We start from the raw sequence: 71,687 nt of genomic DNA, 5'->3' as shown, positions 1-71,687 counted from the left end.
CAATGATTATATATACAAGGACCAAACAATGTGCAGTATACTAGTGAGCAATGAGGATGTCTTACCCACATCTCGTTGAGGACCCTAACCGCCTTGTTGTTGAAGACCCTGCCAAGCACGTCTGGTTGATCCGGCGCAACTGCGTAGTGCCCCCACGTCCATGCCGGCTCCGGCAAGGACTCCGGCGTCACTATGCCAGGATGGGTAACATGAATATCATTTTTCCCATAGTTTTTTCAAACCATTTCACTAACTCATAGTTCATATTTGACCGAATTCAAAAAAATGAAAATCAATGCTGGTAATTACAAAAATATAGCAAACATTTTCAAAAATTTATGAAATTTCAACATGGGGTTACAAATGTTGAGTGTGTGTAGTGCAAAAATTATGGACAGCAGAAAATGAAAAAAAAATTTGCCGTGTGCCAAAACCAAAGCACACGGCAAAAAAAGGTTTGCCGTAGGCTGGCCACCTAGGCCTACGGCAAACTCAGTTTTATGCCGTAGGCCGGCAGACAGCCTACGGCAAAGTGTGCAGGAGCGAACGGCGTGAGGGGGGGAGACTGACGACGTTGCCATTGCCGTGCGTGGGTCTTTTGCCATAGGCCGCCTACGGCAAACAAAGGGCTTTGCCGTAGGCCTGTTTTTTAGCCTACGGCAAAGCAACGATTGCCGTAGGTTTTTTTTTTCGCCGTGTGCTTTCTGCGGACACACGGCATATTTGAGTTTGCCGTAGGTTGCACACGGCAAAGATTGCGGCCTACGGCAAACTCAGGAAATCCGGTAGTGAAATCAGCTGGTCCAGTGTTGAAGATGGACTTGTCAGCAGTTAAGTATGATCTTCATGATGGATGCTTTGCGTTTGCCTCAGTTGAAGTTCTTCGGTTTACAAAAGAAACTGTGGAGATGGATCCAGGCAACAATACAACTATGCCCAAGGCTGATGGCAAGACTAAGGAATGAAACTGTAGAATGTCATCCAACCAATTCTACTAGCTAATTAATTCATTACTATATGTAGTAGCTCTATCTTATTGCCGCGGCCGCTAGGAGTAATCATCCTTGGACTTGGTGCTCTATGGCCAAGCCACCAGGTCCAGGTCTTCTCATCTCCCTCTGGTCTTCAGTGCTAGATGTTGATAGATCCAAACACAGCGGTAGAACAACTCATGCATGATTTCCTTGTTCACGAATAATCACTACAGGCTAAGCATGAAAGATACAGTGCAATACATTGCAATCGTATAACTCCCAAGGCCTCCCAAGCTTACTACCGTAGCAAGCAACACAGGAATTATTCAAGCTCCTCTTGTTCCATCAAATCAAACTTGTGATCCATTACTATCTCTCGCTATCTGAACAAGCTGCTCTATTTGAGTGCTGTGTTCCTAGCGCCTTCATCTCTATGCTGTTTTATATATGGACCGAAGATGGTACGATCACACACTTTCATTCCATCAAATTATTTTTGGTTCGACTTAACTCTGCTTAGGTCAGTGTCAATGGAGAGTTTCGTGTCCCAGTTTCCAACACATCTGATTTTAGAAACAGTGCAGAAGAGTTTTATGGGGATGAAACTCTCTCTGCTCCCATGAAACTCTTATCATCTCTCACTTTATTAATACGATGTTACATCAGCATATTTAATGCCCATAAAACTCTGATGAAATCACATTGAGACTGACCTTAGTGTCTTCAAACAAAGATGTAGAAGCCAAGCATTTATTTACTGCCTCTAGCGCTGCCTGGTGGAGCTGAGCAGCTGACACCCATGATAAGTCATTGATTGCTCATAATGTCTCTTCTCAAAACTGATTTTCATATAATTAGCTGCAGCCCTGTTTCATTTCAGCATCTTGTCATCCAAACAGTAAATGTAATGGGCCGGGGCATCACACGCTGCTATGCAAACAATTTTTATATCTGAGTTTAATTTGAACTCATTTCCACCTGTGTTTAGCCACTGGCATGTAAACGTAACTAAGGCATACAGAAGCTTCAGTCTTTGACATCGAAAAATTAGACAAAATTTCGACCGCACCTAGTCTGGCCAAAGTCGCCCAGAATCCACCTTTTTCCTCCGTAAAGTTCATGAACAACTTGCCAGGGCATCAGGCCATCCAGCAAATGGAACTCCCACAGCTGCAGTCACCCACATGACACTTGTTGCGGTGTGTGGTATCAGGTGACTCCAATAAGCCACGGTCCTGTCAACTTCACAACCGACAAGCCCAAGCCGCATGTCAACACAACCTCCGAGAAGGTTCTCTCTGAAACAGTCACTCCTGATGCCTCTCAAACATAATTCTATATAGGTCAAGGCAGTAGTTATAGTTGTCATAGCATGGATCTGTGAGCTTTGTCGCTCCCAAGAACACTACTACGCATCGTCACTCTTAGTTATAGGCAACGCATTCTGATTTTCCTTGCCCCTACAACTTGACTGCTGTGCAAATTTGTTTGCACCAGTAAAATAATGTGAGCCACCTGCTTCTGAACTGACAAATTTAGTAGAAATATTTTTCATTCAAAATAAAATCTCAGCAGAGTCGTGTAAACACCTGAACGTACTGCTCTCTCAGCTGAGGACGGGCTAGTTAGACCGGACTTTAACATGAGCATTGTCGCTCCCAAGAGCTCATATTACGTATCGTCACTCTTATTTATAGGCAACGAATTTTGCTGTTCCTTGCACCTATAATTTGACTGATGTGCAAGTTTGTTAATTAGGACCAGTAAATTAATGTGTGAGCCACCTGCTTCTGAACTGACAAATTTAGCACCTTTATTTTCCGTTCAAAATGAACACCTAGGTGTACTAGTACAAATGGCTGAACTTGGTTATGAAACGAAAAACAGAAGGTGTACTAGTGCAAATGGCCGATCAAACACAAGGAGACAAGCACTTTCTGTTGGAGCTTGTAGTATTCTATAGAGTCTAGGTCTTCGTTAAAAGTTTCAAAATTTAAAGCACATATGACACCACTACACAAATGATTGTGCAGTTAAAATCTAGTTTTAAAAATAAGGCAGGCCCCCCTGAGAATCAAATTTCAATCTACATATATAAATAATAGGAAAAATATCAGGCCAGACAGGTTGTAAGGCAAGTTCGCATGCATGTGTCAAGCCTCAAGTGTCATATTCTTTTTCATGGAATATTTTTTGACAGTACAATTCCCAACAGAAAAATCTTTAACTAATTTGATGGTATCACTGTAAAGATAATACATTTCCTTGCGATGAAGAGCTTTTTTGTGTCGGTTTGGTAAGATCTCTAGATCCATCGTTATTTTATTTTTCCTGTCAGCGTTCACGGTGGTTGGCCATCGGGCAATTTATAATTTCCCTATTCTATATATGTATATGTATTGCCCATTTTGAATCAGTCTAACTGTCAGAGAAATTATTTTTGATTTGCCTATCGGTGGTTTGTCTTTTGTAACTACGCCGTCTGGGATATTCTGTTCGCAGAAGTGGTAATTCAATGTTTAGGCTTTGAGAGGTACTAACTGAGACATAAATTAAAGAGAAAATTCTTTATTTCACACTAAAAATCTTGATGTTCCAAATTTAGCAGCCAAAGTTGAAATCTTTCCTATCTGAACTCACTTGAAATTTCTGTTCCTAAAAATGACACTACCATCAGAATGGGCATGTAACGGTGTTAATTGAGACATAAAAAGACGATTTTGCCTCTCCTTCAGTTTTTAGTCTGGGGCACCTTCTCTTTGTTACACAGCTGTTGTTGGCACAGTATAGAGGTGTTTTGCCGCCAATTTTTTTTCTGTTTAATATGGCTGTTGTTCCCTGGAGTACAAAATTGTTTTCGTGTTTTTCTTTAAGGTCATTTTTTGGGCCATTTTTACACCATTTATGTTCCAATTATTTGCACAAATTGCACAGATTTATTTTTGCACCAATTATTTGCACCATGATAATAAGGCAAACAAACTTGAAGGAACATCCACAATTACATGAGATCAAGAACATCCAGTTTAGCATATACACTAACATCCAGGTTCACAAACACACATACAGGTTCACATCCACACATAAATATGAGGTTCACATGCACACATAGACACCAACATCCAGGTTCTCTTCACATAAACAGTGAAGCCAATTGAGACATACAGGTTCACATCCAATAAACCAAAAGACATAACAATTCAGCTTCTCAGATTCACAAACTCAGTCTTCTTTTACTCTTTGTGCTCATTGCAGGACTTGTAGGTTGAACCATTTTGCTCCTTGTGCCCATGGCAGGGTTATCAAGTTGTGGCTTCTGAATTTTTTGAGTCCTTTTAGAAATTACCTTCTTCATTTTGCCCTTCCCCTTCCTAAAAACTTCAGCGCTACCCTCCAATGCGCCGCTGCCTTCGCCGTCTGTGGTCACACAGGAAGTTTTTGATATCCCCTTTCTCGCCTTGCGTGTACTGACCAAGGGGCACATTAGTCCTTTACCTGGTGGCGACCCACATGTCAGTTAACCATACAGTATGTCCAAAGTGACGGTAGTGTCATTTTGGGAACAAAAAATTCAAGTATGGCCAAATAAGGAAGAATTACACTTTGGGTGCTAAATTGGAGAGCATGTTTCTTTAATATAAAATAAGGAATTTTCTCAAAATTAAATACTATGATTTCTTACTAGAATTATTGTCATATGCATTTGTAATGTATTAATTATTACATCTGTATTTAATATCGCATTATTATAGAACATTGATAATGGTATTGTTGACTAGTATAGTATAGCAATTGGTGTCTGTAACCTTTTCCCAACCCTACTGTACGCCCTCATTGTCTCTTAGCAATATGATATTAGTTTTCCATGGGATTTGACTAAAATTTTCTGTTTGTTCCATCCATATGAACACATTCCATTTTGAAAAGTAACTAGCCGAACAAATTAGATTCATGAAGCATATATGCTCGAGAAGCATATATGATGAACACATTCCATTTTGAAAAGTAATGAAGTGAACAGTTCGTTCTTGCAAAAAAGGTAAAATTCGTTCTTGATCCACATGTTTGGTACTCTTGGAGTGCTTACTAACATTTCAAGAAGTATTGGTTATAACAAATATTTGATAGGTAGTGTATATTTGATAGGTTGACATTGCCTGTGTCAGTAAAATGTCAACAACGTAATAGGAATTGGCTGGAAGCAAAGGCATGCCCAGATAATTTTCAGTTTGCAGGTCTGGCAGAAACAGAGTCTCCTATGTCACTACAGGAATTCGCGGGTTTGCCGACAGCTGAAAGCTGTCGGCGAAGCTCCTTTTACAGTCGGCAAAGAGTTTGCCGACAGGATTTCCCTATTCCTGTCGGCAAACCCCTGTCGGAAAAAATCCTGTCGGCAAACAGGACTTTGCCGACAGCAATTAGGGCGCTGTCGGCGTCCTTTCGCCGACAGCCACGTGGTCTGTCGGCGAAGTGAACGGCATCGCCGACAGCCAAGGCTGTTGGCAAAGCCAGGTTTGCCGACAGCCAGGGCTGTTGGCAAAGTCATGGTTTGCCGACAGCCAGGCCAAGATAGCTGTCGGCAAAGTCCAATTTTTTGCCGACAGCCAGGTAAACAGGGCTGTCGGCAAAGTCCCTACCAAGGCTGTCGGCAAACATCTGCTGTCGGCAAAAAATACACAGCTTTGCCGACAGCTATGGTCAAAGCTGTCGGCAAAGCTGGGATTTTTTTTTTACTATTTCATTGCATTCGAATCACATTTATAGCATATATATACCACAGATCACGTTTATAATAACAATATAGCATATAAACCGCATTTCATCATCGGATTCGATCTCAACATGAATCCACACATGATCATCAAATCCATCGATACATGTCCGAAATACACATAACGTCGCGTAACAAGTGCATACATGTCCAACATACATGTCCAACAAGTCCTACAAGTCCAACATGAGGGCAAAAGGGTCTAACATGCGTCCTAGTCGAGAAGATGGAGGCAAAGGTACTTTGCTCGTCACCGAGTACCCCCCACAGGTCCTCCTACAAAAGGAGAGAAAAAGATTAGTATCCACTCAAAAATTCGGCAGCACCTCCCCTGCACGGGGAGGTTCCAAGACCTGCAAAAAACATGGCACGAAGGCCAACAACGACCACGGCACGAAGGCCGATAACCACAGCGGCACGAAGGCCGACAACCATCGCGGCACGAAGGCCAACAAGTAGTTAAGGGAGGCAAACGTACCTAGCTCGTGGCGCCGTCCCCAGGGGTCCCATCGCCCCACGAACCCCACCCTGCCTGTGGTGGTGCCTGAGTCCACCCTGACGGCGCGGCGTCGTAGCGCCATAGTCCTGCGCTAGGCCCCTGCTGCGTCTGCGCCCCCGGCCACGAGGAGTAGCCCTGCGACTGTGGAGGAGGAGGCCCCCACGTGAACGGCTGCGTGGGGTAGGTCGGGTAGGTCGGGTACCCTGGCCAGCCTTGCTGTGTAGGGCTGGCACCCAGTGGAGGGCTGGGAGTCGGGTTCGAACCCGCCGACGGAGCCTGCACAAAGGACAAGTGAGGTAATTAGTAATGTACCTGCAGGATGGCCGCACAAGCTAAAGCAAGTGAGGCAATTAGTATTATACTCACCGGACGCTGAACAGGAGCAGGCACTGGGACTGGTGGTGGAGCAAAGAGCGAGGGAGGAAGATCCTGCTGGTGCTGGGTCCGGAGGAAGCTCGCCAGGTCCGCCATCTGACGCTGGTGGTGCTCCGTCAGTGCCGCCAGGTGCGCCTGGTGGGCCGCCTCCACCGCCGCCAGCTGCGCCTTGTGGGCCAAGTCCTGGGCCGCCTGGTTGGCCTCCAGCTCCTCCATCCTAGCCTGCAATATTACACCCGCACATGGTTGATGGTATGTGAAGCGAAGGTGGATCGTGTGTGAACGACGAATGGAACCACACTTACCTCCATCTGCGTGTACATCTGGGTGGTGCTCGGCTGTCGTGGCGCTATGGGGATGCCGGAGGAGCTGCTGGAGTTGGATTTTCGAATCTCTCTCAGCGTGGGAGTAGTGGTCGGGTCGATGGCGCTGTTGGCCATCCAGTAGTAGTATAATCTGACCTGCTCAAATGTAACATGGATAGATAAACTTTTTTCAGAGAGCTTGTCATACTTTATTATTATTATTACAGTATAAACAGCTGCTAATTCAAACTTTATTAATAAGTATATTCTGCTACTAACAAGTTCATCAAATAAAAATCTGCCCTACAGAGCATGGATTCATTTTAACTCGATTTTCAAGCTCCTCTGAACCTGAGTTCACATACTAGTTGTGTACTAACTGTAACTAGTGCAAAGATTGCAAGTCAGATTATACTACTAACATATCCTCAGTGAATAAAAACCAGAGAAAAGGAAACTCTCAACCAGTGCAATCATGCAAGCACAGAACTAGTCTAGATGTTGTAGAGGAGCTTACACTCTATTCCTTTAAAATTACTAGAACTACACATTCTGAGTGACTACCTGTACAAAACATGAAATCCTCAATTTTTTACAGAATTCCATAAAGGATTGTTTGGTAATAAGTTCAGAGTGATATCTGAAACTTCACTAGAACTACACATTCTGAGTAACTACCTGTACAAAACATGAAATCCTCAAATTTTTTCAGAATTCCATAAAGGATTGTTTGGTAATAAGTTCAGAGTGATATCTGAAACTTCAGTTCTCAAAAGTCAATAACTCCAGCGTAAGTAACAGAGCACTGATTGCTAGGAGAATGTTTTCTTTGGCACGGAGTGAACAAAGCAAGAACTTTTTGGATCACCATTTACCCCAAGTCACTGAAATCACTCCAGTCCTACCACTCGGGTGGCGACTAACTACGACTGAAATTCCAGTGGCAAGGCCCCTTGAATGAATAGTCTAAACGCAACTACAGGTTTCCAGATGCAGAGAACTGCGCAGCAACACTGTCGCACTTGCACCCCAGAGCAGAGAGATCGCACCTGGGCGGCGCGGCACACAAGTACGACGACAACCCCGAGCTATGGATCCCAAGCTCAGTCGAAATGGAAACGAACAGAGCAAGAGCGCGCACATACCTGCTGCGGGCGTTAAATGCAGGGTGGCAGACTGGGGATGCTTCTCGGCCGATGTCGTGGGGCTGGGGATGCTTCTTCTTGGCCGATGTCACCGGCCTCAAGGCAAGGAGCGGCGGAGCTCGATGTCGGGTTCCAGGCTTCCAGCGGCGCGGCTCAAGGCAAGGAGAGGTGGAGTTCCGACGGCGCGGCTCAAGGCAAGGAGCGGCGGAGCTCGACGTCGGGTTCCAGGCTTCCAGCGGCGCGACTCAAGGCAAGGAGAGGTGGAGTTCCGACGGCGCGGCTCAAGGCAAGGAGCGGCGAAGCTAGGGCGCCGCCGCCACACGGACGGGAGGCAGGAGTGGGTCGAACCCCAATAGAATCTTCTTTTTGGGCCGGTTTGCTGAACCGGTGGGCCGAACCACACCACCCCCATCTTGACAGGGGAGGAGGCGCGGGTGCTGGCAGCGCTAGCTCCTTCGTTTTAGGCGCGGGTGCGGACAAGTCTCCTTTGCCGACTGCCACTTGGCAAGGCAGTCGGCAAAGGTTCGGAATATTTTAATAACGAATATCCTTTGCCGACTGCCTGGATCTAGGGCAGTCGGCAAAGAACTTTTTTTCTCTAATTTATTTGCATGCGATTATATTGTAAATGTCTGGTTTTTGTCCATCTGATACTGTAACTGCTCCAAACTTTCTCAAATTTTTTCTATAGGGTCCACATGTGACAACATGACACCTCAAAAAGTTTAGTGATTTTTTGACTTTTTTTGCTATATTTCATTAATTAATTTCTTTAAATTGATTTTTCCACTCAATAATCTATTTTTTTTCTGGGCCCTAGGTAACACAATTAAATCTCAAATTCAAAATTTGGGGCTGTTTTGAGTTATTTAGCTATGTTTTCTTAATTCTTTTCGCTCACTACAATTTTCCCGCATTTTTTAAGTTTGAACTGCAGGTGCATGAAATAGTGAAACTTTGGCCTTGAAAAAATGATATTCATGATGGGGAGTGTGTTTTAAGGTCGTGTCCCAGAGCTCACCCAAAAGTTTCAAGTCCTTGTCCACCTAACACGACCATCCAAGATTGGTAAAAGTGTTTTTTAATTATATAAAATCCAATCGAAGTTGAAAAATCACGAAAATTAATGGGGTGTCGTGTTATAGCATGTGGAGGCTATGGAAAAAATTTAAAAAAAATTGGAGCAAGTTGCGACGTTAAATGCTCAAAAGACACACAACTCCACATGTGATCACAAGTGAGATGTGTGGAGATGTCTAGGTTTTAAGCATGTTACGCCGCAACTTGCTCCAAACTTTTTCAATTTTTTTTCATAGCCTTCACATGCGTTAACACGACACCCCGTCAAGTTTCGTGATTTTTCAACTTCATTTGGATTTTATATAATTAAAAAACACATTTGCCACTCCTGGATGGTCGTGTTACGTGTACAAGGACTTGAAACTTTTGGTGAGCTTTGGTACACGGCCTTAAAACACATTCCCCACCATGAATATCATATTTCGAAGGCCAAAGTTTCATTATTTCATGTACCTGCAATTCAAATTTGAAAAATGCGGGAAAATTCAAGTAAAGGAAAAAAATTAGCAAAATATAGGTAAATATTTCTAAAAAGGCCCAAATTCAAACTTGTGATTGTAAACAATGTGTCTAGGCAACAAAAAAATTTTGAAGTCACAATTCAAAAAAAAAAAAAAGGTTTGCCGACAGCATCGAGTGGCTGTCGGCAAAGAGCGTAGTTTGCCGACAGCCAACAGTGGCTGTCGGCAAACCGTGGACTTTGCCGACAGTGGTCTTCGGCTGTCGGCAAACAGTTGGTTCGCCGACAGCCCAGATCCTGGCTGTCGGCAAACGCCTGGGCTGTCGGCGAACATCCAGATTCCTGTAGTGTGTGTCCTATACTTGTAATTCTTGAATCGAGGACTAGATATATATATATACACATCACTCCGACCACCCAAGCATGCATTCCACTGACCTGAGTCATCACGTGATAACCATATATATAACCCAAGCCTGAGCATAAGACGCAGTGACCTCTCCCTCATCTGCCTCTCCTAGTTTTTGCTCTAGCTAGGCATTTCGAACTACTGACCAGCCATAGCTCTCTCTCTCTCTCTCTCTCTCTCTCTCTCTCTCTCTCTCTCATAGCTGCTACTGATATCTTCACCACATGCCATGGCCTTGTAATCTCGTCTCATGTGTGAATGGGTGGTACCGAGGAAATAGACTTCCTGGGATATTCTAGTGGATTGACATGCCGGCAAACGAGTCGCGCAGCTTGTTCTAGACAGTTACTTGATTGGTTTAGTTGCCAGATCAATTTTGGCAGCCTGGTCTAGACAGTTTGCGGAATAACAAAAGGCAGCTAGCTTGGATAATAAGCTAACAGTTACCAATCCAAACTAGGAGGATTCTGTTGTACCAGCCATCTCTTATATTGCTTTGTGTACCGTTACTTGCTTGGTTTAGTTGGCCAGATCCATTTTGACAATGCTTATTTCGTTAGACCAACACTTCTAAAGTAAACTAGTTCCTTTAATTGATTCATGTAATTCAATATTTTGGCTTTAAGTATTTCTTACCAAATTCAGCTTACAATAAAATATTAAATTTCTTACTAAAACCAAAACCTACAGATACAAGCCAGTCCATTTTTGAGTATTTCGGCTTTGAGTATTTCTAATCAAGGTCTACAGTGTAATACCCAACGCATTAGGAGTTACTTTATACAGACCACCCCAGACATACTTTTTTAAAATAAAATAAATAATAAAAATAAATTGTATATATATATATATATATATATATATATATGCGTGGTGACGAGATTTCAGATACAAGAAATACAGTTGGTGTAAGTTACAAGTCATACGTGCATGCACTCTTGAGAATTCAAACCTATGGCCTAAGCTTCAGGTGGCCCATCATTACCATCCTACTATGGCACTACATACATTTTGGTGATGGTTACAGCAAAAGCTTACCTTAAATATTTTTGTTGGAAGATTTCTGTGGACGTGCAACCTTACAATCTGTTCCTAAAAAAATACAATTTAGGGGCTTTCCATCGACCACCCTTGAAAAATGCCACCAATTCTAGGGGCAGACCACATTATGCCCCGCTCCTCAAATTGTATAATTCTAGAGGCTGTTGGTAATGCAGAATCGGTCAATTAGTGACGCCCATCTAAATGCACAATTCAAGGGTCCTTTTACATGTATATATGTTCCAGTGCCCTCTATTGGATTATCAGGGATGGCTGAAAATGTTCTGAATGATAGTTACAGTGAACTAAGTAAGCAAGGTATTTTTTTTACCAACTATATGTACATTTTCTTTTCTACCAAGTGAGTCACATGTTCTTGGTGTATATCACACCAAAGTTACATCATATCTAAACTTGAGGATCACCTCTTTCTTTTTAGATGAAGCAAACGACTCGGGCTTCATCTCCTATGACCAAGGGTATCAGGCTAAATATTATAGTTAAAAATTAAATGCCATAAGTCTCCAACTCAAAACTCAATTCCAATATTACTCAATGAAGGCATCAATGCAATGTGGATGCCTGGATCGTCCTGCACAGGCCCATGGGTAGGGGGTCAAAGCCGGTGGACACGTCTTCAATCTGGACGTCTGGGACATCAGGCGGCATGGCGGGTGAAATGGATGTGGGATTTTTTTTTTCAGTAATAGAATTTCAACCAGTACTTTCAGAGCTGGGGTGTAACCGTCATTTGCTTGAATCTGCTTCAACAATTTCAGCAGATAAAAGCAGTAGCTGTATTGGCATGCGGGCCTTTGGTGGGTTTGTGCTATATATATGGCTGACCCAGCACAACCAACATATATATAGGTGATTTAATTGTTCCAAACAGATTCCTCTGGGAACAGTAGTTCATCATATGAATAGGAATGGGTGGCCCTGAGAAAAGAATGCTAGTATCATAGTACATTTGATGGTGAGAATGGATGGAAATCAGAATATGCAGGCTAAAGCTGCCATGCACATTCTGATGTGACTAGAAGTACCCGCGCCACCACCTAAATGGTCTAGCTAGCTGCCTGACTCATTTGAAGATAGAAGTTCTCTGTGTATAGTGTACAATTGTGTTTGATCTTAGCTCACGTAGGCATTCGATGTAATGGGGCCCAAAGCATAACATTGGCTTAGGATTGGACTATCTGGAGTCCATTGTTGTTCACTCCAGTCATATGCCCAGGTCAGGGTTGAGTAATCGTGGAGTGTAAATTGTGCTTCAGTTGGCCTCTTGGTCTTTTTTCTTCAGATTATGGACTGCACTTGACTTACTCTTACTTATGTATATTTATAAATCATCAGGTTGCATTGGTGAACATTGTGAAACTTTGATCATGATATTTAGAGGTCGAAATTTAACCAAGAATCAAGGCGGTTGTTTATCTCTACTAATAGATATATATTAGTTTGGTACCACTATCTTGGCTATGAATCTACATATTGAGTAGAAAATCTTGACCTATCTTGTGTTCAGTCCTGCGTGTAGTAGGGTGCAGTACACACACACACACACACACACACACCCCAAACGTACCATGTTGTTAGTATTTCCTTCTTGAAGAGATAACACAGCCATCAAGCTTCAGCACTTATGAATATGTACCATTGGTAAAAGATAAGTAAATTCCTTTCAGTTAATGTACATACAAAGGTACCACACACACCTCTAATAGATCACACATGCATCAATCATATTAGAAAAATAAACAAGATCGCTAATGGACGACATGTTGATTTGGGCGAATCCAGCAACCGTTTTTCTGGCCATTGATTTCACAAGTGTCGTGTGCTGGACAGTGGATTTTGCTCTATGTCACTCATGCTCCCTCCGTCCCTGCCGCTCGCTAAAACAAAAGGTAGTGGAGACAGAGGATCCGCTTGCCCTACTTACACCTCTCTTGCAGTGAAAGTTTTGCCTGGGACTCCATTTAATAATACAACAGATGTACCAAAGTTGAGAATGGATTCAATCCATGACCTCCATTTTGTACCAAAACCCTTATGAGCCATTACTTCCAAGATCACCTTATGTTCTATTTTATCAAGAGCTTTTTCAAAATCTAGCTTTAGAACCACAATTTTCTTTTTTGAATGGTGACACAGATTGAAGGTTTCCAAAGGACCATGCTATGTAGTCTTGGATGGTCCTTGCCCTGATGAAGACATATTGATTTTGGTGTACTAGTTTAAGGATCACACCATGCAACTTATTAGCTACAAGCTTTGTGATGAGCTTAATAGAGCAGTTAAGAAATGAAATTGGTCTAGAATCTCCCAATGGCTGTGCACCATCAATTTTAGGGACTAAAGTTATGAAAGAATTACTTATGCTCTGGAGACAGACTGAGTTGTTTTGAAAGGCAAAACACAGTTCATAGAATTCTTGTTCGCTGAAATGCCAACATTTCTTGATCAATTTATTGTTGAATCCATCCGGGCCAGGAGCTTTATCAATTCCTGTGTTTGATGGTTGAAGTTACATGAAAAAGCTTGGTTCCAGCATCCCCTTCCTTAACCCATCTGATTTTACACCTTTGCCTCTCGCCTCACATCACCGAGTAGGCATTGGGGTTCTCGTCACTAAACATGTAATGTTGTCATGCGGGTGCTGCTACGGCACTGAGTAGTAGTATGCCTGCAGGTACTGTGGCATTGCCGGGCAGCTATACCTGTACCCATAGCTGTTCGCCAGTGGAAGTTGATGAGTTCTGGATAGGATTCTTGGGCCGTGCCAGCCTTCACAGGTGTCTCCTGATGCTTCCCAAGTCTATGATCTTCTGACTCGACTACTATAACATCCAACTTGAAGAAATAGCTATTGAGCCAGTATTCAGCTTCACACATTCACTTTTATCTACATACAGATACACTAGCAGGTGGATAGGCATGGTATTAATTATTGCCTTTAATTTGGATGTAGCAATTACTATTAGTCACGTGGGCTTCTATTATATAATAACATAATAACCATGAGGATGTGGTTGCGCAAACTCCACCGGTGTTCCAAATATAGGCACGCGGGAGCTAATTAGACTGGGGAAAAAGGATTCGACTTCAATATAGTAAATATCGCGTAGTATTTATGGCCATTAGTTAATGAGAACACCGAATATGTGTCCATCATCGGGGACACCTAGTCTATAACATGTCCTCGATCATCATTGTCGGCAAAATGAGCTCTCGCTCATATCTACGCTCGGTCTAACACTTCAAGCCACCGAAGACATCGCTCATATCGATCATCATCGTCGTCAGGACCTACTTTGTAGAGCATGAGCTGATATATATAGGAAGACAAAGAAAGGTACAATGGAAATATACATATAGGTGTTGTACGTATATTGGATTGCATTATGTCCTTCAGTGAAATGACATGTATGAATGTGCCATATGTTCACTGACAACCAACGGAGCCACACCTAGCAAGCAATGCACAAACTCCACGTCGGCATTGAGAGTAGGTTTTGACCCTGCGTTATCTCTTCACAAAAGCTAAAATAGACATCAATCTCAATTAAAAACCTCTGGAAGTCCTTGACCCCCATGAGGCTTGGGTAAAAATGTGAGTCTCCTGCATTTTTACGTACTTGGCTGAAGGTATTGTTTCAGAAATATTTGTCTTCAAGCAACTAAATCTTGCCAAACACCCTCTTCATAACAATTATTGAAAAGTTATAGACTCAAAAGCCACATGTTTCGATATCAAGATTTTGTATCCCGGCCTTTCTTGCACTCGTGGCTGGCCAATGAAAACTGAGGAGCATCTAGACAGTGAAGAGGCAACATAATGTGATTGAATTTTGTATCAAGTTTCATTCCAATTAATTGCCATCAGCAGATACCTACACCAAACAAACGCAATCCATTGCCTCTCTTTAACAATAAGAGCAGCTTCCTAACCATCGCGACCATGTAGTAACAAGGGCCCCTGTTCATCCATTTAGGGTGGTAGTACTTGTGACAGAAGTGTTCCTGACGCCTCCCAAGTCTGTTTGTACTAAGTGTAGATCTCCCTTGGACCCAAAGGAACAAAAGAGAGTTTCATAGTCTAAGCTTGCATCAGTGTGGTGCTATGGGTGCTATCCCACATCGCCCTTTTATATGATGTGATTGAACATTATTTATAGATATCCACAACAAATCACGAGTCCATACATCTTTACAGTTGGTCACAGAAAACTTAAGGTCATAATACTTTGCATAACGCAGAGGCCTGGAGCTACTACAAAGGCAAATTCACTTGGACACTAGTGTCCCAAAGGGAGCCATTATTTATTGATTAATGCACATATACTCGAGATAGGAATCTTCCTGACGATTCCAAGTCTGTCTGCTGTAGCAAAAAGCGTTATGCATGCTGCCCTGTTGCTAATGGACCCAAAATATAGAGCATGAGGATTTATGATCTAAATTCAATCCCGCTGCTCCTCTAGACACTTACCATATAGAGACACATCCAGTACTGGACAGCTGGAGCTGGTGACGACGTGCCATGGCCACCATGATGGGCATGCGGGAGCCAGCACAAGCAGATGCTATGGCATAGAGCAGAACTCAACATAGATGTTCCTTGACTAAATACAGGTAACTGGAGAGCTGCAGCCAGACCAGAGATTTTTTAAGCTCAAGCACAACACATGCTCTTGTCAGATAAGAGCTGCAAAAAGTAATGCAAGTGTTCCTGATGCTTCCTACTCCTATACACAATTACCATAGGAACATCACTAGAGAAACAAGAGCTAGAAATGAAATGCAACTCGCTTGTGATACCTTGTCTAGTGCTTTATACACATATACACAGGCTAGAGAGACCTCTACAAGTCACATTGAGGTACAATCTTTATTTAATGATGATCTCATTACCACCGCGTGTGAGTAATCAACCATGACTTGAAATTTAGTCAAGCAGTAATTGTACAGTCAATTCTAATATCGAACTTCTGTGGAGATCATGCAACCAGAACATTTTCCTTTACTTTTGCGTCAGTACTGTGATTTATGAAAAGGAAAAAAGTAGCACCTGACCTGGTCAAGTGGGTCTAAATTTTCTCACAAATATCAAAACAAACATGCTTGCTAATCAGCAAGTCTCATGGCTTCTTTATTTTTAAATCTTTCCATTTAGAAAAAGAGAATTTGGGTGGATGGATTCGGAGATGTTGCTGATCTACCTATCACGACGTGACTTTGCAAAAGGTAGGTTGCCAAAGAATTCGGTGTGAGCCAGGGCAACCTTCACCAAGAATTTGGTTGGATGGACTCGCAGATGTCAGCGAAGTGTATCCAGCCACTACGGGAGGCACTGGCTTCCCCTAGTGTCAAATGCACTCGGGGAAGGCTTAGTTGCACTCGGGGAAGCCTTTCCCGAGTGCAACACTCGGGGAAGACTGCCCGGTGTATCTCTTCACGGGAAAGGCGTCTTCCTCGAGAGCCAAAAATCATACGCTCGGAGAAGGCTTTCCCGAGAGCCGTCCTAACACTAGGGGAAGAGTTGACGCCGTTGGTGGTAGCCGGCGCCGTTTACTTGTTTAAAAAAAACATCTTCCCCGAGTGCAACACTCGGGGAAGACACCCTCTTCCCCGAGAGCCGCGGTCCAGGCACTCGGGGAAGAGACCCTCTTCCCCGAGAGCTACAGCCCAAACACTAGGGGAAGACAGCCTCTTTCCCGAGAGCCACTTTCCAGGCACTCGGGGAAGGTACCTTCTTCCCCGAGAGCCAAGGCTTGTGCACTCGAAGAAGCCACTTTGATTTTTTTTTTTTTTGCTTTTTCATTTAATCAATAAAGCATATATATATATATATATATATATATATATATATATATATATATATAACAATCCAAAAATCAACAGCAATATATCACAAACCACATTTATATATATCACAAATGACCAAATTTATACGAAATTTAAAATATATTACAAACCACACGTTCAAGAGTACATATTATTCCAAGTTCACAAATTTAATACATAAAAACAACTCCCAAGACAGCTCACGGCGACGTCCAGTGTGCGATGCCAGCGAGGGTTGGGACGCCCCAGCTTGCGATCCCGGCGACGGTCTAGGTGTGCATAGCACGCCGTGCGATCCTGGCGACAGGGTCGGGTCGTGCCACCCAAACGAATGCAAGAAGACCAAACTCCTTCCAATAAATGTTCTTCAGAACTGATGTCTGAAATGTAAGGCCGTCTCTTTCTTACGATCCTTATATGTAGCTTGAAAAATTGATGTCTATGTAGGTGATCTTTAGTGCTTACCGCTTCATCTGTCGGGGATTTCGCCTTATCAGCTGGGGCATCTGATTCTATAGGGATTGCATGCTCTGGTTCCTGACCTGACATTTTCGGAAATAAATTATTGTTAGGAACGAAAAGCATTTCATTTTGTGAGAGATTGACTTGTTGTGTTTAGGTGCTCTCTTACATATCTGCTCCTGTCTTCTTGCGTCCTCCTGGAAGAGGCGAATAGATAATAAAGTAGTCCCATTAGCGATATAAAGGAAGAAGGAAATATAAAGCACTGTCAAGTGCTCTTAAAGCTGGCACTGAAAATTACTGGTAAATAAACATTACCCTTTTCTTTATGGTCTCTTCTTCCAAGTTTCGAAGCCCTTGAGATACGCCTTAGTTGATGTGACTGTTATTCAAATTTCATTCGAGATGAGACAAAATCAAGTGAAATATTTGCGAATAATTAGAAAATCAATTCTGACGGTAGTACAAGGGAGGGATATATATAGAAAACAAGCAGCGGGCATGCACCTAGGAAAATGGTTATGAGGAGAGCCGTGATGAGCCAGTTGGGGAAAATAACATTGAAAATGACGCCAATGCTGACCCCAAGCATGAGCATAGGTTGCATGAGCAGGGCGAGGTCGTACTCGATCAGCGGCATGTCCAGACTCGGGTGCTTCAGCTTCAGGTTGTAGTAGACTGTTGAAACAGACCCTCCCATGATCATGCCTGACCACCCAAAACCGATCCATCAAATTCTCAATTTAATAAGGACGATATAGAGTATTATTATATACAAAAGACAATCACTATTCACTAGATGTTTTTTCATCCAACACGCACGTAGCTTACTGCAGAACCAGCAGACTTGTGCTTTCTCATTCAGATTCAGATAGACGTATATTGCGGTAGAGTAGATATAGAACCAATAGTACTCACACTTGGATATTGCGGTAGATGACTTGGGACGAAGATGCCGCCACCGCCGACGCTGCCACACGCCGCGCCGAAGAACCCGATCAGTGACCCCACCACAACTCGCCATCCAAATTCCATGGGCTGTGTATAGACATAGCAAACATCCATTCAGCAAGCCAAATCATAGCTTAATAATAAGGGGAAAAGCCATATATACATTGCAAAATCTTGCCAATCCGAAGCAATCAAGACAGTCAAAACTAATTAAAGTTGGCTGCGTTTTACCGGCCAAACGTGGTGGTACGCCTTGCCATCGCTCCCGGGGTGCTTCTTCTCCTCGTCTCGCTTGTGGCTGGGCGTGGGGCTGGGCGGCGCGCGGGGCTGGGCGTGGGGCTGGGCGCGGGGTTGGGCGTGGGGCTGGGCGGCGCGGCGCGGCAGCGCGCGGGGCTGGGCGTGGGGCTGGGCGGCTTGGGCGGCGCGGGGTCAGGGCCTGCTGCGCGCGGGGCTGGGCGGCGGACGCGGCGCGCGGGGCTGGGCGGCGGACGCGACGCGCGGGGTCGGGGCGGCGCGGGGTCAGTGGCGGGGTGCAGGGTCGCGCGGAGCTGGGCGGGGCGCGAGGTCGGGGGCGCCGCTGGGTCGCGGCGCACAGGGATAGGGTTAGGGATTTTTGGGCCGGATTGGTTATCTGGGCCTGGGCTGAGTTCTTTTTTGGATAATCTTTCCCGAGTGTTATGAGTTTTGCACTCGGGGAAGAGTCCTTTCTCCGAGAGTTTCAACAAACACTCGGGGAAGATTTTGTTTTTTTTCTTTTTTTGTCCCATTTTTTTATGAGGCCTTTCCAAATTATTTTAAACTTCTTATTCAAATTTGGGAATTTTTAAACTTTTTTTAGTCTATTTCATTAGTTTTTTTCGTTCCATTGATTTTTCTTAAACTTCAAATTTGAACTGTAGGTGCATTAAATAATGAAATTTCTTTATTTAAAAAATTATATTCATGATATTTGGTGTATGTTAAGACCGTATCCAGAAGCTCAAATGAAATGTGAAACATCTTATTGTCGTAACATAAGATACAAGTTGCGGAAAAAGTGTTTTAAAATTATATAAAATCCGTAAAAAGTCCAAAAATAAAGAAACTTGTCTGGACGTCATGTTATCGTATGTAGAGGCTATGATAAAAAATTGAGAAGGTTTCGAACAAGTTGTAACATCGGATGCTTAAAACCTAGACATCTCCGTGTGTGATCATAAGTGATCACATGTAAAGATGTCTAGGTTTTAGACATTCAACATCGCAACTTGTTCCAAACCTTCTCAATTTTTTATCATAGCCTCTATATATGATAAAATGACGCCCAGACAAGTTTTTTGATTTTTGGATTTTTTACGGATTTTATATAATTTAAAAACATTTTTCCGCAAGTTGTATCTTATGTTACGACAACAAGATGTTTCACATTTCATTTGAGGTTTTGGATACGGTATTAGCATAAACCAAATATTGAGAATATCATTTTTTGAATAAAGAAATTTCATTATTTAATACACCTGCAGTTCAAATTTGAAGTTTGCAAAAAAAATCAATGAAACGTAAAAAACAAATGAAATATACTTAAAGAAGTTTAAATATCCCCAAATTTGAACAAGAAGTTTGAAATAATATGGGAAGGCATCAGAAAAAAAACTAGGACAAAAAACAAAAAAACAAAAAAACTTCCCAAAGGCCTCTTCCCCGAGTGCCAGGACCGCAACACTCGGGGAAGCCAGTATTTTCCCCGAGTGTCAGGATTCAGCACTCGGGAAAGAGCGCCTTCCCCGAGTGTTTTTTTTTGGCTCTCGGGGAACAATTTTTTTAATTTTAAGCCTCAACGGCGCCGTTTGTTTGGGACGTCACGGAACACTTTTCTTCCCCGAGAGCGGCTCTTCCCCGAGTGTTGCGCTCGGAGAAGGTGAATTTTTCCGAGTGTTATTCTTCCCCGAGTGTCAGGTTGGTTACGGCTCTCGTAGAAGTCTCTCTTCCCCGAGTGCAATTCTTCCCCGAGAGCAACACTCGGGAAAGTCTGGCTTCCCCGAGTGCTCTATTTTTGGCTCTCGGGGAAGCCTTTGACACTCGGGAAATTTCGATTCTCCCGTAGTGAGCATGGGGCATTAGGCCTCATGCACGATGGCGAAGGCACATGGAACGTCAACGAGCCATAACTAAGTGGTTAATAAGCCGTACCACTACAAATTTTACAGAGGCTGGCACAACATATTATAGTTCCCAAAATGATCAGCAACTTTTGGAGACATTCGTTGTATTTACGATGCAGCAAACTCATGACCTTCTCTTAAAAAATTAACAGAGGTAGAGCTAGATCCGCCTTCGAAAATGAGGACAATTTTTAGAGGCGGACCCCTTAAGACCAGCATATGTAAAAATAGGCTAAGTCCAAAATCTAGCCCAAAGCCTTCCATGTATAGACAGATGGTTATGGTTTCAACCAAACGCTGCAGCCACCTCCTCACTTAGTTCTCTCTTTTGTCCACCTCCTCACTTCGCTCATGCGAAGTCAAGAAGCTGCGAACTCAACCGCTCTACAAACACAAGGTTGATATGTGCCCTTGTAGTTGGTGACTAACCTTAGCGTGAGTTAGGTCGTGCAACATATCTCTTGGCTTGTGGTGTGCAGGTGTGGAGCTACGAAGCGGTGGTCGACGGTGAGGAAAAGGTCAAGTAGAGACGTGTCATGTCGATAGACCTGGAGCGGTGAAGGGCAGACATGAGGCTTGGACCGAGAGACCAGGAGGCTATATGACCAGCCACGGTGACTGACATCTAGGATATCGATAAGTGCAAGTGTACATGGGAGTGACCGTGTTGACCAAGTCAAGACAGCGGACGTGCAACTCGAGTGAGGCTCAAGAAGACTTGGCGGGTCGGCCTCGAGGACGGCGGTGACATGTGTCGAGTAGCGGGGGATGCGTATGGAGTACGCTACTCGCGGCGAGTTTCGCGGGTTTGGGCCTCAAAACCCGGGCGAGGTTTCGAGGAGGTACGGACGGCACATGGCGGCATCGAGGAGTTCGCGTCGAGGCGAAGCTACCTCATGAAGGGCGCAGTGGCTATCGGATGGAAACTATGTTGGGTTGGAGTATAATGCCCCTGTGGCTAGCTGGTTCGCTCTAAAATATCCAGGGACAAATGAAGAATGTGTAATATGTCTGATAAATAAGAAGAATGAGCCACAAATTGTTTTGTAGGTTTTCTCCTTCTCCTTAGTTTCTTCATGTGAGAGGTCCACAAATTCCAAATTTGTGTAACAAACATGTAATTTTTGAGTTGGGAATAGAGGCCTGAGTCCTTCATGTGTCCTACAGGATTCCTAATTTGAGCCTGTGATTTTAGTTCTTCACTTGTGCTGTGTTTTTTGTTTTTGGGGAAAGTTTCTTGTTCTTTTCTGTGATCTGCGATTCACGAAGTTTGAGTTGGGTTTGAGCCATGATTCTTTTGGGATAGCTCACCAACATGGAGATCATCTGTGCAAGATTTGGAGCCGAGTTGTTTTGATTTGGTAGAGATCTCGTTGTTTTTGTGCTCACCCATGTTTCTGTTCGTAGGCTCCTGTGTTCGTCGCTAGGTAGGAATCGAACTTCAGGGGCTCCTGGTCTGTTTTCATCTTTCTAGTCCGATTTCTCCATCCGGAGTAGCACCGGTTGGTGCACCAGGCGTCCGTTCTATTCAGTTCATGTTTGCCATTTGCTTTCTTGATTTTCAGTCAGCAGCGCGCCAGATTCAGCACGCCCAGCAACAGGTGCAGCACGTCCTACTAGCAGGCACTGCTTGATTTAGTTTGTTTTCTCCTAATCTTGGGCCTTGTTTAGTTCCGAAAAGTGAAAACTTTTCGGAACTGTAGCACTTTCGTTTGTTTGTGACAAATATTATCCAATCATGGACTAACTAGGATCAAAATATTCGTCTCGTGATTTCCAGCTAAACTGTGTAATTAGTTTTTGTTTTCGTCTATATTTAATGTTTCATGCATGTGCCACAAGATTCGATGTGACGGGGAATCTTGAAAACTTTTTGGTTTTCAGGGTGAACTAAACAAGGCCTTGAACTGTCATTTTATTGCTACAAGAACATATTTATTGCTTGCTCCTTTTTGCTAGTCCAGGAACCTGTGCCCACAAAAGCACCAAGAGCAAGAGCAGCAGTTCACGTTGTGTTGATCTTCTACCATTGTGAGGATTTGATCTAAGTGCTCTTGTTACCAGTTGTCTTGAGTAATTTAGTTTTGGGTACTCACTTGTGTTTGGTGGTGTTTTGGGACAGTGGCCAAATATTTTGGAAGAAATTTGAGCTCTCATTCACCCCCTCTGCTCGCCGTTTCCGGTTCTTCACGCTGTCAAAGAAGCTGTGGGCTCTGTTGATGCCGCCCGGTCTTTCAAAGCCATGTACTTCGTGTCCTAGCCTCCTAGCAGTCGATGTAGATGGTCATGCATAAACTCCATCCGTGACTACCTAGATGCAGAGGTTTCAAGCTAGGCAAAGAGCTTACAATGCTACCTTCAGTATGTACGTAGCTACAGTGTTTCTCCCTGGTTGCTCTTTTATGGACCCACCACACAACGTAATATATCAGATAAAGGATGTAAGATTTGTTTCCATTATTGTATAGTAGTTGGTCTTAGTTAAATATGCACTTTCGTTGGGCATGTTGATGTTGCTGCCCATTTGGCCACGAGTCCCATTGGAAGTTAGGGCGACACAATAAGTGGCCATGCTTTCAAGTTCTCTTTTTTTTTAATTCAACCAACGAATTAAGTTGGTGGCAATTGTTAGAGTGTACTATTAGATCCAAACCTAAACCTAAGAGCGTGGAAGAGCATAACCACCATAGAAAATACGCAAGCAAGAACGCCACACCTAGGCAAGCAAGAACTTGCATTACACCTTGGAGCCTGACTACAGGCGCTCCTACCTGTAAAATAGCATCTACACCAGCATCCAGGCACTCCTGTGGCCTCGCCACCACTCAACCAGCCGATCTAACTGTTATAATAGGGGCTGTTTACCTTTATGGACCCCCTATAGGATACATAGTTCAGCTCCAACTCTATCATCACAACTAATACAGCTCAAGTCTCTAACATAACCGAACTGTACATATATTCGACACATATTTAACAACAATAAAAAAAATATGTTTGTCATTGCTCTTGTCACAATTTGTCTAGCAAAATATAAGTGTGTTTTATGAAGGAAAAAATCTGCTTATCCTCTTGTGGAGTGTAATACATGTAAAATACACATAAAAGTTCAGAAATACATGTGGAGAAAGAGACTGCCGTCAATACAGTTTACTTTAATTATCTGAAGTCCGCTCCAATACTTGTCTACCTTCATATGGTACTTCAGTTGTTTCAAGTTAGGTGTATGATACTTCATTCTACAAAGCTAAAGTTTAGAAATGATGGAGGCTATGTTTCCACTATCAAGAAGCAAGCTTATTGTGATATAATTATTTGGAATTATATTACGATATATGGAGGACTTGATGGCCCTTATCCTAGCTGGACGTGAAGAGATTTAGTTGGGTCTTTTATGCAGGTTCATGGCATAACGAAGACTTAGGCCTTGTTTAGTTCCACCAAAAACCAAAAAGTTTTTAAGATTCTCTATCATATCGAAACTTTCGGCACATGCATGAAGCATTAAATATAGACGAAAATAAAACTAATTGCACAGTTTAACTGTAAATCGCGAGACGAATCTTTTGATCCTAGTTAGTCTATGATTGGACAATATTTGTCACAAACAAACGAAAGTGCTACAGTAGCGAAATCCAAAATCTTTTCGCATCTAAACAAGGCCTTAGTTAGAGCTTTCTCTCTGCTTTTCCTTTTTGCCTCGTGCAAGCTCAAAAAAGCACTTCAATGACGAGCGTTTAGCTGCATCACATACGCCTCAGCGTCTATCGGCAATATAGCGTCTGTAATAAAGTTTATTATAGATGTGCAAAATGATCGTCTGTATTAAGAATATACTTTCAGATGTGCATACCCAAATGCAACTTACATATCTATATTCACATTATTTTCTAACAAGTGGTATAAGTCAGACACAAGATTGAAAAAAAAAGGGTTTTATTCCCTGCTTCTGTGACACTGCCGCCAGTATCAATCTCCTGCTCGTGATTTCCAGCGCCACTGTTTCGGTCATCGAGGCCTTGTTTAGTGCCAAAAAATTTTACAAAATTTTTTAAATTTTACGTCACATCGAATCTTGCGGTACATATATAAAACATTAAATAAAGATAAAAAAAATAAATAATTATATAATTTATCTAAAATTTGCGAAACGAATCTTTTAAGTCTAATTAGTCTATAATTAAACAATATTCATTAAATACAAACGAAATTTCTATAATGCCTATTTTGAAAAAAAAATAGAACTAAACAACGCCCGATTCGAGTCGGTGGACGTGTCTCCCTGGCCGTTGTTCTATCGCTGTGGCTGTTGTTCTGCTCTGGGTTGGAAATCGAGGATCAGAAGGACGTGGGTTTTTTTTTGCTGTCCCCTTGCTGTCGTGATCAGTACTGCTTCAAGCACACGCGTCGAGTAGGGGTCAGGTTCACACACTGCCATTGCTTGGTGAAGGGGAAAAGCTGGTGAATTTTGCTACGTGCACACGGTTATTAGTACAAGAAGTTGTTTCCTCAGTTTATTGCTAATTGTACACAGATTGTGTACCAGGCTGCAGTTTTTTTTGCTAGGGTTACACCTAAATTTCTGCAGATTATATTCTTCATATTATTGCTATTATTCTTCACCATACCTTCGATGTATGATATTCCTCAACTGGATCATGATACGAGGTTCGCTCTATGGCAAGTCAAGACAAGAGCTATTCTTACGCAGGATGAAGTAGATAATGCTCTTGATAAATTCGGTGACAATGATTCTAAATCTTGGACCGTAAGGCTGTGACTCAAATTCAGCTTCATCTTTCAAATAATATTTTGCAAGATTGTTTGCAAGAAAATACTACAGCTGCTAGACAATTTGCATGTCTAAGAATTTAACAAGCAAGATGCATTTGAAGATGAAGTTATATAAGCACAAGTTGCAAGAGGGTGGCCGAACGTGAACTTGCATGTTGGACATACCATTCGATCTAGATATGGAAATAGGCCTGAACGTGAACTTGCATGTTCGACATACCATTCAGGCCTATTTCTAAAATATTTTGCAAAATTTTTCACATTTTCTAGCACATACATGGAGCACTAAATATAAACAAAATAAATGACTCTGTAATTTGTGAGACGAATCTTTTGAGTCTAGTCTATGATTGGATAATATTTGTCAAATATAAACAAAAGTACTACTGTTCATATTTTTGCAAAAAAAATTTGGAAGTATCACATTCTTTGGCTCACTGAACAGGTAGGTATCATTGAGGCCTTGTTTAGTTCCCAAAAATTCCTAAAATTTTTCAATATTCCACGTCACATCGAATCTTTAGACATATGCATAAAACATTAAATATAGAAAAAACAAAATCTAATTGTATAGTTTATACACAAATCTTTTAAGTGTAATTAGTTTATGATTGGATAAACTTTATCAAATACAAACAAAATTGCACAGTTTGGTCGGAATTGACGAGACGGATCTTTTGAGTCTAGTTAGTCTATAATTGGACAATATTTATCAAATACAAACGAAATTGCTACCGTGTCGATTTGCCAAAATTTTTTGAAACTAAACAAGGCCCTAGTGTCCCGTGGCCACGGTCGCGTTCGGCTCGAGTGTGCTGCTGCTGCGCTGGTGCTCGCGATCGACGACCATGCCCGTGCCAGTGGCCCTCACCGCACAGCCGCTCTGCCGCCCTGCTCATCGACGCCGACTGTGCGAAGCCGCGCGCGGACGGGACGACGCACCGATCGAGAAGATTCGCGAGGTTCGGTGACTGCGATGAAACGGGAGGAGACCCGAACCCATCTTGCACGTCGCCGCGTGTACATACTGCACCGATGTCTTTCTTCCTGGGACTATTTACTATTGGCCCTACGGGTGTTTTGGTCCAAAAGAAGAGTCTTCATGTTGGTGTCGTTTTTCTTCTTATATACTATTATTACTTCTTTATATTTCTTTTTTTATTGGCTTTCTTTTTTTTATTTGACCAAATTGAAGAGTACGGTAGTGAAGAAGGCTGGTTTTGCTAAAAAAAAAGAGTAATGAAGGTTCGTTTTCTTTTTTTATTCTTTCCTTTTTCTTGTTGTCGTTATTCTTTTCCATGCTTCTTATTTATTTGTTTGTTTTCTTGTATTTTATTTCTTATTTATTTTACGTTTTCTTTTCTTTTTTTGTGGTTTTTTCTTTTTTATCATTTTTATCTTTTGTTATTTGTGTATGTCTTTTATTTTTGCCTATGTTATATCATATACTCTTTCTGTACTCTAATTAGCCGACGTTTTGGGCAACCCTGCCATTTTTCCAAAGACACATTCTGGATCGCAGAGGGGTAAATTTGACGCGACTGCCCCTGGCGAATCCGTCTGTTGCCACGCCCGTCTCTTCTAGTGCCACCGCATTCAAGGTGTGTGCCCTCTTTGGCTCGTGCCTGCATTCATCGCTCTCCGCGTGCGCCTCCTTCATCTCCCTCCTCGCACAGATCCTTTATCTCTCTCCTTGTGTAACGACTGCATGCTCGCCCGCCATAGTCTAGGATTTAGGGTTTGTTTCATCTTGGGATGTCGCGCTCACTTGCCCGCTCGCCTGTGGTCGCGCTCGCCGCTAGCCGCATGCTCGCGGCTCACCATGTGCTCGCCGCTCGTCATGTGCTCGTCACGCCCTCGCTGCTCACCGCGCGCTAGGTCGTCGTGCTCTCGCCGCTGTGCGCTCGCCGCGCTCTCGCCTGCACGTGGATCTCAGGATGTCGCGGCCTTGTCGGAGTCCATTGCGGCATTGGAGGTGCCAGACTCCGTCGCGCTGGACATGGTCGACACTCCGAACTCCATCTAGGAGCTGCCGAACTCCGTTGACAAGGTGCCAGACTCCATCGAGATGGTGGCTGACTCCGTCCAGCTTGACTCCGTCGAGTCTTTGTGTCCTCGCTGCGCCACGATCCATGCTGGTTTAATAGGAAGGAGTGGAAAAGGAAAGAGTGAGCACCGGTTTAATAGGAAGGAAAGAGTTGGCACGGGTTAAGACCTTGTTTAGTTTCTGAAAAATTTTGCAAAATTTTTCAGATTCCCTGTCACATCGAACAGACGCACGGTGCCAGCAATGAAAAAAAACGCAAAGAATTTTGCATGAACACGCGCACATATAGGGCGCGCGCACGGCCAAATTCACGTGATGGAACAGAGCCATGCAAAATGGCTTAGCAATCAAAGAACAATCAAAATACAACACACCAGGAGGAGCCAAACCGCAACCACTAGCCCAGGGCCACGGAGGACTCACTAATGGAGCTACACTAGGTTGTTGTAGAGGAAACACCCATAGTGCTATTTAATAGGAACAAAGTAGGAAAACTAATATCTAATTACTTACTCTTTAGTTACCACAATCCTATCCTAAACTTCAGCTAATTCGGGTACGAAGAGAGTATGAAGTTGTATTTTTCCGTGCATGATTCTTTATTATTTTTTTTTCTATTTTTATGTTTTTTTATTATTTTTCACTTTTTTATATTTTCATTTTCATTTTTATTTATTTGTTATTTTATTTATTATTATTTTTTATGTTGTTGTATGTTATATTTTATGTTTTATGTATTTTACATGTGATTTTTATGTTTTTTGTTGTTAATATGTTGTACATGCGATGTTTTATAATGTTTTTTATGTTCACGTGGTATACATATAATATAATATATTTACAATATTTGCATAATATATATGTTATGTGCTCATTATCTCATACCATAAATATGATGTTCTATGGTGTTTTTTTTATGATGTTCACAGAGTAAACATATAATGTTCTAGTATGTATTTAGTGATGATTCGTAATATATATACGATGATTTATATTGTATTTAGTAATGTTCTATAATGTATTTAGCGATGTTCACTTAGTATATATGTGATGTTCTATTATGTATTTAGTGATGTTCACATAACACATATGTAATGTTTTATATTGTATTTATTGATGTTTTATGATATATTTAGTGATATTCTTACTACATATATGATGTTCTTTTATGTATTTTATGATGTTCTATAATGTATTTAGTGATGTTCTGCATCTGCACGCAGAGATATAGGGCCTACCACAAGAAGCGGACAACCAGAGCCTGAGATCTGCACCGGAGGCCCACGCTTGCCGGCGTCGGCGAGCGTGACACGTCCGCTGCTATGGTCGCCGCAACCTCAACACCAACGTCATGCTCCTCCACACCTGCAACGTCATCGTTGCGTGCCTCGACCACCTCCACCGGCGTCGCGCCCCGTGCGCTCCGCCTCCCTTCCACGAGCACGTGCCCCACATCCTCCTCGGCATCGGCGGCGGTGCTGGGACAGCCACGAGCCTAGCGCGATGTGGAACAGGTGTAGCCGCCGGAGAAGAGAAGCACGAGTGTGTGGATGGTCAGGACGAAGTGGGAGGAGTCGCCGGCTCCAGCTTGTGCGAGGTGGGTCTATGGCGGCGCGCTCGCAGCCGACGAGGTGTGGCCCAACCCAACGAGGTGGGCGGTGCTCGGCTGCTCGTTTGCGTCCCTCGTTGGAGAAGTGATGTTTTGGATCCATGACCCTTTAAGGCCTTGTTTAGATCTAAAAAGTTTTTGGATTTTGACATTGTAGCATTTTTGTTTTTATTTGGCAAACGTTGTCCAATCATGGAGTAACTAGGCTTAAAAGATTCGTCTTGTGCTTTACAGACATATGTGCAATTATTTCTTTTATTTTCATCTATATTTAATGCTTTATGCATGTACCGTAAGATTCGATATGACGAGAAATCTTGAAAAGTTTTTGGTTTTTGAGGTTAACTAAACAAGGCGACCTAAACATCAAATGCCTCTTCATTTTGATCCGGACTGTTGGAGACAGTCTTAGGCCTTGTTTAGATCCGAAAATTTTTAGATTTTGACACTGTATCATTTTCGTTTTTATTTGACAAACATTATCCAATCATAGAGTAACTAGGCTTGAAAGATTCATCTCGCGATTTACAGATAAATTGTGCAATTAGTTTTTGTTTTTATCTATATTTAATGCTCCATGTACGTGCCACAAGAATTGATGTGATAGGAATATTGAAAAGTTTTTTATTTTTGGGTGAACTAAACAAGGCTTAGTAGTAATAATTTTTTTAGTTCATTGGAAATTGCATGCATGAGCTGAAAGCTGATTGGGCTTTGTTCGTTTGGCTGATAAGGCCTTGTTTGTTTGGCTGATAGACTATAACTGAAAATATTGTTTGTTGATCTATTGTAAAAGAAAATTAATACTAGTTGATTTAGGCCTTGTTTAGTTCAAAAAAAATTTGGAAAATCGACACTGTAGCACTTTCATTTGTTTTAACAAATATTGTCCAATCATAGACTAACTAGGCTCAAAAGATTTGTCTTGTCAATTCCGATAAAACTGTGCAATTAGTTTTTATTTTTGTCTATATTTAAATACTCTATGCATACGTCTAAAGATTCGATGTGACGGAGAATCTAAAAAATTTTGCAAAATTTTTTGGGAACTAAACAAGGCCTATTGTAGGCCTTGTTTAGTTCCACGATGAAAACTTTTTGGGTGTCACATCAAATATGTCTAGCACATATTTGAAGTGCTAAACATAGACTAATAAAAAAAATAAATTACATGGGTCGCCTAGAAACTGTGAGACGAATTTATTAAGCCTAATTAATCCGTCATTAGCACATGTGGGCTGTAGCAGTTATGGCTAATCATGGGCTAATTAGGCCTTAAAAGATTCGTCTTGTGATCTACAATCCACTACAAGAAAACCAAACATCAACGACTAGACTCTAACGACCACATATAATATGTGGTCGTCGGATGCCCTTAGCTGGTTTCCTACGGACTTTAGATGTTGCCTGACGACCGCAATCTTGGTGGTCGTTGTCCAGACATCGAATGTGGTCGTTATCGCGTGAGCCTTGGCACTTTTTTTATTTTCCCGCACTTTTTTTAGTTTCCCGCGATGGTTTTTGCCTCTGGTTTTCATATACAATGTCTTGTGTTTCATCGCAGTCATTTTTCACGGAGTGAAGTAGGAGGACATGAATTAATAAAAATATATATAAAAAAGTTTAAAGAAGAAGCAAATGGGATCGAACTGGTTACCTCTCGAATAGCCATTGCGAGCTTAACCACTTGGGTGTTTCCACGTTTGACTTAATGTAGGAATGTAGATTATTTTATACACGAAATTTAGAAGTGATATTAAGTTTAATTAAAGCTTGATCTAGTAGCTCCATAAGAACGAAAATCTAAATCAGCTAGTCCTCCACAGCTTCATCCCCACGTCATGGCCATTGCTGCTGACATTGCCCCACCCTAAACTTCAGCCTCATCGACTCCATGATCACGAGTCTGAGCTTCTCGAAGTCGCACTTGCACACCTCCAAGCTATATTCGTGCTCGATATCTCCACCCTAGCTACTAGTAGCGTCTTTCAAGACCCCTGGCCCCCCTCTTCTTCCTTAGCTCCGGCTACCGAGCTGTTAAGCAGAGGCCAAGCCACCGTGACAAGCCAACATGGTGCCGAGTGAGAGCGAGCCGTAAGTACCAAAAGTAGCAAAGAAGATGATGACCGGTTGGTTTAGCTAAATAGTGGGAATTGAGCCTTTTTTTTGTTACTTAAGGTTAGCACAAGAGGCAAACAAAGGGCCCACTTTGGCTCGCCAAATCCACAATCCTCCAACATCGTTTGACTTTCGCGCTCAACTTGCTAAACCCCTAATTCTGCATCGACGTGGTCACACAGACGTCATCGTCCAATGCCAGGCGCCACCCACGGCTCGCTGCCACCCCACTTGTCGTTCAGCGTCGCCCACTGAGGAGCCAGCCATGGCTCGCCGCCATGCGCTAGCGTGGCCCACTGCATGTATGCTCGCCAACAACACCACGAACAACAGAGGGAGGAGTAGAGGAACATGGCACCCGGGCAAACCCCAAGAAGACTAAATTCAATCTTACTCCCTTCGTTCCATTAAAAGTGTCGTTTTTGACTTTTTGAATACTGTGTTTGGCCATTTGTCTTATTAAAAAAATAATATTATAAAATAAATAGTTATTAAAGTATCTCTAATGATAAAATATGTCATAACAAACTAAATAATATTTATACAAAATTTTAGAATAAGACGAATGGTCAAACAAGAAGATCCGGAGTCCAAAATGTCAGTTTCAATGGGATGAAGGGAGTACAATAATTTTCATATACTATGATTTATGTATTTGAATATATGAAGTGAGATTTTAACAAAAGAAATTCTTTGTACACATATTTTGTTATATTATGAAAACTTTCCCCTCGTATATTTTGGTCTCCGTCAAAAAATAGTATGCACTTCTTTTTTGGCGCTAAAATAACGCGGGATGCTGATCCATTCTGTTTTGGCGCTAAAAAATGTGGAATTATCTCTTCACTTGTTGGCGCAAATATTTTTTTTAGGTACATAAACAAGAAATCTCATATCTATCCAACGTTTGCCACCGCTGAACTCTAGCGTATCCGCAAGGACGGTTTCTACGGCGGCGTGGATCATCGAGCCGCCGCCTCACAAGACCCTCGCCCTCCTGCGGCGTCCGTCCTCTGGCTGCCCTTCCATCTGTGCGCCTCCTGCCGCAGCAGTCCACAGCTTCCCTACACCTCCTCCTACCGTCATCTCCTCCTGACGCGGATCGTGGAGCCGCCGCCTCACCAGCCCTTCTTGCGACGGCCGTCCTCGCCGCCCCTCCGACCGTGGGCAGTCCATACTGCTTCCCTGCACCAGCCCAGAGGAGCCCTTCTCTACTCGTACTGCAGTGGCCTCCCCATCGTTGTCCACCTGTGCCCTGTAGGTCAGTTAGCTTCAATACCATCTCCTCAATCCTATTTCTCTGCATTGATATGATATAAAACTCTGCACCTTAGGATCTGATGCCCCTTTGTTCACTTGAAATTAGTGTTACAGAGATCTAAAATTACAGGTTTTTCTTGATTATAGTTCTTTTCTTTTAAGCTGCAGTTGTGTATAGAGAAGGTTGTTGTGGACATTGCATCCGGTGGTCCTAAACAAGGCAGCATGTATTCTTTCTTTATTACCTGATTCATTGTTCTTCATTTTTTTTGCCTTTTGCTAAGCTTTGACAGTAATGTAGGCTTAACTGATCCAAACAAAGATGATAGATGGCTCTGTTTTGACTCAATATCATTTCACAATTTCATTTGTTTACTTTTGTTGTATCGATCTAAGATCATCTAAACAAGTATACATATTGATTCAAGGATTCTAACGCATTTGTGTTAAAAAGTCATGGATACAGGGATTGTAATTGAGGGCACATTTTGATTACTCATAGTTCTTTGTTTTTTTCCTGTAGTTGAGAAGGCTGTAGTGTGTTATCAAAGGGAGTGCATCCTCTGATCCTAAAAAGGCAGTACGTATTTGCTCTTTATTATCAAAACATATTTACTGTGAAAAATTTGAAAGAATGTGTAATCTGTTGCCTAGTGGCTGATTTCCATTCACTCAGGCTGCTAGATACCTCTATTTTGACTCCATATTTACTCTCACAGGTAGTTTTATAGTCAATCATATATATGCTATATGGCACCAAGTAAAGCATGGATGGACCTAGTTGATGATCGTATTAGTGATGACTGTTTAGATGGAAACACCTCAAAAAAAGATATTTATTTAGCTGGTGTTAAAAAGTTCCTGGATTATGCCTTCAGTAGGACTGGTGGGGATGTTGAAATCAAATGTCCGTGTGTCAGATGCTGCAATACATACTCTAGGTCTCGTGAAGTAGTGTATTCTCATCTTAAAATATTTGGAATAATAGGAAACTATAGATTTTGGTATCATCATGGAGAAGTTTCGGGTGAGGCTGAGTCAGATTCAGATGTCGAAGAGCATCCTGATTCCCAGGGAGCAACTGAGGAAGGTTATAATGGAATGGAGGAGCTGCTAATGGATTTATTTCCTCAGCAAATTAACCAGCCAATCAATGAAGGTACATCATCACCAAATGAAGCATTTGAAGAACAGCCAAATGATGAAGCGCAAAAGTTCTATAAACTCCTTGATGACTTGAACCAGCCTCTCCACGAAGGGTCTCGTACTTCCAAACTATCTGGTATAGTTAAATTGCTTAATACAAAGAATTTGGGAAAGTGGAGTAACAAGTCCTATACCATGTTAGTGGAATTAATCTGTAAGGACTTCCTACCAGAAAACTCTACTTTGCCAAATTCTTATTACGAAGCAAAAAAAATCATGAAGGACCTAGGACTAAGCTACCAGAAAATCGATGCTTGCAAAAATGATTGCATGCTGTACTTGGGAGAAGATATAGGTGCTCAGTTCTGCAAAGTATGTGAAAGATCAAGATGGAAGAAAAGTAAGCACTCTGGTGAGGACATAGTGTCAACCAAAGGGAAGAAGATTGCAGAACATATTATGCGATATTTTCCTATTACACCAAGACTTCAGCGACTATATATGTGTAGGAAAATTGCATTTTTCTGTAGATGGCATATAGATGGCAGGGTTGATGATGGTGTGATGCGTCATCCTGCTGATTCTAAAGCATGGAAACATTTTGACGAGACTCATCCCGATTTTAAATCTGAACCTCGCAATTTAAGGCTATGCCTTGCCGGTGATGGTTTCCAACCATTTTCTACCACTAAAAGCTCATATAGCATTTGGCCTATATTCCTTGTTCCTCTCAATTTGCCACCTTGGCTGTGCACAAAGCAGCAAAATGTATTGCTTTCTATGTTGATTTCTGGGCCAGATGGTCCGGGAGATGCAATTGATATTTACCTGCAACCATTGATTCATGAATTGATTGTGTTATGGGAGGACGGTGTTGACACCTATGATGCATCTACAAAGACTAATTTCAAGCTTCGAGCAGCCCTTCTTTGGATGGTTCATGACTTCCCAGCATATGGAAATCTATCTGGACATAGCACTAAGGGTCGACTGGCTTGTCCTGTTTGTCAAAACAAAACTTGTTCCTTATGGTTATCAAAGGGTAAAAAATTTTGCTACATGGGCCATCGACGATTTCTTCCTAAAGATCATAAATGGAGAAAAAATAAAGCATCTTTTGATGGTAACAAAGAGGCTCGTGACCCACCAGAGCCATTAACTGGAGATGAGGTGCTACAGCAGGTGAACAATCTAGAAGGGATAGTGTTATCAAAAGATCCTAGTAAGAAGACCAAGATATCACATAGTGAAAGAGGAGATAATTGGTTAAAGAAAAGCATATTTTTCCGTTTACCTTATTTCAACACACTTTTGCTGCGTCATAATCTAGATGTGATGCATATAGAAAAGAATATTTGTGAGAGTATTCTTGGAACTCTTCTCAACATAATGGGAAAGACAAAAGATAATGCTAATAGTCGTCTTGATTTGCAACAAATGAATTTAAAACCACATCTGCATCCTATTGAAGATGGTGGCAAGACTAATTTTCCACCAGCACCTTATGTTCTTCCTCCAGAAAAGAAGTCAATACTATTACAGTTCTTCAAAGAACTGAAAGTTCCAGATAGCTTTTCTTCCAATCTTAGTCGATGCGTTAATTTGAAGGAGCAAAAGCTTTCTGGATTAAAGAGCCATGATTGCCATGTCATCTTGAATCATATACTTCCTTTGGCCTTACGAGGACTTTTACCAACAAGTATTTACGAACCTTTGGTAGAGCTTTCCCAATTCTTCTGCACATTGAACTCCAAAGCATTATCAGTTGAACAGTTGAAGCAACTTGACTCTCTAATAGCAAGAACATTATGTAAGCTTGAAATGGAGTTTCCTCCTTCTTTTTTTGATCCAATGGTGCATTTGCCTGTCCATTTGGCTAATGAAGCTTTGATTGGTGGACCTACAGCATATCGTTGGATGTATCAATTTGAGAGACAAATAAAATTTCTAAAATCTCTAATTCGCAACTTTGCACACCCTGAGGGTTCGATAGCAGAGGGATACATTGCATATGAATTTATAAACCTGAGTTCGAGGTACTTGGATGATGTAGAGACAATGCACAATCGTGATGGACGAATCAATGATACATCAGACCTAGAAAACTTCTATTTATCAATATTCTCTTCTACTGGACGACCACTTGGTGCTCACAAAACACGGGATCTTGATATGCTTGAGTTACAACAGGCTCATATTTATGTACTCAGGAATTGTGATGAGGTCCAACCATTTATAAGGTATTATTTTTGCTGTCATTCTTATTCTAACATACTGTTTATCTACCTACTCTCATTATTATGTTGAATTGCAGTGAGTACAACAGCAGTCAAGAGGGCTCTAAGTTGCCGCCATTTACACCCAGCTGGAATCAAAATTTTATTATGTGGTTTAAAGATAAGGTACATGACAGTGTTTTTGTTTTTAAAACAAAAGTTGTGTAAATTTATTTCAGGAGCTTTACATGATTTATTATCAATTTGCAGGTACATCAGTTACATGAAAGTGATAAAAGTCAACAAATGGAAGACCTATTATCACTATCACGGGGCCCTATGACAAATATAACATCTTTTTCTGGCTTTGACACGCATGGATATAGATTTCGCATTGAAAGTCTTGATAGAAATCGCTGCACACAGAATAGTGGGGTGGCTGTTATTTCAGAGGAAAATATGGATGGTGACCATGTAGACTACTATGGTGTCTTGACAGAGATACTTGAGCTTCAGTTTTTAGGTGGAAGGCGAGTGCCATTATTTCGCTGCAAGTGGGTTGACATATTTAATAAAACCCGAGGGATAAAGACAAATGTTTATGGGCTTGTTAGTGTAAACTTCAAATGTTTACTTCAAACAGATGAGCCATTTGTCTTAGCTAGCCAAGCCTCCCAAGTATTTTATGCTAAGGACAATCTAATCAAAGGATGGCACATGGTCTCCAAAATGCATCCACGTGACACTTATGATGTACCCCCTGGAGATTCAGATGATGAAGGTGCTGAACCTGAGGATAATGATGGAGATGATGAAGAGGACATGCCTGAAGATGCCTCAGCCATATTGTCCTGTGGAAAGAGAAAACGATGATCCAATGTTTTACATTTCTAGACTAGACATAGGAGCATTTGTCACATTTACATTAGTTTTGGAACTTTTACTAGTCGAGTTAGACAACAACTATTATAATATTTAGTGATTTATTTGTTCCCATAATCTTCTTCAACTTTCAGTGCAATTGCAGAGTTCAGTGCTTACCACATTGATGTTACTCTTGTACTCACACACTTATAAATTAACTGATATGGTTGCTATTTGTGCAGGTCCTCACGATGCAACCGGGTAGGTATGGAAATCTCACAGCCACAGCATTGAGGAGATCAAAATTCATAAGTCCTGGATTGCTTCGTCAACAGCAAGTGAGGCGAACCTACCCAAACATTAGTAATGACAGAACAATCCACAACAGTCTAAATGAAGACACCAATAATGTCCATGCATCACCAGAACCAGGTTAAAGATGCTATATCTAAGTTCTCTCTATTTAACTAGAAGTTCATGACAATGTATGTCTTATAAATAGTTTACATAACCTGTTGTTTCACTCTTCTTTGTATTCTTGTAGATGACTCAGAACATGGAGGTGCATTAGATACTTTGTTTGATAGGCCAGTAAAAGCAAAGAAATCCAAATATGCAAGTCAGCCATGTTCTTCAGATGCTAGCGAAAATTCAGATGACGAAGAAGCAACAGATGAATGGCATGGATGGAACAGGAAAACAAAAAAGTTCAAATGTTAGACTCTGGCATCTTAAATGAGTAGAAAATCTATATCAAACTATTTTTCATTATTTACAGTTAGCACTTATGTGTTGCAGCCACCTTCATTAGAGATGACTATAGGGTTGTTGATGAAGATAGGATATTTGCTGGAAGGAGCAGAGATGACAGCAGGCCTATTGATCAGTACAGGGCACGTGCTGAACGGAGCAGCAATGATCACAGGGCAATTGGAAAGGGTAGGGTTCAATAGCCTTTCCACCTCAATCTCTGCCTGTGAACAAAGCAATTGGAATTAGGTGCTTCTACCAACACAAGTGTATTTATTCTTGTGTAACTAATCTACAATAATGTCCAGCAAAATGAATTCAAATGCAACTATAAACTTACGTGCTTGGTAGAGGTTTCAGAATCCACAAAGGTGCCATCCTTCATATGAGTGAGAGAAAATAATTTATCCAAAGTTGGAGGATTGTTTTCCTTGCCACCCTATTAAAGGTACAACATTAGAACACAAGTACTGAGAGGTAATAACTGAAAAAAGTGAGCACAGAATACTATACATACATTGTCCCATATGATCTGTCTGTATGGTTTGCTACCACTGTGATGAAGAATTTTCAAGTTGGATCTATTTTTGGAGTTTCTCTTGCTCCTATCCTAAAGTTCCATGAAATACAATGGTCACTAGGGATAAATCGTGCAGCACACAAGTTGTCAGTATGTAACTGAGAAGATTTATACTTACTATGAAATCCTTGCTGTAGAAATGTTCCTTGACAAGCCACTCCCAATCAGGTTGTTTAATCCCTTTAGGGCAATTCTTAATAGCTTGCTGCATATTCCTTGCTGGCTTAACAAATTGCCGATTCAAGTCTCCACGCCAATTATTCCATAGATCTCTAGCGTGCTCCATGATCTCAGCTTTGTATACATCAATTTCAATATCCGGATTTGCATTTTCAAACTTGTCCTGCATATATAGGTATTAAACCAATATTTCAATACGAGTACAAGATTCTTGAAGGAAAAAACTGAGTATGCTGGACTTAATATGTAAGGAAGCGTGTACCTTAATTGCATCAAAAATATGTTTTTGAGCTGCTGGACTTATATCAGTCCATTTCTTCACTCTAATTGGAGTAATGTTAGAATCACGGACTATTCTACCCAACTGCCTTGGGAATGTTTTAGATAAAGCCCGATTGTTGTAGAACACTACTTTAATTTTCTCGCCTGCCTTGAGTTTTGCAACCTTCTTACATTTGTTTCTTCCACGGCCTTGCCGTTTCTGTACTGTTTTGCCACCTAAAACATATATAGAAAAAGAGTCAAATTCAATTTGGTGAAGAAAAGTATTTTTTTACTTGGTTGAGTGTCCAGACCATTTGATGTATCCACAGGCCGCTGCTGCTCTTGTAAGTCCTCAGTTTCCATGTTGTCATTATGCGATAATTCATCTAAAAGTAAATGGTCCAAATGGAGTATCTTTCAGTAAATGAGTATTGTAACATGTGCACTAATAAACAATTATTCCTGATTATATTATTAGCACCTCATTATGATTTCTCATTATCCACGATTGGTAGTTTTTGTTGCAACATGCACTTTCAAAAAAATAAATGTTTATCTACAAAGTGTTTCACATAAGTATTTATTTCCATACCATCCTGCATTGAATATGTAGAACTCTGTGGAATCCATCTCCTTTCGGCATGCGTATTTTCTTGATCAATGGCCCTGTGATCATTGCTGCTCCGTTCAGCACGTGCCCTGTACTGATCAATAGGCCTGCTGTCATCTCTGCTCCTTCCAGCAAATATCCTATCTTCATCAACAACCCTATAGTCATCTCTAATGAAGGTGGCTGCAACACATAAGTGCTAACTGTAAATAATGAAAAATAGTTTGATATAGATTTTCTACTCATTTAAGATGCCAGAGTCTAACATTTGAACTTTTTTGTTTTCCTGTTCCATCCATGCCATTCATCTGTTGCTTCTTCGTCATCTGAATTTTCGCTAGCATCTGAAGAACATGGCTGACTTGCATATTTGGATTTCTTTGCTTTTACTGGCCTATCAAACAAAGTATCTAATGCACCTCCATGTTCTGAGTCATCTACAAGAATACAAAGAAGAGTGAAACAACAGGTTATGTAAACTATTTATAAGACATACATTGTCATGAACTTCTAGTTAAATAGAGAGAACTTAGATATAGCATCTTTAACCTGGTTCTGGTGATGCATGGACATTATTGGTGTCTTCATTTAGACTGTTGTGGATTGTTCTGTCATTACTAATGTTTGGGTAGGTTCGCCTCACTTGCTGTTGACGAAGCAATCCAGGACTTATGAATTTTGATCTCCTCAATGCTGTGGCTGTGAGATTTCCATACCTACCCGGTTGCATCGTGAGGACCTGCACAAATAGCAACCATATCAGTTAATTTATAAGTGTGTGAGTACAAGAGTAACATCAATGTGGTAAGCACTGAACTCTGCAATTGCACTGAAAGTTGAAGAAGATTATGGGAACAAATAAATCACTAAATATTATAATAGTTGTTGTCTAACTCGACTAGTAAAAGTTCCAAAACTAATGTAAATGTGACAAATGCTCCTATGTCTAGTCTAGAAATGTAAAACATTGGATCATCGTTTTCTCTTTCCACAGGACAATATGGCTGAGGCATCTTCAGGCATGTCCTCTTCATCATCTCCATCATTATCCTCAGGTTCAGCACCTTCATCATCTGAATCTCCAGGGGGTACATCATAAGTGTCACGTGGATGCATTTTGGAGACCATGTGCCATCCTTTGATTAGATTGTCCTTAGCATAAAATACTTGGGAGGCTTGGCTAGCTAAGACAAATGGCTCATCTGTTTGAAGTAAACATTTGAAGTTTACACTAACAAGCCCATAAACATTTGTCTTTATCCCTCGGGTTTTATTAAATATGTCAACCCACTTGCAGCGAAATAATGGCACTCGCCTTCCACCTAAAAACTGAAGCTCAAGTATCTCTGTCAAGACACCATAGTAGTCTACATGGTCACCATCCATATTTTCCTCTGAAATAACAGCCACCCCACTATTCTGTGTGCAGCGATTTCTATCAAGACTTTCAATGCGAAATCTATATCCATGCGTGTCAAAGCCAGAAAAAGATGTTATATTTGTCATAGGGCCCCGTGATAGTGATAATAGGTCTTCCATTTGTTGACTTTTATCACTTTCATGTAACTGATGTACCTGCAAATTGATAATAAATCATGTAAAGCTCCTGAAATAAATTTACACAACTTTTGTTTTAAAAACAAAAACACTGTCATGTACCTTATCTTTAAACCACATAATAAAATTTTGATTCCAGCTGGGTGTAAATGGCGGCAACTTAGAGCCCTCTTGACTGCTGTTGTACTCACTGCAATTCAACATAATAATGAGAGTAGGTAGATAAACAGTATGTTAGAATAAGAATGACAGCAAAAATAATACCTTATAAATGGTTGGACCTCATCACAATTCCTGAGTACATAAATATGAGCCTGTTGTAACTCAAGCATATCAAGATCCCGTGTTTTGTGAGCACCAAGTGGTCGTCCAGTAGAAGAGAATATTGATAAATAGAAGTTTTCTAGGTCTGATGTATCATTGATTCGTCCATCACGATTGTGCATTGTCTCTACATCATCCAAGTACCTCGAACTCAGGTTTATAAATTCATATGCAATGTATCCCTCTGCTATCGAACCCTCAGGGTGTGCAAAGTTGCGAATTAGAGATTTTAGAAATTTTATTTGTCTCTCAAATTGATACATCCAACGATATGCTGTAGGTCCACCAATCAAAGCTTCATTAGCCAAATGGACAGGCAAATGCACCATTGGATCAAAAAAAGAAGGAGGAAACTCCATTTCAAGCTTACATAATGTTCTTGCTATTAGAGAGTCAAGTTGCTTCAACTGTTCAACTGATAATGCTTTGGAGTTCAATGTGCAGAAGAATTGGGAAAGCTCTACCAAAGGTTCGTAAATACTTGTTGGTAAAAGTCCTCGTAAGGCCAAAGGAAGTATATGATTCAAGATGACATGGCAATCATGGCTCTTTAATCCAGAAAGCTTTTGCTCCTTCAAATTAACGCATCGACTAAGATTGGAAGAAAAGCTATCTGGAACTTTCAGTTCTTTGAAGAACTGTAATAGTATTGACTTCTTTTCTGGAGGAAGAACATAAGGTGCTGGTGGAAAATTAGTCTTGCCACCATCTTCAATAGGATGCAGATGTGGTTTTAAATTCATTTGTTGCAAATCAAGACGACTATTAGCATTATCTTTTGTCTTTCCCATTATGTTGAGAAGAGTTCCAAGAATACTCTCACAAATATTCTTTTCTATATGCATCACATCTAGATTATGACGCAGCAAAAGTGTGTTGAAATAAGGTAAACGGAAAAATATGCTTTTCTTTAACCAATTATCTCCTCTTTCACTATGTGATATCTTGGTCTTCTTACTAGGATCTTTTGATAACACTATCCCTTCTAGATTGTTCACCTGCTGTAGCACCTCATCTCCAGTTAATGGCTCTGGTGGGTCACGAGCCTCTTTGTTACCATCAAAAGATGCTTTATTTTTTCTCCATTTATGATCTTTAGGAAGAAATCGTCGATGGCCCATGTAGCAAAATTTTTTACCCTTTGATAACCATAAGGAACAAGTTTTGTTTTGACAAACAGGACAAGCCAGTCGACCCTTAGTGCTATGTCCAGATAGATTTCCATATGCTGGGAAGTCATGAACCATCCAAAGAAGGGCTGCTCGAAGCTTGAAATTAGTCTTTGTAGATGCATCATAGGTGTCAACACCGTCCTCCCATAACACAATCAATTCATGAATCAATGGTTGCAGGTAAATATCAATTGCATCTCCCGGACCATCTGGCCCAGAAATCAACATAGAAAGCAATACATTTTGCTGCTTTGTGCACAGCCAAGGTGGCAAATTGAGAGGAACAAGGAATATAGGCCAAATGCTATATGAGCTTTTAGTGGTAGAAAATGGTTGGAAACCATCACCGGCAAGGCATAGCCTTAAATTGCGAGGTTCAGATTTAAAATCGGGATGAGTCTCGTCAAAATGTTTCCATGCTTTAGAATCAGCAGGATGACGCATCACACCATCATCAACCCTGCCATCTATATGCCATCTACAGAAAAATGCAATTTTCCTACACATATATAGTCGCTGAAGTCTTGGTGTAATAGGAAAATATCGCATAATATGTTCTGCAATCTTCTTCCCTTTGGTTGACACTATGTCCTCACCAGAGTGCTTACTTTTCTTCCATCTTGATCTTTCACATACTTTGCAGAACTGAGCACCTATATCTTCTCCCAAGTACAGCATGCAATCATTTTTGCAAGCATCGATTTTCTGGTAGCTTAGTCCTAGGTCCTTCATGATTTTTTTTGCTTCGTAATAAGAATTTGGCAAAGTAGAGTTTTCTGGTAGGAAGTCCTTACAGATTAATTCCACTAACATGGTATAGGACTTGTTACTCCACTTTCCCAAATTCTTTGTATTAAGCAATTTAACTATACCAGATAGTTTGGAAGTACGAGACCCTTCGTGGAGAGGCTGGTTCAAGTCATCAAGGAGTTTATAGAACTTTTGCGCTTCATCATTTGGCTGTTCTTCAAATGCTTCATTTGGTGATGATGTACCTTCATTGATTGGCTGGTTAATTTGCTGAGGAAATAAATCCATTAGCAGCTCCTCCATTCCATTATAACCTTCCTCAGTTGCTCCCTGGGAATCAGGATGCTCTTCGACATCTGAATCTGACTCAGCCTCACCCGAAACTTCTCCATGATGATACCAAAATCTATAGTTTCCTATTATTCCAAATATTTTAAGATGAGAATACACTACTTCACGAGACCTAGAGTATGTATTGCAGCATCTGACACACGGACATTTGATTTCAACATCCCCACCAGTCCTACTGAAGGCATAATCCAGGAACTTTTTAACACCAGCTAAATAAATATCTTTTTTTGAGGTGTTTCCATCTAAACAGTCATCACTAATACGATCATCAACTAGGTCCATCCATGCTTTACTTGGTGCCATATAGCATATATATGATTGACTATAAAACTACCTGTGAGAGTAAATATGGAGTCAAAATAGAGGTATCTAGCAGCCTGAGTGAATGGAAATCAGCCACTAGGCAACAGATTACACATTCTTTCAAATTTTTCACAGTAAATATGTTTTGATAATAAAGAGCAAATACGTACTGCCTTTTTAGGATCAGAGGATGCACTCCCTTTGATAACACACTACAGCCTTCTCAACTACAGGAAAAAAACAAAGAACTATGAGTAATCAAAATGTGCCCTCAATTACAATCCCTGTATCCATGACTTTTTAACACAAATGCGTTAGAATCCTTGAATCAATATGTATACTTGTTTAGATGATCTTAGATCGATACAACAAAAGTAAACAAATGAAATTGTGAAATGATATTGAGTCAAAACAGAGCCATCTATCATCTTTGTTTGGATCAGTTAAGCCTACATTACTGTCAAAGCTTAGCAAAAGGCAAAAAAAATGAAGAACAATGAATCAGGTAATAAAGAAAGAATACATGCTGCCTTGTTTAGGACCACCGGATGCAATGTCCACAACAACCTTCTCTATACACAACTGCAGCTTAAAAGAAAAGAACTATAATCAAGAAAAACCTGTAATTTTAGATCTCTGTAACACTAATTTCAAGTGAACAAAGGGGCATCAGATCCTAAGGTGCAGAGTTTTATATCATATCAATGCAGAGAAATAGGATTGAGGAGATGGTATTGAAGCTAACTGACCTACAGGGCACAGGTGGACAACGATGGGGAGGCCACTGCAGTACGAGTAGAGAAGGGCTCCTCTGGGCTGGTGCAGGGAAGCAGTATGGACTGCCCACGGTCGGAGGGGCGGCGAGGACGGCCGTCGCAAGAAGGGCTGGTGAGGCGGCGGCTCCACGATCCGCGTCAGGAGGAGATGACGGTAGGAGGAGGTGTAGGGAAGCTGTGGACTGCTGCGGCAGGAGGCGCACAGATGGAAGGGCAGCCAGAGGACGGACGCCGCAGGAGGGCGAGGGTCTTGTGAGGCGGCGGCTCGATGATCCACGCCGCCGTAGAAACCGTCCTTGCGGATACGCTAGAGTTCAGCGGTGGCAAACGTTGGATAGATATGAGATTTCTTGTTTATGTACCTAAAAAAAATATTTGCGCCAACAAGTGAAGAGATAATTCCACATTTTTTAGCGCCAAAACAGAATGGATCAGCATCCCGCGTTATTTTAGCGCCAAAAAAGAAGTGCATACTATTTTTTGACGGAGACCAAAATATACGAGGGGAAAGTTTTCATAATATAACAAAATATGTGTACAAAGAATTTCTTTTGTTAAAATCTCACTTCATATATTCAAATACATAAATCATAGTATATGAAAATTATTGTACTCCCTTCATCCCATTGAAACTGACATTTTGGACTCCGGATCTTCTTGTTTGACCATTCGTCTTATTCTAAAATTTTGTATAAATATTATTTAGTTTGTTATGACATATTTTATCATTAGAGATACTTTAATAACTATTTATTTTATAATATTATTTTTTTAATAAGACAAATGGCCAAACACAGTATTCAAAAAGTCAAAAACGACACTTTTAATGGAACGAAGGGAGTAAGATTGAATTTAGTCTTCTTGGGGTTTGCCCGGGTGCCATGTTCCTCTACTCCTCCCTCTGTTGTTCGTGGTGTTGTTGGCGAGCATACATGCAGTGGGCCACGCTAGCGCATGGCGGCGAGCCATGGCTGGCTCCTCAGTGGGCGACGCTGAACGACAAGTGGGGTGGCAGCGAGCCGTGGGTGGCGCCTGGCATTGGACGATGACGTCTGTGTGACCACGTCGATGCAGAATTAGGGGTTTAGCAAGTTGAGCGCGAAAGTCAAACGATGTTGGAGGATTGTGGATTTGGCGAGCCAAAGTGGGCCCTTTGTTTGCCTCTTGTGCTAACCTTAAGTAACAAAAAAAAGGCTCAATTCCCACTATTTAGCTAAACCAACCGGTCATCATCTTCTTTGCTACTTTTGGTACTTACGGCTCGCTCTCACTCGGCACCATGTTGGCTTGTCACGGTGGCTTGGCCTCTGCTTAACAGCTCGGTAGCCGGAGCTAAGGAAGAAGAGGGGGGCCAGGGGTCTTGAAAGACGCTACTAGTAGCTAGGGTGGAGATATCGAGCACGAATATAGCTTGGAGGTGTGCAAGTGCGACTTCGAGAAGCTCAGACTCGTGATCATGGAGTCGATGAGGCTGAAGTTTAGGGTGGGGCAATGTCAGCAGCAATGGCCATGACGTGGGGATGAAGCTGTGGAGGACTAGCTGATTTAGATTTTCGTTCTTATGGAGCTACTAGATCAAGCTTTAATTAAACTTAATATCACTTCTAAATTTCGTGTATAAAATAATCTACATTCCTACATTAAGTCAAACGTGGAAACACCCAAGTGGTTAAGCTCGCAATGGCTATTCGAGAGGTAACCAGTTCGATCCCATTTGCTTCTTCTTTAAACTTTTTTATATATATTTTTATTAATTCATGTCCTCCTACTTCACTCCGTGAAAAATGACTGCGATGAAACACAAGACATTGTATATGAAAACCAGAGGCAAAAACCATCGCGGGAAACTAAAAAAAGTGCGGGAAAATAAAAAAAGTGCCAAGGCTCACGCGATAACGACCACATTCGATGTCTGGACAACGACCACCAAGATTGTGGTCGTCGGGCAACATCTAAAGTCCGTAGGAAACCAGCTAAGGGCATCCGACGACCACATATTATATGTGGTCGTTAGAGTCTAGTCGTTGATGTTTGGTTTTCTTGTAGTGTTAGTTCCAAAAATTTTTGGAAAATAGACATTGTAGCACTTTCGTTTGTATTTGACAAATATTGTCCAATCATGAACTACCTAGACTTAAAAGATTCGTCTCGTCAGTTCCGACCAAACTATGTAATTAATTTTTATTTTCATCTATATTTAATACTCTATGCATGTGTCTAAAGATTCGATGTGACGGAAAATCTGAAAAATTTTGCAAAATTTTTCAGGAACTAAACAAGGCCTTAGTAGATTTGACACATAAGTTGAAGCCAATGACCAGCTAGACATGACCACTCCTGCATACACGCTATCTCTGCCCACCCATACGCTACCTCTGTCACCTGCCAGCGAAATTAGCACGCCCTTTCTTTTCATCCCACCCAAGTGCGAAGCCGAGCCCATCCGTCCGCGCCATCGTAGTGGTGGCGCCGATCGATCCCTTCGGCGCGAAGCCGAGGCGAGAGCCCGCTGGAGGAATTTTTAATTTGCAAGGCGGAAACGATACGTCGCGCGGCTCACCGCCGTTGCGTCCAAAACTTGGGTTTCGGAGCTCCCTCCAGCAGACCCCGCTCGAGGGAAACAGGCGGTGTAGTATAGGAGAAGGGAAGGAGAGGGAGAAGTTTGATAGAATCTGCTGTGCGTACACCAGAGTTTACCACAGGTAGTAATTTCTCAGCATTTCCTGCTTTATTAATTTTGGACCAAAAAATTAGCAGGTACTAATTTCTCAATATTTCCTGCTTCATTAATTTTTGAACGAAGAAATGCAGTACTAGCGCTGCTTATTTGAGCTTTGCATGCTTATCTTGGCAAAAGGGTGTATGTCTCTTTTTTTATGAGGAACTGTAATGTCGTGAGCTCTGACTAAATGATTTTGGCAAAAGGGTGCATAGCTTCAAAATCATGTAATCCAAAAGTTATTGGATTTTTTTTTGGATTTAGTTGATGTAGCATTTTCGTTTGTTTTTGACAATTATTGTCCAATCATAGACTAGCTAGATTCAAAAGATTCGTCTCGTAAACTACAGATAAATTATATAATTAGTTATTTTTTTATTTATATTTAAATGCTCTATGTGCGCCACAATATTTAATGTAACAAAAAATATTGATTTTTTTAGATTTTAAATGTAACTAAACAAGACCGAGTCACCGCTGCCTTCGGTCGAGGGCTACTGCTGTAAATCGCGAGACGAATCTTTTGATCCTAGTTAGTCCATAATTGGACAATATTTGCCACAAACAAACGAAAGTACTACAGTAGCGAAATCTAAAATCTTTTCGCATCTAAACAAGCCTTAGTTTATGAAGTATTTTGTAAAAAAAAAACTAAAATCCAAAACCTTGAGCAACCCACCAAATTCTAACACCAATTTTTTTGGGTTTTGATGTTTACTTTCCAAAAAGTTTTGCAAAATTTTTTAATTATCTGTCACATCGAATCTTACGGCACATGTATAAAGCATTAAATATAGATAAAAAATAACTAATTGCACAATTTATATATAATTTGTGAGACAAATCTTTTGAGCCTAATTATTCTATTATTGGACAATATTTGTCAATTACAAACGAAAGTGTTACAATGTCCATTTTGCAAAAAAAAAAAAAACAGAACTAAACAAGGCCTTAATGTCCCTATTTAATTTTCCATAAAATTTAGGACCGAAATATTTTAGGTATGTTTACTTTCAAAATACAAAATATCAAAGAAATTTTATATTTAGCACAAAATATTTTGGAACTAAACAAAGCCCTAGACTCGTCGTTTGGGCGGCTGGCCGGAAGAGATCCTCCTCCACAATCCAGAGTGCATGGTAGCCAGTTGGCCAGGGAGACGAAGGCTGAGGCGTTTGGCTAATAAGCCATGACACTGATGGTTGATTTGTTGTGGAAGAAAAAAAACATTATTGAATGACTGACAAATTTAATAGAGGCCTTGTTTAGTTGGCTTGGTGAAAAAAGTTTAGGTATTGTCGTACTTCTGTTTCTATTTGATAATTATTATCTAATTATGGACTAACTCGGCTCAAAAGATTCGTATCACAAATTAAAGATAAACTGTGTAATTAGTTATTTTTTATCTATATTTTAATGTTTAATGCATCTGCCATAAGATTCGATGTGCCGCAAGATTCTAGTCTTCCAACATCCTACCAAACATTCAACGTAACATCTAAAAAATTTTCGTACTCCAAACTAAACAAGCCCTGAGATGGACCGCCTCTAGTTTTTTTAACTGCTGTAAATATTGGAAAAAAAAATCCAAGGAGAAGTCTTGCTGAGGAAGGAAAGACCACGACCGGCCGGCCAGCTAGGGAGCTTCCTAGGATTTCAGCACATGACCTCGCACAAGCCACTCACCAGTATACATCACTCCAAGCAGGGCTCTCTCTCCATTCCAAACAGGGCTTTCTCTAGCGTTGCCTGCCAGCCACCGCGCGCCGCCACTCCAAGCAGGTCTCCTCTCCTCAGCTACTTCCTGAAATCGACGGCGGAAGGAACCTCAATAGGAGGCGGAGCAGTAAGCTGAGGCGGGACGGGGCCACGGGGCTCCGTGGTTGAGGATGCCTGTGCTGCGTAGCACAACGCGAAGGGACCGAGAGGCGCAGGGGAGTCCGGCGGCGGCCGCAGCAGCACAGGAACCGGCACCGGCACCGGCACCACCGCCGGCGGAGAAGAAACGAGCTCCGTGGTTGAGGATGCCTGTGCTGCGTAGCGCAACACGAAGGGCCCGAGAAGCGCAGGGGAGTCCGGCGGCCGCCGCGGCAGCACCGGAACCGGCACTGGCACCACCGCCGGCGGAGAAGTTGACGAGGATGCCTGTGCTGCGTAGCGCAACGCGAAGGGCCCGAGAGGCGCAGGGGAGTCCGGCGGCGGCAGCACCGGCACCGGCACCACCGCCGGCGGAGAAGTTGAGGATGCCTGTGCTGCGTAGCGCAACGCGAAGGGTCCAAGAGGCGCAGGGGAGTCCGGCGGCGGCGGCGGCGGCGGCGGCAGCACCGGAACCGGCACCGGCACCAGCACCGGCACCGGCACCACCGCCGGCGGAGAAGAAACGGAGGGTGACGTGGGCGGGACAGAGGGAGCGGGAGGAGATCAGACTCGTGGAGGTCGTCGAGGGGAAAGGCGGCGACGACGAGAACAGGGAGCGTGGGATGGACGACGACGACGAGGACAGCACCGACATAGGCAATGACGAGGACAGCCCCCCTGTCCCTGTCCCTATCCCTGACACGGTGAGCTCTTCGTAGTTCGTATGATGTTTAATTGTGCCTGCTGCGCTTCGATTGTGTTGTGCTCTCTAAGATGATTCAACTTTCTATTTTGGTTCCACTGTCTATTTGGTTCCACTGTCTATTTTATGAAATTTTGGTTCCACTGTCTATTTTATGCTTTTCCTGCGCAAAGGCGTTACCTTTTAGTTTGCTTCCGATCATTCCACTTCCAGATGATTTTGATTTAATCTTTGCCTGCTTGTTCTATAAATTAAATACAGGTCCAGGTGGATAGTTCACCAATGTATAGAGTCGAGAAGAAGCTTGGGAAAGGTAGTTTTGGACAAGTATATGTTGGCCGCCGCATGTCAGCTACTGGTCCAGGTGCTGTTGAGGTAATAGAGGATTGTTTCTTTAGTACCAGTCGACTTGGAAAGCTGGAATTGTGTTCTGTATTAGCACCGGAGAGTAAGCCGTCTTCCTTTCTATCTTAGGTGGCACTGAAGTTTGAGCATAAGACCAGTAAAGGATGTCACTATGGCCCTCCTTATGAGTGGGAAGTTTACAAGTAAGTGAATCTATGATCTTATGATTTGGGTATGAGAAGGTGCAAGTCTTTCGGAGATCATTCAACTTATGGGTAGCTGATCGGTTTTCATGGTTATTGCACATTTAGCGCCGTCGGTGGCATTCATGGGATTCCCCGAGTCCACTACAAAGGACGCCAAGGGGATTACTTTGTTATGGTATAACACTTGCTTTGGACTGTTGAAGTATTAGCTTCTTTATTTCTGTTCGTTTTTAGGTACTAGTTAATTTGGTCTTAAAAATTCAGGTTATGGATATGCTCGGACCCAGTCTTTTGGATGTCTGGAATAATACCTCTCACACGTGAGTCACAGTTTTGAGTCCACTTGATATTGACTTTTAGTTTACCATTAACGTCATTCCTTTGTTAGCAGAATGTCGTCTGAGATGGTTGCTTGTATTGCTATTGAATCAATCTCCATACTTGAGAAAATGCATTCAAAAGGGTCAGTTAACACCACCGATTATTCTTTCCTCGTAGATCCTTATTCTGTATGCATTTCTTTCATCCACTGGCAAAAATTTTAAAATAAAAAAGTTTGGGATTTCAGGTATGTTCATGGTGATGTCAAACCAGAAAACTTCTTGCTAGGGACTCCTGGGACACCTGAAGAAAAGAAACTCTTCCTTGTTGATCTTGGCTTAGGTAAGTTAATTTACTTTTTTTATCACTCAACCGGCAGCGTCTACAATGATTTGAATTTGTCTGTTCTGTATGTAGACAACAGTTTATGGCATGTAAATAATTTTGTTTTATTGGATCTTCTGATGGCAGCTACGAAGTGGAAGGAAAGTGCAACAGGGCAACATGTTAAATATGATCAGCGACCAGATGTTTTCAGGTGACCAGATGAAGCTTTTATGATAGGCATCACTTGCATTACCTGTAGCAGGCTAGCACTTAAATGATGATGTTGATTATCCTGTCACATTTCCTGTCCATTTGCTGTTTCCACTCCTGAATCCAGCCATTACACCAGAAATTACCACTGCTGTTAACGATTTTCACTTTTCAGCGAATCATTGCTGTCTTCCATTTATTCTCTCCCTGTGCTTGCGAGCTTGCATGTTTCCTTAGCCTTATAGAATCAGTACAGTATTTTACTCTTTTTCAGAATCTTGCTGCAATGAACTTACCTATTCACTACTGGTGAAATGGTCCTGATTGGCATGTGTGGTAGTAGCCATTCTTTCACTGGACATGGAATCAGTCTCTTAGTCTCTGTTGAGATGGTACACTCGACATATTGTCACAGTAGCTAGTAAACCCATGGTCCTTATGCTTCTCATAGTTGAATCAACTGAAGGAGGTACTATTACTGTTATGTTACATTGTTACTGCCGCTGTTTCAGGGGAACAGTTCGCTATGCTAGTGTTCATGCACATCTTGGGAGAACAGGTAGCAGGAGGGATGATTTAGAATCTCTAGCATACACGTTAGTCTTTCTTCTACGGGGACGTCTACCTTGGCAAGGTTATCTGGTAAAATATGGATCCTCCAGCCAATTTTATTGGTTTTAGTGATGTATATGTGTACTTGATGTTTATTTTGCATCTACAGGATAAAAAGAATGGCTTCCTTGTCTGCAAGCGGAAAATGGCTACCTCTTCAAAATCTCTCTGTTGCTTTTGCCCAAAGCCCTTCAAAGAGTTTGTAGACTATGTGGTCAATTTGAAGTTTGATAAGGAACCCAACTATGCAAAATGTGTATCGTTTTTTGATAGTGTAGTAGGTCCAAATCCAGATGTCAGACCAATTAACACTGATGGTGCTCAGAAGGTATGTTCATATTTTGCATCTGTCATTTTGAAAAACATTATTTTGGTTTTGTCTAATCCCCTTTGCATCCTCTCTAAAGCTTATACATCAAGTTGGCCAAAAGAGAGGCCGCTTATTGATAGAGGAAGAGGCAAATGAACAACCAAAGAAGAAGATCAGGATGGGAAAGCCTGCAACACAGTGGATAAGTGTCTATAATAGCAGACGACCTATGAAACAAAGGTACACTCTTATAAGACCTGAAGTTTAGTTAATTGCTATCATATCATGTGTCTTTGTGGCTGGGCCAAAGTAATTCAACAAATTCACTGGGTACTGCAGGTACCACTACAATGTTGCAGATTCAAGGCTTGTACAGCACATTCAAAAAGGGTATGACGATGGACTGTTTATCAGTTGCATAACATCTTGTTCCAATCTCTGGGCTATAATCATGGATGCTGGAACTGGTTTCACTTCCCAAGTTTATGAGCTTACACCACATTTCCTTCACAAAGTGAGTGATCTTCACCTTGGTTCATTCTATGTAGCTTTTACAAGATAATCACTTTGTCAAGTAAAGTTACTAAGTAGGCTATTCTGTACATTGCCAAATCAAATGGTGGTTTGTTTCCATGTGAAGGAATGGATAATGGAGCAATGGGAGAGTGGCTACTATATAACTGCGCTTGCTGGGGCAAACAATGGCAGCTCGGTGGTAGTGATGTCTAAAGGTAAAGCAGCTAAAGCTTGCAGTAGTGTCTTAGTATATGAAATATTCTTGTGACTATAGTTATATCTATCCAGGCATAGCCTACACACGACAATCCTACAAAGTTAGTGATACTTTCCCCTACGACTGGATAAAGAAGAAATGGCAAGATGGTTTCTATGTAACTTCCATGGCAACTGCTGGAAGTAGATGGGTTGTTGTCATGTCTTGTAATGCTGGGTTTTCTCATCAGGTAGCATTTTTTCCACTTCATCAATCCCTTCTCAGCATTTATTTTTACAGTTAGGTTAAGTGTGATATATTTCTTATTGAGCTATTGTCATTTACTTTCTAGGTTGTTGAACTGGATTTCTTGTATCCCAGTGAGAGAATTCATAAAAGGTGGGCCACTGGTTACCGGATAACCGCAGCTACTGCAACTTGGGATCAGGCAGCCTTTGTTTTAAGTGTACCATGGAGGCGACCTAGAGATCAAACCCAAGAGACACTGAGGACACTTGATTTCCCTTGTCAACATGTGAAGGTTAACAATCCTGCAGTACCTCATTCAGTATCTTATGGCAACTGACCGCTGGTTCTGACAAATTGCACTCTTGTTTCATTGCAGGAGAAATGGTCTATGAATCTCTACCTAGCATCAGTATGCTACGGTCGTACTGTATCCTAGGAATCTTTTCACGTGGAATCCTGTCAGCACCATCTTTTGATGTAGCTAGTTCACTGTAGCAGCTCCTATGTGCGGGCGAGTTCTGAATGTGGCTCAGTGTTACTGGTACCCTGTGAGTCTTGTGTTGTGAAGGCGTCTGCTATCGTTCTTGATTATAGACTAGCATGGACAGTATAGTAAATGTTTTGCAGTTCGTATTAATTATTAATTTAGTGGACATTAGCAGTGTAAGTCTTTTCCAGATGTGTACACTTGATCAGTATAACCGAACTCCAGCGTAGTTGTGTCAGGGCCTCAAAAGGCCCCTGCCTGACTGTTAATCTATTATCATGAGGTATAGTCACTGTTCATCTAAACAGCCGTTTAGACCGTTTAAACGTCATGTAAACGCCACATAGTGATATATTGTTTCCATTTAATCATCCATTTAGTATGTTTAATTGGCCGTTTAGCCTATTTAATGGACTATTTAGCTTGAATAATGACTAAACAACAAGTGGCTGACTGTTTATTGTTTAGCGTTTAGGAAAACATTGGATATATATTCTCTTTTTGTTTGGTCTGGACAATTACATCTTTATAACCCTCGTACCATGATTCTGCCCATGTAAAATAAAAGAATTATTGTGGTTTCACACCCTTGTAAGAGTAGTCACTTCAACTCTTGTATGTTTTTTTACTCAAAAGAAAACTCTTGTATGTTCGTTGGTCTAAAAAGTCGCTAAAAATACTGTTCACTGATTTATTATGAGAGAAAAATACTGTTAGCTAGCGGAAAAAAGTATGGCTTATAAGACAAGCGAACAAGCTATGATGAGGGTGGGTGGGGTTGACTTAGGAATTGCATACAGGAAGCTGGGCATTCATGCACTATTACTGAACAAAAGGGATCATAAAACCCTGGATGCAGCTCCTCAGTTTATATGAATATACTAGGTAAATGGTTGTGCGTTGCAAGGAGAACATATAATACCATGATAATATACGTATGAGTGTCTGCTATATTATATTATTACCTAAAATAGATACTGCAATTGTGATGTTCCAATTAATATTACATGTCTTCAAAAAATATAGGTAGTTAAAATATAACTCTAAATTGTGAAACAAACATCAACTAAAATTGACCATAATGTAAGAATCTATTGCATCACTTCATGACCACGATACGCGAAAGATAAGCTTGCATTCACCTTAATTATAACAAGTTTGTGTTTCACAATACATATTTTACAATATATTGTACAACTAAGAATCTATACTCTTAATAGTTCGACCAGGAGAATTATGTGCTTTGCATGGACACCATGCTGCACCTGGTCACCAATCAAAGATGATCCAGAAGATTTTTCAAGTCCAAGATGCGACGCCTGATTTCTTGCAGCTGAAGCATGCAGATGGCTCAAGCTGTAGTTAGAAGTATCATGCATATTTGTTGCTTGTTAATTTTTAAAGATAAAGTACTATTGATTATCCTAAAAAATATATGTATCGATGTGTGGTGCATTATCTCTTTCATAGAGTTAGAACATCTTTATATTCGGTATTCATTGTGAATATATCCTTTGTCGGTTTCTTCTTCCCCTTCCCTTTCCCTTTTCTCTTGTTCATGTCCTTGTCAATAGCCGACACGGCTAGGATCCTATTGTTCGATCTTACCGTAGCTCTTGATAGCGCTACATACAATTGGCCATGCGAGAACACTGGTCCTTGCGCCTTGTTAACGGTCATCGCAAAGTTAAGCCGAATAGAAAACTGCTTTCACTTAAATTGGAAAGGGAATATCTCATCATCCGATGGGCATAAGGGTATGTAAGGCACAAAAACTCGCTTTCCACTGTGTTGTCCCAACACAATTTTTGTGTCTATGGTATTTTTTAAAACCCTCATATGATAAGACTAGTACCATTACAAAGTTCGTTCGTGGGGTCAGTGTTCCTAGGCAATATGACTGGACAACCAATCTTTAGCTTCAACATATGTGGAGGTAGACCATTGGGTGTCAAAGTGTTAAGGAATTCCTCAGGGTAGTAGTTGTGTGGATCATCTACTGCACAGTCAAAGCTATGGTACACCATCTCATCCCCGTGGAAACAACCTATCATCTTCATATTAATCATATCAACTCAATTGTTTCCCATAGATAAGATCGCTCAAGAGGTGATATAATCTTTGCTTGACATATTCGCATTGAGGTTAGCGAATATGTAGTCAATTAGAGTATCAAGGTCACTATATTCTAGGTGTGTGATACGCATATATCATGACAAAGATGGATTTCATCATCAACAGTCGTCTCCTTAGATCCTCCATTGACATGCAACAAGTATTCTGCAAACCATGGGTCGCTCTTTGCCCGCATGTTGCGCACCAGTTTTAGATGTCACATAGAATCCCAAAGTACGATATACGCAGCGGGGCACTGACCACCTGAGCCCTTGACCCTCTTCGACCACCTGTCTTCATTGTCTAATACAACTCGATCAACTACCCATCGTACACCTCGATACCCTTCCCTACCCAGAGTTTTTTCAAATAATCAACAAGCGGCCTCAAATACACGTCGATGTTACTATCTGGTTGGTGTGGGCCAGATATGAGAAGTGACATCATCATGTACATCCTCTTGTTACATAGCCATAGGGGAAGGTTGTAGATAGTTAACAGCACAGGCCACACACTTTGTGAGCGACTCATGTTACTGAATGGGTTCATGCCATCTGTGCAGAGTCCAAACCAAAGATTCCTTGGCTCATCAGAGAAAGTTTTATGCATGTCATCAATGAAACACCACTGAATACCATATGTTGGGTGTCGTATGTAATCGTCCACCATCTACCCATCCGAGTGCCATGACAAGAGTTGTGCATCCTTAGAGGTTGCAAACAAACATTTTACACATGGAATTATAGGGAAGTACCAGCAAACCTTCCTAGGAACTTTATGACACATCTCCTCGCCATCATCACCCTTGTCTGTTATTTGCTTGTAACGAGAGGTCCCACACTTGGGGAAATATTCCTCCTCTACATTTTCACCATGAAACATGATGCAGTCATTCTTGCAATCATGAATTTCTTGAACTTCAATCCTATCGGACAAACAATCTTCTTGGCCTCAAATGTAGATCGGGGAATCTGATTCCCCTCAGGAAATATATCAATGAGCGCTTATAGTAATTCTTTGAAGCCCTTGTCAATATATCTAGTGATTTCGTGCCTTCAGTTGGAGAAGCTTCAATGTTCCTGACAACCTCGTATACCTCTTACTGCAACTTGCATGGAATGATGTCTTCATATCTACCAACAAATGTTTTAGCTTCTTCAACTCTCCACCACTCAACTCATCATTGTCAATAGCATCATGCACCATGAGCTCCTTTAGAGTCTCAACCGTAGGGATAGGGCTAGCAGTAATCTGCTATATCATCATCAATAGTTCCTTATTGCCAAAGGGTGGTGCTTCCTCATTGCCCTGGCATGAAGTCTTTCCTCACCATCTACATTATTGACACCTTCTTCTTCTCCATGTTTGTTCCAACATATGTAGTCATCCATGAATCCTTAAAGAATTAGGTGGCCCTAGACTGTCCACTTGTTCATGAACTGCTTACCATTCTTACCGTCAACACATGGGCACAACATAGATGTCTTATCTCCATTCCTCATGTCCTCCTTTGCAATAGCTATGAAATTATCAAGTCCTTCCAAGTACTCATCAGAAGTACGGTTCTTAACATATATCCAGTAGCATCGATCCTCCATTGTCTACAAAAAATATAGAAAATGGAAGAATATAAGCAACATACATCTCAGTAGACTATTGGTTTCACATTGCAATCATTCATCATAATTTCACACAAGCTCACCACACTGCTCATAGAGAGAAGAGCACAAGCCAGAGAACACTAGGCCAAAGACGAGAGCAGCGAGGAGAGGTGAGCACGCCATCGACGATCCCCTGCAGCTGCTTGAGAGATGGCGAAGCACGGTCAAAGCACAAGATTGAGCACACTGTAGAGAGGAATGAGCTAGTTAGTTAGCTAGACTTGATCCTGAGCTTACCTAGCTACATACAATAGCAATATAGCTAGCCCCTCTGGCCTGTCACCTGCCATAGCAGAGCACCCCCTAACGATAGTAGCAGAATGTGCCCCCACTTGCCAACTCTCTTCCTGTGAGGCTCATAGCCAGAGGCCTGTGTTACGTGCGACGATGGTACATGCCACCACCACGAGAGCCACGCAAGAGCCCGCTGAGACATCCATTTATTGACTCCAATACCCTCGCTCTTCATGCGCATGAGGCTAGCTAAAGCACCTAGGATATTGTAGACGTGCCTAAGGAACTCATGTCTACAACTACCAAGGCGTCTTCAATAGGTAATGTTACTACCGATGCTTATACAGTAGACACGTCCGTAGATTTTGACCTGCTACCTCAGACTCAAGAAACAACACACGTGTCTGTAATAACAACTTATTACAGATTTGTGTTGATCTTGCAGGACCGGCGACCCCGCCCGCTAGTTACTACAGATGCCCATGAGTACAATGCATCTGTAGTGTTACTACTGCAGCTGCGCGTATGTGGTGGCGTCTGCATAGGGGGTGTGAATTTAACGCTTTTTCACATAGTGCACCTCAATTCTCTCAGGTGAAGTATATCTAGACATTGTGACTTGCTCCGAAGCTTTGTCTAATGCACTATGTAGACCTTGAGATCTATACAAAGTCGTGTCCCTTGTGAGTTGTAAAGCCTTCTCACTGCAAAAGCCAAACCTACTGGCATTGCCAAGACGAGTTCACAACAAACTTGCTTTCACACCATGACACGATGAGATGCGTTCACAACATTAGGTATAAATGGACAATATTGGTTGCACTCTCTTCTCCCTAGAAAACCATGGGACATGCATGCCGGTTATAGCATCTCTTTGTTGCAATGCAGTACTGTGGAGAGCCTAGAGACCGTGCACATGCTGCACTACAACATCCCAATCTCGTTTATCAAGATGCGAAAGAGAGGAAAGCCAGTATGTTGCAGATGCTGGGGGTGAGAGAATAAGAAGGAAATAGACATCCTGGTGCCTTCCATTGTTAGATATATTCTGGGTTTGCCTATGAAATATTTAATATATCAAATAATTGTAAGGGCCGCATAAATAATGTGCATGTGATGGTCTAACACCATACTACATGTGACTAGATGTGAGAGTCAAGCTGTGTATGCTATGCCTCGAATGTGATATTTGTTTTGCCACTTAAGTCGAGTAAGAGCAGGAGTTTCTCCTATTAACACTTGATTAAAATAAGAGTTTCAGGAATTATAGGAGTTTCTAATCCTAATGACGTGAGTTACTGAATTTATTCATTCATGATGACATGAGTTTCTCTTGTGAGCGTTTATTCATTCATGATGATGGGAGTTTCTCCTCTGAGTGTTTATTCCATGACGTTTCACTCGTCTCCTGATTTCCTATGTCCGCTCATCTTCCTTGGTTATGAGATAAATATTCCATTCTGTCAATTATTTTGGATGAGTCACATACCGAGGATATTCCTCAGGTCTCAGCACTAGAAAATGAGTTATTAACAGCTGAGTTTACACAAGATGAAGTGAAGACTGCAATCTTCCAAATGGAACATAATCAGGCACCAGGACCAGATGGTTTCCATTTAGAGTTTTATCAGGTCTTCTGGAATTTAATTAAAGATGATTTGATGGATTTGTTCATATATTTTCATCATGGATCCTTGCCACTAAACAGTCTTAACTTTGGAACAATAATTTTATTACCTAAATAGAAGGATGCAAAAGTGATTCAACAATATAGGTCAATATGTTTGTTGAATGTATCTTTCAAAATATTCATCAAAGCGTCAACTAATAGACTATCTACCATAGCCCAGAAGATTATTAGCCCAACACAAACAACCTTTCTTCCTGGTAGAAATATCATGGAGGGTGCAATAATACTCCATGAAATAATACATGAACTTCACTCAAACAAACAGGATGGGGTTATTTTTAAAATTGATTTTGAAAAGGTGTTGGTGTTTCTTAGCGAAACTATTAAAGATAGACTTTTAGTCCATCCTTAATAATAACACTAGAAACGTTCTTGGCATATCCTAACCACCATCACTTCAGAAAGATAAACCAAGGCCTTTTACGGCGCTGGCCTAGGCAGTGCAGTCTGGTACTGATAATTAGAATTGCCAGATTGGCCTTCCTAACCATCCTTACTTACGATATGCAAAGCTGTGGCCCGGCGCCATGTGGGTGCACAAGGATTACAATCTTAAGTAAAGGTACTTAGGTACGCCAATCGATAGCTCAGTTATAGGAATAAATTACTCTGCAAGCGCACAGAACTATCATTGTAGCATTTCAACCCGTGAGTATTCAGGGGTGTCGTATTTATAATTTCCCGTAGGAAGGCATTGTGAACGCATCTAGCTTTGGTTATAAACGTGATTACTTATTGAAATGCATGGTAGACATAGTATAAACAGGGGTAAATATGTAGTTGATTTGATAGCAGACACACATCGGAGCAACCTCAAGGAATAAAGGGAAAACAAAGAATAAAAGAACAACTACGCGAGCAGGCATGATCGTATACAAGTTATACTTAGCAGGTCATCTAGCTAATAAGAACAAGTTAGAGCTAAGTCTGAGATACTGGGGAGATCTCCATAGCTGGTCTGCCAGCAAATAGAGACTTTACATGACTCCTACCGAATATTCGAACGTGGGGGAATACGAAGGATGACAGGGCTGTCACCACCCTGCCACCTACCCCTCTGCCCGTGGGATACCCGCATATCCATCCCACGCATATCCTCGGGTGTCCGCATACCCGAGCACCATGCCTGTGTACTTGGAAACACCCCCTAGCCTCTCGGGACCCCAACCCTTCGGATTGATAGGCTCGGCTAAGGGTGACCATTACAGCCCAGAGAACCATTATCTCATCCCTAGTTCTTCCTCTATTCATATTAACTTGATGAACGATGAAGAACTGTGATGAACATATCAAGAACATAGAGCTAGAACTATGAACTAGCTCATAAACTATGATCATGATATGAACAAGAGTATACTCTAGATCAAAAGCATAATTGTATAAAGAATATAAGAACTTGCTCATGGAGGAAGGCATAATTGTATTCATACCAAGACACTCTTGATCCTCCAAGGAGACAAGCTCTCCTTGCTAGCTTTGCCTTGCTCTACTACTAGTACTAAACTAAAGAGAACAAGTGTAGAATGTGAGGTGTGTTGCTCCAAATGATGGTGTGTGTTACAAATGAGAGGGGAGCCATCTATTTATAGCTCAACTAGGACGGTTTGCGGGATCTAAATATAGTAGTAGGTGAAACCGTCCTATGCATGCCGCCATGCAACCGCCAGAAGAAGGTGGGGCCGGGGAACCGCCACCAGGGTTGCGTCCGCACCTGGTTGCACCCGCAACCTGGGTGGCCCCCCTAGCCACCACCTTCGCGTGGTCAGTTGTGCTCTGGGCCCTGATCCTCCTCGTGGTTACGGATGGGTCCAGTTCATCTTTTGTGGGCTTTTCTCTATTGGAGTTGGTTTGCGTCTTTTCTAAATACGAATTCTTGCATTGCGCATTTCTTGTATCTTTTGCACTTTTCCACGTGTCATACCTAAAAATAGCATATATACGAAAACTCGTGGAAAGATTAGATCAAATCCCTATTTTTCTATTTATTTTTATTTATAAAAAGATATTTATTTTTATATAATAAGCGTCGCCAACAACTCCCCCACACTTGGTCTTTTGCTCGTCCTCGAGTGAAGGCACTTAGGACCAAATGGGTTCATCATCCTTGTCAAAGAGCCTGCATACAGGTTATTCCAAGCTTCACCTGGGTTTGTGAACTTCAAAGTGTCTACCACATAAATCTTTGGTGATTGAAATATGGAACAGCCTGGATTCAAGTCCTCTTGACTTTGCTCTTACTTAAGACACTTGGGTTTGTTGTATGTTTTTGAAGTAAAAACATGGCTTGTGATTCCTTGAATGATTCTCTCAAATCGCTCATATGTGTAAGTGGTTCCTTACCAAGGCATAGAAGATTGATGCCTTCTTACGATCTTCCTACCTCTAAAAGCTTTATCTGGATTTTTGAGTAGGTATAAAAGGTGGGCATACTTGCAGCACATATGTTGCGAAGTCAAAAACCGGACCACCAGGAGATACAAGCCTTACGCCTTGATTGAGATTGTGCAAGTGTGTGGAAATTGTTTGTGGAATTGATGGAAATCCTAATTCTAAATATTTTGGTCACACCTTTCTGCATCATGACTCTCTTTTATTTTGAAGGATAAAAGAGAGAGAGAGGAAAACATATGGGCTCTATCTTGTGTATATTTTTCCCTCTTTTCTTTTTTTTCATGACGGGGACGTTTGATTTTTTTTCTTTCTTTCCCATCTATGCCTCTTTGGTTTTTTTTTCTTTGATTTTTTTCAACTATAGCCCATATGTCTTGATGAATGGAATCAGAGAATTTTAAAGAGATGTCACGAGGACAAAAAGTAAGGAGTGAATTTAGGGATGCGCAAATCTCAGCATGAGAGTTTGGCATTTTTATTTGGTGGAAAGCTAAGGCACAACTCTCAGAATAAGAGTTGGCAAAATTTTTGGTGGATGCAAGGGTGCATGTTGTGCGCGACTTCTTAGTGTAAGAGTCGGCTTTATTTGGTGGTTGTAAGTGAATCTCTAATCATGGGCGTAAGACCATAATCTCGCTTGGGTCACAACAATTTGACAAAGCTCAACATACTACAAGCAGCATATGACTGAAGGTTTCATCATGATCAAAGTATATTTGGCGTTGGTAGGTGAAAGCTTAAAACCATTAAAGGAAACTTGCCATGTGTAACTTTTGTTTTTGATAAAATAAATCCCAAGTACTTTGTAAGAACTTAGCAAGAATCATGTCATCCTACTATATCACATATGTCAATTACTTAGATAAAGTGGGGTCCCTACTACAAGTGTTCATAACCTCAAGGATATTAGCAAGCATTAAACCATATGCAAAGCAAATTTGAAACTAGGAGACATGTTAAATGGAGTTTGAAGGTAACGATATTTTAAATATTTTATTTTCGAAAAACTTTTTAGAAGGGGGAGAAGGTTGTGCAAACCGAGTTCTCAAAGATTGCCTCCCCCACACTTGTTTTCTTCTTTGTCATGGTTAGTCATAATATATAAAGAAAACAAGTGCTCATGATAACTCAGAAATATTATTGATAACTTTTGAAAAGGCACATTACATTATTGAAGGGAAATAAATTAAGCAACAAAGAAGATCATGCTTGTGCCTAAACAAAGAGAAGCGTGCAGCAGATGTGGTCTAAAGATTTTTCCACGAGGCGACCAACACCTAGGTTTTCAGTGACCTTCCTCAGCTTATTGTTGAATCTGAAACGAAACCTATTGATATCGTCGCTGAGGTTCCTAATCTCAGTATGCTTCTCTTCTAGGTCGTCTTCTAAAACCCTTAGGACAGAGCGAAGGCTAGCTTGCTCGGATTTAAGATCAGCGAGGATACTAGGATCATCCTCCTCATCGCTGCTCTCGTACTGTCCTGCACGACACTTGATGGATGGCCGGGGCAAATGCCTCCAAATCCTAGGGAGAGCACTGGAGGATTCGGCCTCCTTGGATTTGCCAGCCTTCCGGCTACCAGCACGACTGCTAGATCCTTCACCACTAGGATTTTTCTTCTTGCGCTCTATGTTATTTGTGGTGGAACGGGCAACATCGGTTATGTTTGCAGCACTGTTGATGGGTGCTTTGTGGTTTGCTGGTAGGGCGGCCAAATGATTTCTCTTTTCCTGACAGACTTTCTCCCGAGAAGAATTCTCTTGGTAGGGTGCTATATCTAGGTTTGCTACGGTCTTGGGTGCGTTGATCAGCGAGAGGGCGTAGCTAGCCATGATTAGCACTTGGGAATGGGAGAGCTTAGCAAACTTTTGTACAAGGGAGGAGAGAGAGTCTTGGTGTGAAGAGAAGAGAGAGCCATGGGCTGTTTAAATAGGTTCTACCGAGGTCATAAAAACAGAAACAAACTTGATCGTAGGCGGGGAATTGATATTTGAACAAAAAGGAAACTTTTCAAAAAAGATTGGGCCTAATTGGTCGGGCCAGGGTTGCGCCCGCAACTGGTTGCGCCCGCACCCTGGGTCCCACCAGTCAGCCCCTGTCTTTTTGGCAAGTTCTTTCTGGACAGAGTGGATTTCAATCCCACTTACGATCAATTTTGATTCGCAGCGTATCAGAGTAATAGTGTGTGTGAAAAGAGGAAAGAATTCAAAATTCACACTATCTTGCATTTATGATAAAATATTTTCCATGATCATGAAGGATTTTGAATTCAAACAACATGAAACATGGGGGCACTATGGTCATATCATAAATGCAGCAAGGCATTTTATTTTATTTATTCAAAAGAAAACAAAGATAAACTTTTACCTTTTCTTTACCTAACTTCCATCAGCGTGCCTCCATCTTTATTATATATATATATTGAGAGACATGTGATGGATAAGATTTATTAAAAATATTTATTAGAAAACAAAAGGGATAAATACCGATTTACCTTCGGCAAGGGCTCATCTTTATAGTCCGTGGAGCCGGACTTTTCTCCCATCATTGTTTGCTTGATGATGGCTCATCCGTCTTGGGAGGAGATGGTTGGACCTTCTTGGGCTTCCATTCTAGGTGGATCACCTTGGGCAGTGTGGCGGTTTGTTCAACTTTTTCTTTTACCTTCCACACTGTCTTCTTTTGTGAGGGTTTGGGGACTTCGTCCCTCTTTTTCTTTTCGGGAGCTTCTTTCTTTTTCTGCTCCTTTTTATTCTTTTTAGGAGCCGCCTTTTGCTTTGGCTCCGGCTTTTGTTTTGATATTTTTGATAAGTTTTTCAGAAGTTGGGGCTGGATCTCAAATTCCCTGATGCCTTGGGGATGATTTGGCCCGTAGCGGATGCGTATCATGTTGCAGGATTCTTGACGGCGTGGCCTGAATTTGAACTTCTCTTCTTGGCCATTAATGTTGAAGCGAATTTCTCCGGCTCCCACATCAATTTTGCTTTTGCCGTGCTCAAGAATGGCCTTCCCAGGATTAGTGGTGTCTCCTTGGTGAGTTCCATATTTAACACCACAAAATCCACGGGGACGTAATATCCTCTGATCTTGACTGGGATGTCTGGGGCAATCCTTGTTGGGTACCGAACTGACGAGTCCGCTAACTGGAGTGTCATGTTGGTTGGTTCCAAGTTGGTGAAGTTTAGCCTATCAAAGACTGATTTCGGCATGACGCTCACACTCGCCCCAAGATCACATAAGGCATGATCAAAATGTTGGGTGCCTATTGAGCATGTAATTGTGGGGCACCCAGGATCTTGCTTCTTCTCAGGTAGATGGTTGAGTATAGCTGCGCTACACTCTTCTATCAGCTTGACGACTTCTGCGGAGGGTAATGGTCGCTTGTTGTTGATGATATCCTTGATAAACTTAGCATAGGATGGTATGTGCAAGACATCCATCAGCGGGACGCTGACGTTTGTCTTCTCGACCATTTCCACAAAGCGGAGAAATTGCTCTTCTCCGTCCTTCTTCTTCCTCCACCTGGTGGGGAAAGGAAGCATCGTGGTGTCCCCATAAACTTCTGGAGTCGGTTCCTCATCTGATGATTCGTCTTGAGGATCAACCGGCTCAGCAGATGTTTGTTCTTGTTGACGCGGAGTCTTAGCTGTACCATGGTTAGGGTTTGGTGGATCACGAGTGGTCTTACCCCCTCTCGTGGTCACCGAACTAACATTTTCAACACCAGCAGCAGACTTAGTAGCAGAAGCAACCTGATCTATCTGAGACATTACTCTTTTATTGAAAGACGCTTGTTCTTTAAACGAGGTGGTCAGGCCATCAAGCTTGGTGTTTATGTTTTCAAACATTTTATCATTAAAGGAAAGCTTTTTAACAAGGTTTTCATTTATCTTGGCCTGACCAAGAACAAGATCTTTAAGCGAAGGCTGGGAAGAACTAAAGCCTGAGTTAAATGAGGAATTACCTTGGTGGCGATTTTGGTTGTTCCACCCGTTACCTTGCTGTTGTTGTTGGCGAAACCCGTTGTTGATGAATGCAGCATCTTCCTAGGTTTTAGGACAATTGTTCCCCATGTGGCCAACATTTCCACAGTCCTCACACGTCATGTGTGAGTCTATGGCCCGGACAGTGCCGGTAGCTAGATCGGTGACACGTCCTTCCAACCTCTTCATGAGTATGTCTATTTTTGCGGCAAGCAAATCTGTCTCCTTAACGGTATGCATGCCCTTTTGTGTCTTGCGTCCCTCTCCCCAACTCTGGTTAGCCACCATCTTCTCGATGAGGGCTGTGGCCTCAGTGATGGTAAGGGAGAGGAATGCACCTCCAGCTGCGGCATCGACGTGCCCCTTGCACATGGCCGTGAGGCCTTCATAGAAGTTTTGCAGCACGAGCCATCCTTCCATTCCGTGGTGAGGGCAAGCCTAGATATATTCCTAGAGCCTTTCCCAAGCCTCAGGAATGGACTCGAGTGAAGATTGCTGGAAGTTTGATATCTTTCCCCTAAGAGCATTTGTTTTGCTCATGGGGAAGAACTTGGCAAGGAACGCTGCGGCGCATTTGTTCCATGTGTCGACTGCTTCCTTACTTTGATAGAACCATTGCTTCACTTTCCCCGAGAGGGAGAAAGGAAACAAACAGAGCTTGACGCTATCAGGTGCGACATAATGATGATGGTTTCGCACAGCTCAAGGAAGTTCTGCAGGTGTGCGTTCGCGTCCTCACTTGGCGAGCCACAGAATTGGTTCGCCTGCACCATTGTCAGCAGTCCAGTGCGGAGTTCAAAGTTTCCGGTTCTGATATTGACAGCGGGCCCAACGGGCACGTTGGCAACAGCGGTGGTGGAACTCGTGGAGTGACTTGGCCATGACGATTGAAGTGGATGGTGCGGAAGTGACCGGTTCTTCTGTCGGAGAAGTAGCAGAGGAAGAAACAAATTCCTTCTTGTTCTTCTTCCTTAGGTGTCCTTCTGGATTATCGGTGAAATTTTCCGACAGGTTGAAACCGCTCATACACTATCCTGTTTTCGTTCCATATTAAAAGGAGGAAGAAAACAGCAAAATTAACCTGTTTAAACTATGGCTACCAATGCTTATTATGTAATCAATGTTTATGCCAATGTTAGATGTTTTTGCATTTTCAATTGCCTTCCCCGGCAACGGCGCTAGAAAAGCTTGTTGGCGTTTCTTAGCAAAACTATTAAAGATAGAGTTTTAGTCCATCCTTAATAATAACACTAGAAATGTTCTTGGCATATCCTAACCACCATCACTTCAGAAAGATAAACCAAGGCGGCGCTGGCCTAGGCAGTGCAGTCTGGTACTGATGATTAGAACTGCCAGATTGGCCTTCCTAACCATCCTTACTTACGATATGCAAAGCTGTGGCCCGGCGCCGTGTGGGTGCACAAGGATTACAATCTTAAGTAAAGGTACTTAGGTACGCCAATCGATAGCTCAGTTATAGGAATAAATTACTCTGCAAGCGCACAGAACTATCATTGTAGTATTTCAACCCATGAGTATTTAGGGGTGTCGTATTTATAATTTCCCATAGGAAGGCATTGTGAACGCATCTAGCTTTGGTTATAAACATGATTACTTATTGAAATGCATGGTAGACATAGTATAAACCGGGGTAAATATGTAGTCTATTTGATAGCGGACACACATCGGAGCAACCTCAAGGAATAAAGGGAAAACAAAGAATAAAAGAACAATTACGTGAGCAGGCATGGTCGTATACAAGTTATACAATAGATCTGTTAGCAGGTCATCTAGCTAATAAGAACAAGTTAGGGCTAAGTCTGAGATACTGGGGAGATCTCCATAGCTGGTCTGCCAGCAAATAGAGACTTTACATGACTCCTACCAAATATCCGAACGTGGGGGAATACGAAGGATGATAGGGCTGTCACCACCCTGCCACCTACCCCTCTGCCCGTGGGATACCCGCATATCCTCGGGTCTCCGCATACCCGAGCACCATGCCCGTGTACTTGGAAACACCCCCTAGCCTCCTGGGACCCCAACCCTTCGGATTGACAGGCTCGGCTAAGGGTGACCATTACAGCCCAGAGAACCATTATCTCATCCCTAGTTCTTCCTCTATTCATATTAACTTGATGAACGATGAAGAACTGTGATGAACATATCAAGAACATAGAGCTAGAACTATGAACTAGCTCATAAACTATGATCATGATATGAACAAGACTATACTCTAGATCAAAAGCATAACTGTATAAAGAATATAAGAACTTGCTCATGGAGGAAGGCATAATTGTATTCATACCAAGACACTCTTGATCCTCCAAGGAGACAAGCTCTCCTTGCTAGCTTTGCCTTGCTCTACTACTAGTACTAAACTAAAGAGAACAAGTGTAGAATGTGAGGTGTGTTGCTCCAAATGATGGTGTGTGTTACAAATGAGAGGGGAGCCATCTATTTATAGCTCAACTAGGACGGTTTGCGGGATCTAAATATAGTAGTAGGTGAAACCGTCCTATGCATGCCGCCATGCAACCGCCAGAAGAAGGTGGGGCCGGGGAACCGCCACCAGGGTTGCGCCCGCAACCTGGGTGGGCCCCCCTGGCCACCACCTTCGCGTGGTCGGTTGTGCTCTGGGCCCTGATCCTCCTCGTGGTTACGGATGGGTCCAGTTCATCTTTTGTAGGCTTTTCTCTATTGGAGTTGGTTTGCGTCTTTTCTAAATACGAATTCTTGCATTGCGCATTTCTTGTATCTTTTGCACTTTTCCACGGGTCATACGTGAAAACAAAACAGCATATATACCAAAACTCGTGGAAAGATTAGATCAAATCCCTATTTTTCTATTTATTTTTATTTATAAAAAGATATTTATTTTTATATAATAAGCGTCGCCAACAAAATGCTTATGACAAGGTAAAATAGAGTTTTCTACAACAAACACTAAGGATGAAAGGGTTTCACAAAAATGGTGCAAATGGGTGGAGCACTTCACACAAGGGGGAAATGTTAATATTAAGGTTAAGGACCAACTAGGTTCATACTTTCAAACAAGAAAAGGCTTATGGCAGGGTGACCCAATGTCGCCAATACTATTTAATATAGTGGTAGACATGCTGGGCATACTGATTGCTAGAGGAAAGGAAGCAGGGCGAGTTGAAGGTGTTATTACTCATCTTATTTAAGATGGCTTGTCCATCCTCCAGTATGCGGATGACACAGTCATCTTTACGAGTCATGATGTTGAGAAAGCGATAAATATGAAATTGATACTTAGTACTTTCGAACAACTATCAGGGCTCAAAATAAATTTTCACAAAAGTGAAATCTTTTGTTTTGGGAAAGCAAGAGACCATGAAGTGTACTATTGGCAGCTGTTCGGATGTAAAGTTGGGAGTTTCCCATTTTGCTATCTTGGTCTACCCATGAATACTAGAAAACTAAATAATAAAGATTGACAAACGATTGAGAACAGAATTGAAAAGAGTCTCAGTGGGTGGAAAGGTAAAATAGTCTTGGTTGGAAAGGTAAAATGTCACTTGGTTGGGGGACATCATAAACATAGGTACTCAGTACTTACTAGTGTACCTATGTTTATGATGTCTTTTTTTGAACTCCCAAGAGGAGTGTTAGAAAAAATCAACTGTTATAGATCAAGATTCTATTGGCAAAATGACCAATGCAAGCGTAAATATAGATTAACCAAATGGGAAATTTTGTGCCAACCAAAAATACAAGGTGGTTGAGGTATACAAAATTTGGACATACAAAACAAATGCTTGTTGAGTAAATGGCTATCTAAATTGTTAAATGAGGACGGCATGTGGCAAGAACTTTTGAGGAATAAATACACAAAAGATAAGATTCTAGGGAGCTGCATTAAAAAACCAACAGACTCTCACTTTTGGAAAGGCTTGATGAATGTAAAAGATACCTTCAGGGGTTTTGGTTCGTTCAAAGTGAAAGACGGGTCGCAAACCCGATTCTGGTTAGACACTTGGTTGGGAAGCAAACCACTAAAATATAGAATTCCATCGTTGTTCAATATTGTAACAAGACTATGTGGCACAAATACTTAACTCATCCCCACTAAATATTTCTTTTCGCCAAAATTTAGTGGGTATGAACCTAAGGGATTGGCTCAAAATTGTTGTCTCCTTACAAGATGTGAACTTACATGAACAAAGGGATGTTTTTATTTGGGCGTTACATTCATCAAGAAGTTTCTCTGTCAAATCCATGTATGCTGCGTTAATTAACAATGGCGTGAGAATGTCACAAGATATTTGGCAAATTAAAATTCCTACAAAAATAAAAATATTTTTGTGGTATCTAAAAAAGGGTGTGATTTTAATTAAGGACAATCTTGTTAGGCAACACTGGAATGGTGACACGAAGTGTTGCTTTTGTCATTCTCCAGAGACCTTGTTGGGCAACATCTTTTTCTGGATTGTCTTTTTGCCAGATTCTTGTGGTGAGAGGTACATTTACTCTTCGGAATAGCACCTCCCCAAAGCATAGATGACCTTTTTTAATAGGTGGTCAAAGAGAGCTAAGAAACATAACACATTGTTATTGACAGCAGCGTCGGCACTTTGTTGGGCAGTGTGGCTAATAAGAAATGAGGTGGATTTGACAAATGTAGACCAAAACCTTTTTTGCAGGTACTTTTTAGGAGAACTTACTAGCTCCGGCAGTGGGCAAGATTGCAACGGCGTGATGATCAACGGGATCAGCTTGCCCTAGTTGGGCAGCATCTAGAGGCGTCAGCTTTGTATTTTTTTTGTTCCAATGGATGGCTGTCAACTGGATTTATTGGCCTTACTTAGTCAAACTTTACGCTTTCTTTTTGTTTTCGCTTGTGTTTTGCTGTAAGTTGGAACACTATATAGCTTGTTTGCTAGCCTACGGGTTGAATTTTGTAATAATTGGCCTGATTCTATCGGTTTGATAGATGAAGCCGGATATAAACTATCCTTTATCTAAACACAAAACCACGGTTCTGCTGTTCCAAAGCTCTCCCTGTTTCGTTACTTGCGCGCACAAGTCCTGGAAGAGTAGGCCTCCGGAATGTCTGCCGTCTTCGAGTTCATCTGCACGAGTGAAGGGTGACGATCATGTTTTTGGGGAGTGTCGCTGGCGGCATGACTACTTGCGTCATCCTCTTCTTCCTGGTGGCGATGCAGGTCATTGAGTTGATTGGCGCTGCAAGACTCCTGCATGGCATCGAGCGGGACACAACTACTCCAAGAGACGCTATGTCTAGCGTATCTGGCTTTGGTGCCGCCAGGTATAATCCTAAACTCCTCTTTTCTATAAGGTCTCGTGTTAGATTCTTGCTGGTTAGCTTTGTCTATATGATATTCATATTTAGAACACACAAGCATATTTTTTTGTGTCACCAACATAATTATCATATTATTTTTCTGGATTAAATTACTGCTAAATTTGCCTACTATTTTAACATCCATGCCTACTCACTGCCGGGTTCAGGAGTGTCGGTGGCACTCGGCAAAGCAGGAGAAACCCTTGGCATATAACAGCTTTGCGGTAGTGCTACTGCTATCAGCAAAACATGGATCCACAATGCACTACTTCCACTGTTATTCTTAAGAGGTGATATAGCGAATGACCTTGTACGTCCAGACAAGCACAGTTGACCTGTTGTGCACTGAAACTATAGAAGTTCCTTTTCGAAAACATCACATAGGGATTATTTGCACAACGTGACAGTAATCTTACTATTACTAACCGAAGGACCGAACGTAGTCATCACGTTGCCGTAAAAAAGGGAGCCACATGTTAATTCTCACCGAACACGGTAGGAAAAAAAGATAAATCCTTAAAATTTTCACATAAATTAGAAAGATCTGTCCATCAATTTGACGGACTCTAACCATTAATATCAATAGCAATTAGACCTATATTTTCTAAAACAAATTACCCACCTCTGCTATTATGAAAATCATAAACATTTCTATTAATTAACCAAAACTCACAATGCACGCCTAATAATAGATCTAATTGAAAAGAAAAACACAGATTATATTGTTCCTCCAATCCTATCTCTCTCTCTCTCTCTCTCATGGTATTAGAAGCCCCGCTGCCGCCGCTCACCAAGCTTCAACCAGGACAAAAAAAATACTCCTATATGACCTTTTCCACCTTGCTATGCAGCGACGCTTCCCTCCCCAGACAGATTGTGCCATAGGTTCTTGGCAATGACTCTGGCCTGTGATCAATCGATCTATATATCGATAGCTAATCTAGGTGGGTTTCATTGGAGTAGTATAAGGAGTCACTGTCCTTTGGTTGCCTGATCTCCCTATTTGGTCTTAGGCTTGCACGCACTACCAGAATCCAGAGATTTCGTGAGAGTGCAAAACACATCACAAAATATGGCTTTACTCTCATGAA

The 71,687-nt window shown here is 41.6% G+C and overlaps 5 protein-coding genes and 1 long non-coding RNA gene across 6 annotated transcripts; 2 read left to right on the top strand and 4 right to left on the bottom strand.

Moving 5' to 3' along the window:
• Positions 5,741–8,459, bottom strand: LOC110429594 (extensin-like). Its single transcript, XM_021445745.1, has 5 exons — positions 8,070–8,459; positions 6,925–7,080; positions 6,611–6,841; positions 6,224–6,520; positions 5,741–6,021 (listed from the first exon to the last, which is right to left on the bottom strand). Exons 2-4 carry the CDS (start codon positions 7,057–7,059, stop codon positions 6,224–6,226), a joined length of 663 nt encoding a protein of 220 aa, XP_021301420.1. The 5' UTR covers positions 7,060–7,080; positions 8,070–8,459; the 3' UTR covers positions 5,741–6,021.
• Positions 16,972–18,666, bottom strand: LOC8074291. Its single transcript, XR_002446990.1, has 7 exons — positions 18,554–18,666; positions 18,290–18,409; positions 17,879–18,079; positions 17,690–17,753; positions 17,541–17,568; positions 17,375–17,451; positions 16,972–17,289 (listed from the first exon to the last, which is right to left on the bottom strand). It is a non-coding gene; the product is annotated as an uncharacterized LOC8074291 (long non-coding RNA).
• LOC110437627 lies at positions 28,656–32,882 on the top strand. The gene is made up of 3 exons (XM_021466118.1): positions 28,656–28,901; positions 31,959–32,292; positions 32,815–32,882. Exons 1-3 carry the CDS (start codon positions 28,656–28,658, stop codon positions 32,856–32,858), a joined length of 624 nt encoding a protein of 207 aa, XP_021321793.1. The 3' UTR covers positions 32,859–32,882.
• LOC8074289 lies at positions 37,303–44,446 on the bottom strand. The gene is made up of 7 exons (XM_021466117.1): positions 44,108–44,446; positions 43,529–43,585; positions 38,290–38,525; positions 37,966–38,190; positions 37,785–37,877; positions 37,608–37,706; positions 37,303–37,491 (listed from the first exon to the last, which is right to left on the bottom strand). The coding sequence occupies exons 4-7, from the start codon at positions 38,131–38,133 to the stop codon at positions 37,303–37,305; spliced, it is 549 nt and encodes a 182-aa protein (XP_021321792.1). The 5' UTR covers positions 38,134–38,190; positions 38,290–38,525; positions 43,529–43,585; positions 44,108–44,446.
• Positions 48,590–53,546, top strand: LOC8069705 (casein kinase 1-like protein HD16). The gene is made up of 16 exons (XM_021446467.1): positions 48,590–49,414; positions 49,675–49,788; positions 49,888–49,961; positions 50,070–50,139; positions 50,229–50,284; positions 50,356–50,427; positions 50,533–50,627; positions 50,757–50,823; positions 51,335–51,464; positions 51,544–51,762; positions 51,842–51,984; positions 52,084–52,258; positions 52,385–52,475; positions 52,549–52,706; positions 52,809–52,997; positions 53,082–53,546. Exons 1-16 carry the CDS (start codon positions 48,743–48,745, stop codon positions 53,139–53,141), a joined length of 2,385 nt encoding a protein of 794 aa, XP_021302142.1. The 5' UTR covers positions 48,590–48,742; the 3' UTR covers positions 53,142–53,546.
• LOC110437626 lies at positions 64,170–65,054 on the bottom strand. Its single transcript, XM_021466116.1, has one exon. It carries the CDS (start codon positions 65,052–65,054, stop codon positions 64,170–64,172), a length of 885 nt encoding a protein of 294 aa, XP_021321791.1.

This window comes from Sorghum bicolor, chromosome 8, assembly GCF_000003195.3.
Source record: "Sorghum bicolor cultivar BTx623 chromosome 8, Sorghum_bicolor_NCBIv3, whole genome shotgun sequence".
NCBI classification, from domain to species: domain Eukaryota; kingdom Viridiplantae; phylum Streptophyta; class Magnoliopsida; order Poales; family Poaceae; genus Sorghum; species Sorghum bicolor.
The sequence above is the reverse complement of the archived record's forward strand: the minus strand, read 5'-3'. Positions and strand labels throughout refer to the sequence as shown.

Coding starts and splice junctions, on each gene's coding strand:
- LOC8069705 (XM_021446467.1), top strand. CDS start 48,743: ATGCCTGTGCTGCGTAGCACAACGCGAAGGGACCGAGAGGCGCAGGGG. Junction 49,962..50,069: donor TATGAGTGGGAAGTTTACAA/GTAAGTGAATCT, acceptor TTGCACATTTAG/CGCCGTCGGTGGCATTCATG. Junction 51,985..52,083: donor AGACGACCTATGAAACAAAG/GTACACTCTTAT, acceptor TGGGTACTGCAG/GTACCACTACAATGTTGCAG.
- LOC110437626 (XM_021466116.1), bottom strand. CDS start 65,054: ATGTCTCAGATAGATCAGGTTGCTTCTGCTACTAAGTCTGCTGCTGGT.
- LOC110429594 (XM_021445745.1), bottom strand. CDS start 7,059: ATGGCCAACAGCGCCATCGACCCGACCACTACTCCCACGCTGAGAGAG. Junction 6,842..6,924: donor AGATGTACACGCAGATGGAG/GTAAGTGTGGTT, acceptor GTAATATTGCAG/GCTAGGATGGAGGAGCTGGA. Junction 6,521..6,610: donor CTGCTCCTGTTCAGCGTCCG/GTGAGTATAATA, acceptor TCCTTTGTGCAG/GCTCCGTCGGCGGGTTCGAA.
- LOC110437627 (XM_021466118.1), top strand. CDS start 28,656: ATGCTCCTCCACACCTGCAACGTCATCGTTGCGTGCCTCGACCACCTC. Junction 28,902..31,958: donor CCGGCTCCAGCTTGTGCGAG/GTGGGTCTATGG, acceptor GCTGAACTCTAG/CGTATCCGCAAGGACGGTTT. Junction 32,293..32,814: donor TGTCCACCTGTGCCCTGTAG/GTCAGTTAGCTT, acceptor TTTTTCCTGTAG/TTGAGAAGGCTGTAGTGTGT.
- LOC8074289 (XM_021466117.1), bottom strand. CDS start 38,133: ATGGAGCACGCTAGAGATCTATGGAATAATTGGCGTGGAGACTTGAAT. Junction 37,878..37,965: donor TCTACAGCAAGGATTTCATA/GTAAGTATAAAT, acceptor ATGGAACTTTAG/GATAGGAGCAAGAGAAACTC. Junction 37,707..37,784: donor GACAGATCATATGGGACAAT/GTATGTATAGTA, acceptor TACCTTTAATAG/GGTGGCAAGGAAAACAATCC.